General features: G+C 36.4%; 2 protein-coding genes, 1 long non-coding RNA gene, 1 other non-coding gene and 3 pseudogenes across 16 annotated transcripts; 4 read left to right on the top strand and 3 right to left on the bottom strand.

The window, feature by feature from the left end:
* Nucleotides 1-16,220: 16,220 nt before the first annotated feature.
* Nucleotides 16,221-16,339, bottom strand: LOC113343138 (annotated as a pseudogene).
* A 4,484-nt stretch (nucleotides 16,340-20,823) lies between these two features.
* On the top strand, nucleotides 20,824-29,243 carry LOC113343123 (chaperone protein dnaJ 2-like). Of its 13 annotated transcripts, none has more exons than XR_003357048.1 (7): nucleotides 20,824-21,629; nucleotides 22,987-23,280; nucleotides 24,307-24,428; nucleotides 26,815-27,047; nucleotides 27,134-27,262; nucleotides 27,400-27,537; nucleotides 27,631-29,243. XR_003357048.1 is itself a non-coding variant. In XM_026587421.1 (3 exons), the coding sequence occupies exons 1-3, from the start codon at nucleotides 23,037-23,039 to the stop codon at nucleotides 27,658-27,660; spliced, it is 396 nt and encodes a 131-aa protein (XP_026443206.1). In that variant the 5' UTR covers nucleotides 20,824-23,036; the 3' UTR covers nucleotides 27,661-29,243. The 13 variants fall into 13 exon arrangements, 1 of the variants encoding a protein (XP_026443206.1); XR_003357044.1 differs by having other exon boundaries at nucleotides 20,824-21,639; XR_003357053.1 differs by having other exon boundaries at nucleotides 20,824-23,280; nucleotides 27,631-27,739; nucleotides 27,988-29,243.
* A 9,624-nt stretch (nucleotides 29,244-38,867) lies between these two features.
* Nucleotides 38,868-39,030, top strand: LOC113343137. The gene has a single exon (XR_003357057.1). It is a non-coding gene; the product is annotated as a U1 spliceosomal RNA (small nuclear RNA).
* A 3,221-nt stretch (nucleotides 39,031-42,251) lies between these two features.
* LOC113343140 lies at nucleotides 42,252-42,305 on the top strand (annotated as a pseudogene).
* Nucleotides 42,306-44,045: 1,740 nt separating this feature from the next.
* Nucleotides 44,046-47,759, bottom strand: LOC113343086 (beta-catenin-like protein 1). Its single transcript, XM_026587395.1, has 8 exons — nucleotides 46,648-47,759; nucleotides 46,371-46,449; nucleotides 45,135-45,228; nucleotides 44,927-44,975; nucleotides 44,746-44,802; nucleotides 44,616-44,653; nucleotides 44,463-44,523; nucleotides 44,046-44,326 (listed from the first exon to the last, which is right to left on the bottom strand). The coding sequence occupies exons 1-8, from the start codon at nucleotides 47,689-47,691 to the stop codon at nucleotides 44,231-44,233; spliced, it is 1,518 nt and encodes a 505-aa protein (XP_026443180.1). The 5' UTR covers nucleotides 47,692-47,759; the 3' UTR covers nucleotides 44,046-44,230.
* A 1,172-nt stretch (nucleotides 47,760-48,931) lies between these two features.
* Nucleotides 48,932-60,261, bottom strand: LOC113343113 (annotated as a pseudogene).
* Nucleotides 60,262-66,233: 5,972 nt separating this feature from the next.
* On the top strand, nucleotides 66,234-68,026 carry LOC113343099. Its single transcript, XR_003357038.1, has 2 exons — nucleotides 66,234-66,500; nucleotides 67,748-68,026. It is a non-coding gene; the product is annotated as an uncharacterized LOC113343099 (long non-coding RNA).
* Nucleotides 68,027-72,089: the final 4,063 nt, after the last annotated feature.

Genomic DNA, 72,089 nt, shown 5'->3' with positions numbered 1-72,089 from the left:
AGACAAGTTAAGCTTTATTGAATATCTCGCAAGTAAGACGATGATGACGAGACTTTTCGCTCGTATGACCCAAGGAGACACTAGTGGTATGCATCACGAAGGACTTGACGCGGTGGAGCCCATCTAGATGCAGATTATAATCAGTCATGCCAATGAAAGAAATGTTATAATCAAGAACATGTGTTTAAGTACGATACTAACAAGAAATAACATATAATAGTTGAAAGGAATATCAATCTAGGACGAAATTAAGGGACTCACATTTTCGATGAACATGAAGTGTATATATATGCAGAGCGATTTGGGAGTTTACATGAACAAATGGTTGGATATAAGAAATGCTTGAAACTTATCTCAATGCAAAACACATAAAAATGGTAATATAACATATATATATAATAATAAAACACATGTTAATTATATATATATATATATATATAAGAAAACACATGTTAATCTTATATTACCATTTAATGATTGAAACTTATCTTAATGCAAAACGCATAAAAATGTGGCTCAAAAAACATTTATAAACCCAATAACTCTTGGAAAGAAACGAACCATATTATAGTGCAGCATCAATCAAGTTAGAAAATAACCTAAAGCATGATCTCCTTAATTGTATTTTCATGGATAACTACCACTTAGATGCAAACGGCTCTTATGCTTGTAATGTTTTCATCGCCATTTTTTGTCATGTTGGCCTTGAAATTGCCATGGTTTATTTATGTGAAATCTACTGTATTTTATTAATTTATAATCCCCTTTCCTCACAAATATAAACACTGAATATTCCCTTTTTTGATCATGTTTCTCATATTTAAGGTGAAGGTTGTGGGACATTTATAATGACCATGATCCTAAAATGTCATGCAACTTTAACTTTCTCAGACACTCGGAGTTTCTATTGCGAACACGATAGAAGTACCCGTAAGTTCTACAAATATGGAAATGAAATAATAGACCAAAAGATTTTAAAAGCTTGGGCAGAAGTGTGTCATGGCTATAACTGGTTACACCAAATGGGGCATCAAACGACACGAATTGATGTCTGATAAGTGAAACCAAACTCTTCTTGGTTGTGATAGTCTATACAAGACAATAACATACTTCTATAATTATGCTTTCTCCGTTACGTGCTGTGATTCTAGTGAAGAATTTATTTTTCATAGTTATAATGATGGTAATCCCACAAAGCGACATACAAAGACAATTGGGAGGGATTGCTTGTGTTTAGCCTTCAGAACGGCTAAAACCGATCAAATAGGAAGACATGTGGTGGATGATGCACATGTGGGAGGTTTCGGTAAATGTAAGTTTTGTTCTTTTTTTTTTTTCTTTTACTTGCATTAATTTGATATACAATTAACTTCCGAATTGTAGCTGCTTATGTGACATGGAGGAAGAGAAAGTTCCAAGATTTAGGAAGGGTTGAAAATAAGTTTCTCTTCAATAAATCTGCTCGTCTCCTACTGCAAGACATTTAAAATGCCTTATTATAAAGCATGGTGAGGTTTCAGAGGGCGTAAGTGAGATGATTTTAACCACGCCAACAAGGCAATATCGTATAAGGAGCATTTTCAAAATAGTAGGTTTGTTGAATCAATTCTATATGTATACTGAAAGCTACCTTCAGTTGTTGGTCCATCACTGACACATTAGACGCGAAATGATCCTGCACATTTAGTCTAGTTGTGGAGGATGAAAGCGTTGGCTTATTTCAAAGGTTAGGGTTAATGAGATTCAACTCATCTGTACTTAATACACTCGAATAATATATATTAAAATTTTGAGTGCCATATCAGAAATGTTTCTCTGAAAGTCAAGTTCATAATATAACTTATTCATCGAAAGCAATTCATCTTCCAAAGCCTTATGGTGTTCTTCTGTTATGTTTTCATCCATAATCGTACAAGCAAAAACTCCATTCACAAGACCATTTGGATCATTTGAGTGCTTCAAGAGAAGTTTTTGAGAAGCTTATATAATGAGCTTAGATAAGATAAGAGCCTCGCTAGAAGGGATCAGTGAAGAAGAAAAATTATAATAACAATATGTTATGGTTCTAATACTAAAAAATAAATTAATTGAGAAGGTTATATAATGTGGAAGATGAAGAAATTCAGATTTCTAAAATCAAAATCCCTTATGTTGAAAGGAAACCAAGGCAGGAGACGGGGATATATTTATTGCAAAACTCATGTGATTACGAGGCTATATTTATACCATGACTTCTCTTGATGATCTTAATTAACATGATTAACTCATGAAATCTTGGGTTTTACAAATCTATTTGAAAGTAAATTTAAACTCTATTAACAACTCAGAAAGAAAAGATTACTTTCCAATTCTTTTAAGTAAACTCATTATTTTGTTCTTGTAGTGGTTCCGACTTCGGCCAGTTATATCTAAGAATAAACTCCATATTAGAATAAGTCATAATTTTTTCCAGTCCTGTCTTAGGGAATCTATCTTCATATAAGAATAAATGACATTATAATATAAATATTGTACGCATTCTTATACATCAACATTTAAGATGAAAAGATTCTTATAACAATTTTATAAGATTATTTTGCTTCAAAGTGAATTCTTTGCTTTTTTGTGCACAACTTAATACAAATATCTTTCACTTATATGATTTTATTTCTCAGTTTTGGGTGTCAAAGTTGACTTTACATTTACCTAGATATAATTTTTTGTTTACGTATGTATTTTTGCAAGTACATGTATGAAAATTATTACAAGGTAACCCATATAAGAATAACCCCTATATAAGAATATTATTTTGTGGTCCTTAGGATATTCTTATATAGAGGTTTAATTGTACAAACTAGCAGAAATATTAACAAGTAAATCAAACTAATCCTCTTCCTCATCTTCGTTTTCAACAATGTTGAAGTATTGCAATTCATAAAAATCACGGACTTTTCTAAATGAGATGACTATCACCTAGTCCCTGAACCATGAAACTTGACGAATCTGTCATCCGTTTAGATACACTAGTATTCAGGTTACTCACATAACTTGTTACAATCTCATTGTTCTTAATCCTTTTATGTTCTCTTTCCCTCTCCAGAAATTTTAAATGGTATTCTAAAACCTTGATAAAGTAGCCAACCTTACGAAGCAAACCCAAGCAAATCTCAACCAGTTTACGATTCTTTTCGAAGTCGGCAAAAATATCATCCAATTCACCATGGGTATCCGTGATGAGCAGGAAGTGGTAGATGATCAAAGTCAGGAAAAGCTTTTTGAGATAATTCTTAGAGACATCATACCAGTTTTAGATTTGAGACTAGTGTCGTGGATTGTTGAACAAGTGTCTTTTTCTTTTTTGGTACTAAAAATTTCAAGAATTGACGTTCCGTTTGTACTGTGCAAATGCTATATATGCATCACCCATGTTTACTTTCCAAAAAAAAAAGGCTTCAAAATTTTCTGAAGCTTCCTATAAGGGTAACTCTAGTGGGATTTTTTTTTGTTTTAATTTTCTTAAAGAAAATTAATCATCATTAACGGAAAGGAGTTTACAAGTATTGGATGGAAGCCTGGTGACAAGCTGGGCTCCAATCCCTTTTTGGATAACAATACCTATCATGTGAAAAAGGAAATCTCCAACAACAACATTCTCATCATGACTAGCCATGTAATTTCGCAACCTCTTCAGGAAATCCACAGTATCACTCCCTATCCCACCCAAGGTAGTGAAGGCAAGAACACTAAACCCCAGCCCCTGACCCGTACATTTCTCAAAATACTTGGCTCTCTTCTTCATAACCGCGTTGTCAATTGCCCGACCAAGAACAAAATTACGCTCCCAGTCACCTGTGAAGGGGGAAACATCGGTAACATCTAAGCACATATCCTGACCACTATCCCAACTGTGCACAAGGATATCCACGGGTCATAAGGCCAGTCCATTGTCTGAGAGGAGTCCCAAATCCACTTCTTTTCTGGATGAAACACCCGCTCGATAACAAATGTCCGCGAAGGTATCACGTACAAGATTATGCATGTATTTGAGCCCAACCCCTTTACTGCAGTGCAAGGCATGGTCCCCAAAGATATCCATCTCTTTACCACATCTAGAGCACAAATCTCCAACTTCGAAGAGACGGATCCCCAATCTATAACACACAACATCAGGAAACTGTCTAGCTCCAATTGTTTGATTAAGCCCATCAATAGGAATCGCCATCAAGTAATCCTGAACATGCTTAACTCTATTACTCTGCCAAAGAGCCAAATCACGTGCAGCCATAATAAACTGGGTGGATATATTCTTATTCACCGCATCAAAATATTTGATTACCAAGGAGCTCATAGAGTGGGGGGAAATATCATCAATGCACAATGAAGAATCATTAATACCACATACCTTTTTGTAAAGGGCTAGGGCGTGCTAAAAACTGGGGCTTGGACCAAACGCCTATGCATGTCTCAAAATGTTACCCTGTTGAGATCTAGTCTGAAATAAAGAAGCCAAATAGCAGTACTGTATCGTGTCCTCCATAGTGTACACACCCAGTCCTCCATCTTTGAGGGGGAGCGTAGCTAACCTCTGCTGTAAAAGACAAAAGCACGACCCATCTCCAATAACCAACAACCTAAGGTACTGCTAAAGGTAATCTTCAAAGACCACCTGTGACTCGTCCAAATACTCAGGCTTAGTAGTTCTCATGGCGAAATATAACCTAGAGACACCAGATCAGTTCCTCAGCAGAAGTAACTCCCCATGAAGATCCTTCAGTTTCTGTGAAGCCTCCATCAAAGCAATAGTCTTATTGACTCTCCTAACCACCAAATCTCTACAAAACTGAGGATCCAAGCTAACCGGTCCACCTAATAAATTAACACCAATAGGAGTCCGGCGTATTCCTGGAGGAAAACCTCCCTTAGCTAGGCTTCTGCTATCAACGGAAGGCCAAAAAAGCTCCGCTTTAGAGACGTTGAGGTGTAGGCCCAGAGAAGCCCCATCCTGCTGAATAATGTCCAAGGCTCTGGAAACCATCAACGTATCCCCAAAAATAGTCCCATCATCTAAATACCAAGCCTGAAGATCCAAGGTGCAAATTTCTACAATTTTACGGATAAGGGGGTGTAAAGTCAGAGCAAATAACATGGGCCCGAGTGGGTCACCCTGTTGTACACCCTGCACTGACGAAAACGTCTTATCCATGTAATAAAGTCTAGCATAGGTTGCGTAATAAAGTTGAATTTCAAGGATCGCAGACGTTGAATAAGTAACTTCAGAAGAACACGATGCAGAGGCAGCAGCTGGGGGTGCAGAAAATTGAAAACCAGCGCTCAAAATTGTTGAATCAGCAGCTACATGGGAAACCGATGCAAGGGAATGCAATGCAGACGAAGTTGGATCAACAGAAAATTGAATTTTAGGGCTCGCAGTCGTTGGACAATCAGCCACGGAGAACTCAATGCAGAAAATTGAATTCCAGGGCTTGCATTTGTTGAAACTGCAGACAATGCAACAAGAATTGCAGGGGTTCTCAAAGCAGAAGATAGGCGCCTGGGGGGTTTAGGTAAATCTGGACGACTTGTAGAGGATTGAAACCCAGCATTTGCAGAAGATTGAATCCAAGAAGATCTCCTTGTGTCAACCATTGATAGTCATACGAGAAAAATTTGAACCAAAACCCCTAAAACGATGTTGGTGGAGAAAATAGGGTATTGAAAGGAAGCTCAAGGGGAGGGGAATCAACCGAGAGAAGGAAGTAGATCAAAGACGACAGTGAAGAACAGAGTTGATCAATTGAAACTCGAAGGAATTCACCATAATTCCGATCGCCCAAAATCTCCCAAGTCGCCTCTCCGACTAAATCGACAAAACCTTTTTTTTTTTATATAAAAAACCTTTTTTTACAGGTGGTTAGTCGTGGGAGAGTTCGAGAGATTTTAATGTATTTAGGTTTTCTCCTGTTAGTCCTGAGGGAGTTTGAGGGAGTCTCTCCAAACCTCCGTTAGTCGTGAGGGAGTTTAGATGAGTCTCCTAAACTCTCTAGAAAACACCTGTTAGTCGCTGGGGAGTTTAAAAAAAGCTCTTGAACTCCCTGTTAGTCATAAAACCCTACAATACTATGGAGTTGGTTTCTTTGGGGAGTTCGAAGGAGTTTTTAGTGTATTTTGATCTCACAACAAATCTCTCAAAAGAGTAGAGATTTGGGAAGGAGTTTGGTGCGTAGAAAACCATAGGAGAAAGAAGAGGAAACGTTTTTTCTAGGTATGTTTTTTTCTTCTTTGATCTCCATGATTGTTTATAATAGTTTGATTTGTATACTATTTTGATTGTTTTTCATATCTTTGATCTCCATGATTGTTCATTTTGATTGTGTGTATAGTTTTTTTTTGTGGGTACTCTCTCTCTGTCAAAATCCTAATTTGTGGTTCAAAAGATCTTGGTAAGAAATTGCATGATTTGATTATAATGATATCTTTAAATTCAACCATTGGAATATGATGAAATTTTATTATGTCGTAGTTTACCTTGTTATAGAAGTACAGTAAAATTTTCACGCGTATCAGGTCACGTTTGCTACTGCAAATCTTGTACGATATATGACTATGGTCTGCTGAGTTTAAATCCCGAATAGGGGACTGATTCCTATTTATCTCATTCTCCGCTTATCGGACAAAGCTTAAATTTTAGTATGATGTTTGTATATATGAAGGTTATATACTGTAGAAATTTCATGAAGTTCTGATCATTTTAGGTACACCAAAGTGTGATAAATTCGGAACTGAATTCTGTATGCACGTATTGAAAGTAGTCGGGTTCTGAGTAATGTATCTTTTTAATGAACCGTTGGAATGATATTATTTTTGAATGTGTTGTGTAATATTGAGTTGTAAGTGTACCATAAAAATTTAAAGAGGATCAGGTAAGTATTAGTACTGCAAAGATTGGACAATCTGAAACTGTGTTTCGGTGAAACGGAATTCCTTTACAGCTATTCATAATTTGTTATGTCATCATGCATTAATTGGCTTGATACTTTGCATGGGTGTCATTTAGAATCACTACCACTTTTTAATTCATCTTATTTAGACACGTACTTCTCTTCTATTCTATATGCCAAAGTTCAATACAGTGGCGTACTTCATTCCGCATTGGCGTGTTTTATCCAATTCATACGGTGCTTTTGTTATAATGATATCTTTAAATTCAACCGTTGGAATATGATGAAATTTTAGTATGTCGTAGTTTACCTTGTTATAGAAGTACGGTAAAATTTTCACTCGGATCAAGTCACGTTTGCTACTGAAAAGCTTGCACAATATATGACTATGGTCTGCTGAGTTTAAATTCCGAATAGGGGACTGATTCCTATTTATCTCATTCTCCGCTTATCGGACAAAGCTGAAATTTTAGTATGATGTTTTTATATATTAAGGTTTCCTACTGTAGAAATTTCATGAAGTTCTGATCACTTTAGGTACACCAAAGTGTGAGATATCCAGAACTGAATTCTTAATACAAGTATTGAAAGTAGTCGGGTTCTGAGTAATGTATCTTTTTAATAAACCGTTGGAATGCTATGATTTTTGAGTGTGTTGTGTAATATTGAGTTGTAAGTGTACCGTAAAAATTTCAAGAGGATCAGGTAAGTATTAGTACTGCAAAGATTGGACAATCTGAAACTATGTTTCGGTGAAACAGAATTCCTTTACAGCTATCTTCATAATTTGTTATGTCATCATGCATTAATTGGATTGCTACTTTGCATGGGTGTCATTGAGAATCACTATCACTTGTTAAATCCTCTTATTTAGACACATACTTCTCTTCTATTCTATATGCCAAAGTTCAATACAGTGGCGTACTTCATTCCGTATTGGCGTGTTTTAGCCAATTCATACGGTGCTTTTGTTGCAAGGAGTTGCTAAGGGATTTTCTTTGATTAAAAATTTGGCTAAGTAGCTCTGCGTGTTAGTACCGTGTAATCTAGTATCACATTTGTTATCATGTTTACATTAGACTGTTTGGTGTTATTACTATCCTTGCTTTGTTAAGTTCTAGTATTAGTCTAAGTACTAATGTAGCTAACATGTCACACCATAGAATGGAAAAATCAGCCAACCTGCTGAAAACAACAAGAAGAAAAAGAATGTTAGGAAGAATAAGAATACGGAACCGGAAACGAAAGTGACTACGAATTACAAACAATGGACAACTCGAGAGACTGAGAAATTATTGGAACTGTTGGTAGAAGCTACAATTGAGAAGAAGAAAGACACTAGTGGATGTTTTACTAAGAGAATAGTGGAAGAGGAGATACTTCCAAAACTTAACCAAGAATTTGAGAACTATAAAGGGAAACATAGATGGCTGAAGACTAGATTTGGTCAATACCAGGATTTGTTTAAATCTTTTACTTCTGGATTCGGTTGGGATGATGCAAACAAGATGATTACTGGATCCGACGAGATGTGGAACAATTACTTTGAGGTATGTGTGTGTTACTTACTGAAAACTAAATTTGATATTTTTTTCTTCTATTTTGTGCAGAGTTCTAATTCATGCTTCTTCCTTTATTTATTTTTTGTATGTTAACAGAGCCATCCAAACCAAACTAACTTAAGGGAAGATAATGGTAAAGACTATGGTGACTTGCTTATTGTTTTTGGGAATAAATGTGCTTCTGGAAAAGTTACAGTTGATCTTACCCATGAGGGTACAAGTGCTAGAACCTGTGATAAGGAAGATGAACAAGATGATTACTTCGATATTGATTATACTCAACGAGAGCAATATGATAATGCTTTTAACGTATCATACGTGGGATATGGATTAGAGGAAAGTGATGAACAAGATAAATATGAAACTCAAGATATGAACACAAAGAAAATTCCTGTCAGAAAAACGGCACCAAAGAAAAGACCAAGGTGTGACATTGGTGACTCTTCTACATCAACTAATCCTACTGGGCAGTCTGATTATCTAGAGAAATTGATTGCCAACAGTTCATCGATTGCTTCTTCTATTGATTCAATGCATGCTCTTATTGCGAAAGAGAAAGACGACCGCAAAATTGAAAAAGAAATGCGCAGAATTGATAAGGATAAGAGAGAGAGAGATAACCAAGTATGGGATCTTGTTTATGGCATGCATGAAATTTCTTTGGAAGATAAGCTGAAAGTAATTGAAATGCTGGACAACAATCACAAGAAGAACTTATTCATACGTTTTACTCCTGAAGAGAGAAAGTTGTGGATTGGTTCAAAGTTAAAATCATAAACCTGTCATCTTTGCAAGTTTCTATTAGGTTTAATGGGCTTTTAGAGTTACAAAAGTTGATCGTTTTTCTTCATAACTATTAGTATTTAATTTTTCTTTTCTCCTAGTTGAGAACTTATTGTTATGGACTGATTGCTACTAATTTTTATGGGTTGACATCTTTATGGTTATTATGAATGAATTTATGAACTTTGTATTCTATATGCTTATTTTCTATATACATATACTTTTATGCTTTTGAAATAATGATGATTCTAATAAAAAAAGTACTTTTATCATCTTTTTAGGTGAACATGTCTGATTTGGATTTATCTACTGATAGTGAAGATGAAGCCTTCGATACAGAAGAAGAAAGCAGTGATGATGAAGAGGTAAGCAACAATAATGAATTTGAACTATCCATATTTTTTGAATATACTTTCAGCGGTGCATTCGTGGTTGATGGATGTAATCAAGCAATTTCAATACATACAAAGTCAGCGTATTGAAAGACCAATGAGACGCCCAGTTACTTTGTTTGGATATAACTATATAAGGAGAGTTTTGCGTCAAGACCCAGAAGACTTTCGAAGAAGTTATAGGATGTACCCTGATATTTTTCTTAAACTATGTTATATCATTAGAGAAACTACATCATTATGTGATACAAGATGTATGGAGACCGTTAAATTGAAGGAAAAAAAATTATCTCGTTGCACAAAATAACATACTATTGATACAGAGATATGATCATTTTCATTTATTTTTTTCTTTTGATTAAAGATCAATGTTATTTGCAAATAAGGGTTTATTATTTCTTAAAAGAGAATGAGTTAGGAGTGAACTCTCTCAAACTCCCCCAAACTCCCTCTAATAAACTCTCTCAAACTCTCTACACTCCCCCAAACTCCCTGAACTCAAAAACAAAAAACTCTCTCAAACTCCCTACACTCTCTCAAACTCTCTCAAAATCCCCGAGATTTAAAATACACTCAACTCCCCCGAAATCACTCGAGGACTAACCCCCTGTTAATGTATATGATTAAAAAAAGAAAAAAAACTTGCCATAAGAATAACTTTAGGGGTTGCCCTTAGTGATTATTCCAGTGAATTTTAGAAAAAGAGAAACTTCTGGAATACCCCTCTCTCTCTCAATTCTCAAATTAACACTAAAAAAATCTTTTGAATTCTTTTCTTGTGTGAGAGAGAAATAAAAGATAAAAGAAAAATCTTCTGCTGATTCTTGAATTCGTCTCAAAATAAAAAAGGTACATACATATCCATGAAATTTCGGTTTGGTCTATGTTATTTACTTCAATGATTCCGAGCATCGAATTGTTTCTGTAAAACCTAGTTTTGTTGATTTTGGTTCTGTTTTTCTATGTTTGATATAGATTTTGGTTTAGACTCTAATTTATTAGAGATCAAAGAACAATCACTTGTGAAATTGTTTTGTCTTTAGAAAACTTTCGTTTTAGTTGTGTTTACAAAGCTGAGCCTGTAAAGTTTTATGAGAGAATGTCAGCTTTTTCTTCTTCTTCCTTTCTTAATATCAGTTCGTGTTGCTCTTTTTAGTGTAAGAAGATGAATGTCAGGGTTTTCATAAAAAAGAATTTTGAATCCTTGTTGATCAGCTAGTTTTGTAAATTATTAATCGGACTAGTCATTTTGCAATCTGAACGTGACATCTATGTTTGTTGTCTTCTTGATTTAAAATGCTTGTAGAGAATTTCAAAATGGTTTTTAGAAGTTGAAATTTAACTTTTTGTGAAGCAAAATAATTTTGTTTCTGATTTTTGCTTCTGCAAACGCAGAAACACTTTTGCTTCTGGTATCCAAAAACGTTCTTCCGATATCAAAAAAAAATTATGAAGCAAAATAATTTTACTTCGAACTTGTGATTTTGGAGAATTTGCAAAAGTGCTTCTACTTCTAGTATCCTTGATTTTTTTTCTGGCGAAGGAAATCCCATTTGCTTTTTCTTGGGCCTCGTCTTTCTAAGGCTTCAGAAGTCCCCAAAAGCTATAGGAGTTGCTCATAGTGATTATTCCGGTGCCTTTAAGAAAAAAAGAGGCTTCTGGAATTTTTATTTCTCTCTCTTTTCTTTCTAGGCTTAACACTCAAGAAAAATCTTTTGGAGTTAAATTGATTCTTTTCTTGTGGGAGAGAAAACAAAAAGAAGATAAAAGCAAATTCTTCTGCTGATTCCTGCATCTGATTCTTCAATTCATCTCAAAGGTACATACATATCCATGAAATTTCTGTTGATTTCTGTTTGAACTTAGAGTGATTCTCAGCATTGAAATGTTTCTGTAAAACCTAGTTTTGTTTTCGTTTTTTTGTGATTTATTAGAGGTAAAATTTGATATGGATTATCAGAATCTACTTTATTAGACTTCAAAGAACAGTCACTTGTGAAATTGTTTGGTGTTGAAAATCTGGGTGTGGTCAGCTTATTATTGTTTTGCAATTTGGGGGATTTATTTATGTTCTTATTACAGGCTATTTAATCTAACCATTTGTCAATCACACTCATGCAATTTGGTTTAACAGGGGGTTAGTTGTGGGAGGTTTTGAGATGTTATAGTGTAGTTGTCATTCTGGGGATTTTGAGGTAGTCTGGTGATTTTGAGAGAGAGAGAGAGTTTTTTATAGGATGTTTTGTTGACTTGGTGCATGTTTCAATGTTTGTTCTGCCCGTCATGGGAGATTTTATGATACTTCAGTGTATTTGTAGTTTTAGAGATTCTGGTGATTTAGAGAAAGAGTCCGGGGGGACTATGGAATAGTCTGAGGGTTTTTAGAGAGAGGGAGAGTCTTATTGGATCTTTTTGTTTTTGTTCGTTTGTGGTTTTTTTATGTGATAGGCTTGCATTGAGTCATCTTGGGCATTTCAATGCTTAAATTTGAACAGTTTTGGGGATGGAATAGATGATTTTTTGCTATAATCTAGTCCGATATGGAGAAAATGAGTTAACATTCTACTGAGTTATACTGGTATAAATCTCATGTCACTTAGTAAGCTTTTTGTCTGTTTTTCAGATCTTTTATCACCTTAACTCCCTTGCAATAGTTAGAATGTAAGCACCCAAGCATAATAGAGTACAACTGAGAACAAATTATAACATGATAATTTCATAGTTTTCAAATGCATAGCAGTGTTATTGCTTGTCTATTCATAGTTTTTAAATGCATAGCAGTTCAAGAAGTCACTTGTGAAATTGTTTATAGTTGAAATTTGGATGTGACTGCTTATCGATTTCGCAATTGGGGTTTTACACTATTGTGGTTGGGTGGTATTTTCATTCCCAATCTGTTAGTATGATTTTTAGAATGTAATTGGGGGTGTTACTTGCTTCTCCATTACTTAGTGCATGTTCCAATGTTTGTTCTGTTAGTCGTGGGAGATCTTAAGATACTTTAGAGTAGTTGTAATTTTAGGTACTATTCTGATGATTTTGAGAGGGAGTTGAGGGACTATGTAGTAGTCTGAAGATTTTGGGAGTGAGGGAGAGTTTTATTCGGTATTTTTGTTTTTTTCCGTGTGATTGTTTGTGGTTTTTGTATGTGATAGGATTGCATTGAGTCATCTGGGGAAGATCAAAGCTTGAATTTGAACAGTTTGAGGATGGAATAGATGAATTCGCAGTAATCTAGTCTGAGATGGAGATGAATAAGTTAACATTCTACTGATAAATCTCATGTTACTTAGTAGGCTGTCTGTCTATAACATGATCCTGTATCACGTTAACTCCCTTACAACTGTTAGAACGTAAACAACCAAGCATAATAGAGTGCATCTGAGAACGGACTATAACATGATGTTTTGATAGTTTCATACGCATATCAGTTTGATATTGCTTGTATATTCATAGATTTAGTACATTTCAGATCCTTGGCTGTATTTTCGTGTTCTGTTTGAAGTAGCTATCTAATTCATATGTTTAAACTTTGATGATCCAAAATTTAGGTGATTTTCTCATTCCTGAAGCGATAAAAGCCCCTTCGCATTGAAGTGTTTTCAGCAATGGAGTCTCAACAAAGCCATCCCCAAGCACCACCTCCTCCAACACCCATACCAGCCTCTTCTTGTCGAAAGAAGAAGTCAGAGGGTGCCAGTTTCGTTGCTGATATGAGGGAGCACGTTGATGAATTTTTTAGCGCTTCCATGGATGAACACAAAACCTGCTTCAAGAAGACCATTGAGAAGGTTAGTAGTAGACTATTATAAGTGTATACAACTCAAGTAGATAGGAAAATGATCTATCTTCTCCGTCCCTCTCTCTCTTTCTAATTGTATATTTGTGTATTTCAGATGTTTGGGATGTCAAAAATCGTTGCAGAAAAGAACTCCGTTAGTGTCAAAGAAGTTGAAAGCTCCCTTCCTCTTAAGACAACTATTACAGAATAGGAGTCACAAGCTTTTGACAGAGGGATTTGGCATGACAGGCTTAGGGATTTTACAGGGTATGCAAAACTGTTGCGCAACTGTTTTCTGGTGCTTTTAATATCGATATGTATTGACATCTTATTTGCCTGTAACTGAATACAGAACTCATTTGCAAGATTTATACATGAAGTTCAAAGTTTCGATAAATATGGTTATCAGATTGAATTCGTAATGATTGTCTGTCTGACAATTTACTCTTTGCGAATTGCTGTATATTACGAAGGAAAGTAAAATATACAAAAGCTTTTGTAACTCAAGTTGTTACCAAATCTTGTTCAATGCACTATCAGAATCTGGATCTGATTAGGAATCGACACGCGGATAGTAGACCAAAGTAAGACTGTCCTCGAAGATATCGCATCCACCTTTAGCTATGAACATCTCCGGGCACTCTCTGATTTCTCCCACTATGTCACTCCAGTCTGGCCTTAAATTGTTCACATAGTACTTGACGTTCTTCCTGTTCAGACGATCTTTTATGCCAGTAAGAAATTTCAAGGGAATTGAGCGGAGTTGAAGAACATCACGCTCCAAGTCTTTAAATACGACAGTCATTTCAATTTCATCTAGTCCAACGCGCGCCAGGTTAACAATCTGGATGTGCCATAGCCAGACCACAAGGTAAGGTGCAGGTTCTTTGAGGACAACTAGGTTATTACGAGTCAGGGCACAGATAGTTGGCGCGCCTGTGGGAAGATAAGCAGCAGCAAATTGGAACTCGTCTAGCGCCTGAAATTTTACACATATATAAGGCAGTCCAGTCTTGACAGCAGACTGAGTTTCTTGAACTTTGTGGACGAATTCTTTTAATTCTTTGTTGCGGCGTTTTAAATCTTTGTTACGGCTGCTGCTGCTAAACCTGGTTTTCCTAATCTTATCTGAATCCTTATCAGATGTCACCTTTGGCACCAAGAGGAACTGGATATCCTTTGTCTCTGTATTTCTGATCTTGACGGGGTGCTTCAAGTGGAATTGCATGAGAGGCGGCTCCCTCCCGTTTCCAAGTTGATAGAAATACCATTCTACATTTCTATGCATGAAAACTTGATCGCAATCACCATGATCTGAGTATGTGAACCCGTTTACATGAGCCTCGATGGTGCCGGTGCGGGAATGTTGTTTTTTCCCTTGGCCGAAAAGGAGTATGACGTTATGTATCCTCTCAACCCAACACTCATCATGCTTCTGCAGCGGCCAGTTTTTATAAACATCTCTGGTATATGTACAGATGCCTTAAAACAGAAATTTTATAACCGCATTTCGCGTACATATCTATAAGAGCAGTGTTAAGATGAACAGTCATCGGCAACTGCATTGTCTTTAAATGCTCGTGAATCCATATTCCAATATCCGCAGATCCTTAATGAGCACAGGCACTAAGTAAGCTAACAAAAATTCCTTGGAAACATTTCCAACCCCTCCTTGAAACAAAATGGTTTTCGGGTCTAAATCCGTCAACTGCATCAAACGAAACATTTCCAACCCCTCCTTGAAACAACTATGTAAAAGTTTCTAGAGTTTGCATTATGTGACTACATTTCTAAAGTTTTGCCGGGTAACAACAAGGCTACAAATACATATAGTCGGTTTTAGAAAGCTAAAAGACGGCTAAGGCGAAACTGTTGTTTCCAAGTCCTGTAAAAAGAGCAAAAAATAATGAGCTATGGGCACGTTTTCTTCAGCAGGTCTGAAAATTCAATGGGAACCCTTCCCACATCGTGCTTGTCATATCATTGCTCGATATGTACATCGTGCTTGTCATATCATTGCAATCAAAACCTGTTAGTGGCCGAACATGGACTGAAATTGGATATAAATCAAAAGTTTCAAGGATAAAACAGAGATTTAACCAGTTTATGTTATCTGAACGATTTGATAGAATGCATACACCAAAACTGAGAGCAGGCTCAAGGGAAGGCGGTGCATCTGTTTTCAGACTCGAATGTAAAAGGCCGCCCTGCTTGCCTAGCTCAATCACCACAGCTTTACAAGCAGATGGCAATTTGTGGTGATTTTGGCCGTGTCATGAGATAGGCCATGTTCTGTGTGAATTTATTGGTCTGGATGTGGAAATGGAGATTGAGGGTCATTATTATGAGCAAGTGGAGAGGAAGTTAGGGAAGCTCTTGTACTTAGAAAAATATGGCACCGACTTCAAAGGAGATGGCAGTGATGGCACCATGTAACGGCAAAGTACCTCTTTAACTGTATAAGGTGTGGTCCTCTGTAGATGCCAGAGGACCACAAAATTAAGTAGATATATAGTTAACTGGTGAACCAGGAAGAAATCCAATGTAAAACACCATTGCTGCATGAGAAGATTGGAAACACATGAAGCCTGAAGGGATATTCCAAACCGCTGCCCTTGCAAAAGTATGATATGTATCTAAGTCCTCATCGGCTAAACCATGCACATAAAGCCAAGAATGATTTGGAGGGCATAATATTACAAAGACATTTGATCATAAGAAGAATTCTAATTTTGGGATAAGTTCATTAGTTTCATAAATGAGAAAATTTGGGTTTATAAAATTGGCAGGGGCCTCGCGGACACGTTCCCCCAGGAACAAATAATGACGTAGACTCTCCCTCAATGGGGAGATCTTAGGAATGGAAGTTACAAACCTAGGCCATGACCCCGTCCAGGTAAGTATGGCTTCTTGTTGTAATAAAAAGAGAACTGTAGAGTTACAACATACTTATCCCCCTTGCCCGGGAAGAGAAGTTGCAATAGTACTCTTAGACCTGAAAAACATAGAAAAATAATCTTCCACGACCTTATGGTAATCTGTCACAGTTTTTAGTTGTTTTAGGAACACTGAAGATTGTCTTATTGAATATTGACGGAGATATACATTTCTGCCCTATAAAAAGCTTTAGGCCAGTCTGGTCTTCCCAACATGCATTGAGTAGCTTCTTCAAAAGCAATATCATCTTTATTCAATTATGCATAACACATACTCTTGTAGACCTATAATCTTCTTGCCAGTATCTCTGGGCAGAAAGGAAATCAAAGTTTGGGTTTGAGATGATCGCTGTTGCTGACTTCTGTAAACTAGTCAATTGAATAAGCTACCTTATCAGTGGTGCAAGGTTACAGTTGCAGTAAATTTTGGTGCTCGATATTGAGCCTGGAGGGAAATGGTTTACATTGCTTGCTGCCTTGGTCACAAAGCATTCAGTTTTCACCGTTAGATGAAAACCTGATTGGATTCAAGCTAATATCTTTCAACCATTACATCGAACTTAGCTTATTATACACAAATGAAATGTGCCTTCATTTAGATATGGATAACCGTACCTGAACGTGGACACATGGTTGGTTCAACAATAATTAACCGAAGTTAGCCATATGAACACTTTCTTATCAACCTTGTTCATCTCAATCATAACTAGTTCAAGTGACTCAAATAAAACTAGGTATAGAGTTGTTCAATTGTTTATATTCTCATAGAAGTATACAAGACACAATTAAAGCAAAATCGGTTTTGATTCACTTGAATCAACTCATGAACATTATAGCCACGCATTGCAAAAGAATGCATTCCTTATTATTAAATGTATTGTTCACGATAAAGAAATTTTAGAACTTAACCCACTCAAGTATGCAAACGGGTACGCATACCTAAGTAGCCGAACTTGGACTGTGTTTGCCAGTATGCCGACGGGTACGTATATTGTCGTTCACATCCTAACTCAGTTGAATATGGTCCGTGTACGGGTACGCATACCAAAGTTCCCGGGCTTCAACTGACTTCGCTTGTACGCATACGGGTATACATATTATAGCTCCCGGACTTCAACTGACCAACCAGTACGCATAGGGGTATGCATACTAGATTGTCAGTCTTAGACAACACATATGCAAGTACGCATAGTGTACTTATATCCAATCACAGTTAATAGTTCTAAACTCATTTCAATCATTGAAACATTCTCGAAAGATCGGAATAGCTGCCACACACAAACTATTAGCTTCAAAGAAATTTTCAAGTGATCGAATGATCAATATGAAACATTCCGAGTCTACATCAAATTATTGTCTCACATAAATCATGTAAGATGTTCCAAGGAGATTTTCACATGATCATCGTTTTACTTTCGTCAAGAACATAAGATGAACTTGGTTAAAGAGAAATCTTACCAACACATATTTCAAGAAAAATGTAAGCGAATTAAACTCAACTCGAAATCTCAAATGTGCATATACTGAATTCTATATAGCTATACGAATTTTGTCCCAAAAAGGAGATATAGTAGAAATAGACTTTCTAGGTGATAGATGAGTTCAAGTCTCCACATACCTTTTGTTAATGAAGTTCCACAATTTCCCCTTAGTAGTTCTTCGTCTTCAATCGATGAACGTCGTGGAGTCTAAAGCTCAACTACACATTCTATCCTAATCTGAGACTTAACTATAAATAAACTAGAAATCAAGACCTATAGTTTGACAACTAAACTTGACAAACAAGTTTAAGATCGCAACGCTTGCGAGTTCGACCGAACAATTCTCTAACAAAGACAATTGTAAAAAGAAAGAACCACCCCTCTATTCTCAAGCATACTCCTTGTAGGGATCGAATTATGCATAGCAGCCCAAATAATAATACACACGTTTGGAGGTTACGGCTGGTTTATTCAATTACCAAGCGTAAACTCAATTTTTGAAGGTGTTACGGTTGGTGATTGAAGAACTACCAACCGTAAATCTTAAAAACTATTAGAAATATCCAGTTACGGTTCATTTTGTAAACGTAAAATTATTTACATTTAACTAGTTTCGATTTTAACAGTACTATCCTAAGCAAATAATTTAAGTTTAATTTTGAGTTTGATTATGGTTGGCTTTGGCTTAAACATTATCAACCGTAAATAGTTACGGTTGGATACTAGCAACAGATAAACGAATTGTAAGTTACGGCCGACTTGGAATTAAATGGTATCTACCGTACTCAGTTATGGTTGGATACTAGCCATCAAAAAACGAACCGTAACTTATTTACGGTTCGTCTCGTAGGACAACAATCCAACGGTAACTAGTTTGTGATTGGGTTTTCCCAATTTTAACCAGTTACGTTTGGATGTTCTTCAGATACTAACCGTAAATGACCCCTAAGATTGACTTATATGCTAATTGCAATCATGAATGACCCTTACAGTTGGCTTCTAAGGTTAATTCCAGCCTTAAATTGCCCTGAAATGGACATTTGAGCTAAGGGATCAACCATGGTAGGATCTCTCCATCGTGGGGTATCAGTAAAATATGGGTTCACTATCATGTAGAGATTCATCCACCTCCAATTTGCTACTGAAATCACTCATTTTTGGCTGAGTAAATCAAAATCTAGGTTTTTGAAATATATATATATATATATATATATAAACTATATTTTATCTCTCCACCAAAATTAACTCTTAATCTGATTTAATTTTTTACTAACAGGGGGTTAGTTAAATAAGATTTTGAATGACTTCTGGGGAGTTCGCAAATCTACTGTTAGTCCATAGAGACTTTTGGAGAGTCTCTTAATATCTCTTAATATGAATATACTACCCTTAGTAGATCTTATTTTATTTTCGTGTTTGCTGCATTTATTATAAAATTATAAGTTTTTTTTACAAAATTTGGATTGATGTTATTTCACATTTAAATAACTCTTTTCTTTGATCCTATGATAATCATATTAGATAATTTTAATTTGTTGACGATGGCGATTGTGAAAGACATCCGATGGAATAAGTTATGGCATCATTAGATTTCTTTCTAATCACCGACTCAGGTTGATATTAACCGTTGACCTATTAGTCCATGAACATTTAAATTCGAAATACGGGATATAAAAAAATAGTCTATGAAACTGAATTGTCGCATTTAGTATTTGAACGTAAACTAAGTTTCGCTCACTGGGTTGGAATGCATGTATGTCTAATATGTGCAGAATGGGTGCTCTATTCAGCAATACAAGATGCTCTTACATAACTTCTTGAAGTATTTTCCATGCAATAGTTTATTTTCCCCTTATTTTACTTTCAACAACTCATATGTTGAAGCATCATTTTGTCTGATTAGACCACGAATTACAAATGTATAGAAAAGTTCTAACCAAAGCCAAAATGCCAAAATTCCAAAATTATGGACATCTTTGGATCAATCATGCCATGCGTTTCATCTGCTACATTTTTGGTACATCCAAAATGCTAAAATTGTCATGGGGTTTGTGTTCCTGCAATTTTCGTACACAACTCATTTGAGTTCTGCCAAAAAATTATTTCATTTTCAATTCATGCAATTCTGTTGATCAGGTCTTATTTCTGACATACCAAGTTTGTTCTCTAACAAAGTTAAAATTGTTCACTCATTTTCACCTTTTATATATATGCAAAAATAAATCCGATGACCTGTAAGAATAGTTGGGTGGAGAAAGTCTTTTCAGTAGTTCTATTTGAACCGTCTCCAGAAACAACATAAAAACCACCCTCTCAGGATGGCTCTAGTGGGGAGGTAAGATTCAACTTTCTCCGAAAAAGGTGTCGTTTATAACTTGAATTGCACCGAACTCTCTTCAATTTTGTTGAACGTGAGATGAAATCAACACAGGGACGCCATCCCTTTTGGCGTCTCAAAGAGTTCCAAAACCCCAATTTGGTAGGGCTCTAGGAAGTATTTTATGTAATCATAATATCAGGAAGATATAGACCGTAAGATTTATAGTTTTGTTGGTGATCGGTTGATACATCGGACGCCACCAGGGTTGGCATCTGACACCATTAAGGCTGGCATCTTGGTTTTGAACCTTAAATTATTACTACACTTGGGTGTTGAATTTTGGTGACATATCATGATATAAATGTTGGATTTGGACACCTATCTGACTAAGTCTCACATCTCATGTGAGGGGCGGTTTTTACGTTGATCGGTTCTTGACGAATCTTTTAAGGTTCATTGTGCTAACACACACCCCATGTAAGCTGCAAAAGCGTCGATTACAAATTGAATATGGGCTTCTACGTAAACACTGGTAGTCTTTTACCCATCTAAAAAGTCCCAGTCCAGTGTGAGGAAAAAATGGTGAGGGTAATGTAGTAAACTTGTACGAACCCTAATTTTCCATAGATTATGTCACCAATGTAGCTATGAAACTATCGCTAGTCCATCCAATAACCCAGAACACTGGACTAACATCTTTTCTTTTGCAAGCTGATCATTAAGGCACATATGAACATTTTGAAGACTCAAATTTACTAACAAGTTGCAATCATCGATCAGATTTCCAGCTCAGTTTCAGTATTTCTTCCTCTAATTCTCTAGCCTTCAACTGCCAGATCTTTTTTTTCATTGTTACGTTTTTCTGATTTTTTTTTTTTGAATTTATGTTTGTGATTCTTGGCAGTGATTATAAGAGAGAGGCTTTAGTGGGGCACCATAAAATTTAATCTGTTTGATTTCTTGATTAATAGATGGAGATAATATGAATCTAGGTGCCATCTTTTGAATCATAGTAATGAAATTGGTACCCCCGTTAGAAATTGTATGTAAATCTATGATTCAAAAGTATCTGGTATCTTTTGAAATATCTGTTCTTCTCTTTTATTATGGATTTCAGATTGATTTTGTTTTCCCACAGTGATTGAGTCAAAATTACACTTGATATGATCCTATTGATATTTGCTTTATTGGGTTTATTGAGTGCAAAGTTCATGGATTATCCTTCGCAGTTGTGTATACCAATGATGCTGAAATAGAAATTAATTTTTATTTCTAGCGGGGAGATCACGGTAGGTGTAGCATGGTGGATTATTAATTTTTCCAGTCTTGCCAGAAATTGGATCCCCGATGTTTTGAGTGAGTGACAGTCCCTGCATAATCTATCATTTTATGCCGGAGGATGACTATAGGGGTTTGCTTCCAAGCTATTTAGCTCACGATGCCTTGATTTCATGTTTGTAAGCACGGGTAGCCACGTTCCTTCCTACTGACTACACACCGTTTTTTGTATCTTTTTCATCTACTGCAATTGTTTGTACACTGATACATTGTTCGTAGCTGTTAGTAATGTCTACTCCTTAAGTATGCAAGTCTAGTTCTTGGACTTCCAACGTTATATTTTTATCTTGTCCCCTGTCTGCCTGTCATCTATAAAGCATATAGGTTCTCTTGGTATCAATTTTGTGTCGGAAGATGACTAAATGAGAATGCTTTGCCAAGCGTCTTTGCTCTTGAATAATCATCATTCATGTTGTGATCTTGGTGTAGCTCAAACTATGTTTCTCATATACACCCTGTATCCCTTGTATTGGTGTTTTTTTTAGTATTAGACTAGCATTGGTTATTATCTCTGTTATACTATGGTGTGCGATTTTTCAGGAGAATGGAAAAACTAATAGATATAAGCTTGTCATCGAACTGACCATTTTTGTTATAAAACGAGTATAAAAATAGTTCTAAAACAGTTTGTTAATTGTTTTTCCCTTTTCCACCTCATAGATTAAGGAACAGAAGAACCTAAAAAAACCGAAATATTTTTATGTGAATATACATTACAAGTCTCTAATCAGATAATAGAGATATGATCTTAGCGATTGGGCATTGTCAAAAAGTAATGATTTTACATTGAAACCATGCCTGGTCATTAAGTTTGTTTATCTATATTGTCTCTGCGGATCCTTGCAGTTTAAGATCTTATAAAATCAAATACTTCAAAAAGGGAGCAGAGGTAGACTCACTGGTTGTCTCTCGTGAACCAGGGTTTGGACTCAGGTCCCAAAGGCCCCCCTGCTAATCCTTGGGTGGCGAGTCCCATCCTAGTATTAGCGGGGAGGTTTTTTTGGTCCATAGCCATAGGTCTCAACTCTGAATCACACCCTTGAATAAGTACTGGGAAAGCTTTTAGGCTTGTAGATCCCATTCCTGGTAAGTATAGCTTAGTTTGGAGAATGGAAAATTCAATTCTGAATGCCTCCAATAGTGTTTCATTTTGTATGGAAATAGTGCAGCTAGCATTTTGAATTCATATCTTCACCCGGGTTTACCGCTGCAAACAGTATAATGAGTCATAATTGTTCTCCATACACATCTATATAAAAATTGCATTAGAAAGTGCAATTCAAGTGAGAATTTAAGTTACATAAGTTTAGAAAGATGTGCGTTTAACGTCAACAAGCGTCTGATTTGGGTTACTAGAGTTTCACAACAAGCATTGTAAAACTGTTGCTGTTGCTCGTCATCAACAAGACTGATTTGGATTTCGACTACTCCGTGCAGAGCTTCTTACTGTTTTTCTCTCGTTTTTGTGGGTAATAGTTCGAAGAAATAGCCCAGGCTTATGAAGTTCTTAATGATCATGAAAAAAGATGCATACATATAATCAATACGGAGAAGATGCCCTTAAAGAAGGAATGGAAGGAGGTGGTGGCGGTGGTCGCTATCCTTTTGATACATTTGAATCAGTCTTCGGTGGAGGAGGAGGTTTTGGTCTAGAGGACGGAGGCAGAAGCAGGGAGAGGATGTGGTACATAGTACATACTCTTAACGGTTTCTCTAGACTGAAAATAAACTTTCTCTTTTTAGGAACGCATTGTGTTCAAATTGCAACGGGTAAGTCATTTCCGCTCACACTTTTCTTTTTCTTTTTTAATTTTTGTTTATTTTTTATGTTATTTGATGAATATCTGAAGAAACATTTGTTAACCAGGCTGCCCTTAGATGAATATCTCACTCTTCTGTCTTAATCTTTAACACTCAGTCCAAATTACACATTATATTTCAGCATTGAGTATGATAACTTTTGTATATGAAGCTCAGTAGTTGTCAATAGTATGTGCATCCAAATTAACCATCTGTAATTCTTTATGTTGGTAGTTACCAAGAAAGAAGCAAATTTTAGAGATAAAGGAGATTGACTGTAGGACTTTTGCGTAGTTTGGCTTAATATATGATTTTGGTTTTCACATCCTCTGCTTCATTTTATGGTGTTAGTGAATATTGGGTACAACTTACTAGAGTGTAAGAAGATAGTGAGCTCAAACTAAATCAAGAGAGCTAAGATCAAAGCCGGGATCAAAATATCCCCTAAAACAATCAACCTGTCTTCTTTATATTGCGAGATTTGCCTTAAGGGAGCTAAGTACATGTTTTTCCTATGGTGAATAGAATGCTGTCATACTAAGTTACATCTAAATATTCTACACGACGCATGTTCTCTTGAAAGAGATGCATCTAAATATTTTACTGATGCCAGGCCCATGCTTAGAATGTTAGGATCAACGACAATGACAAAAAGGTTAGTGTGCAGAAGCATCAAGCAACTTGTTTGTTGTATGTAGTACACACATGGAGTTGGCTACAGTAATTTATTTCTTACATAGTCTTAGGTTCTATATGGAAAGCTGCTGTCGATGGACGGACTTCTGCTTTTTCCAAACATCATTGCCATGTTCTGTTCTCGAGTTCTTGCAAAACGAAGTTTCGATCAATCTAGGGATGGTTATTGAGTCTGATAATAGTAAAAATGTTCCTTTTTATGGTGACAATATAGCGGATCTGAGAGTTCTTTTCTGAATACTTTTTTTAGTGGGGAGTTCCATTTTTTTTCATACCGCCTATTTTATTTTATCTTTGCAGTAAAGAGTCAAAGAGTGGGGCATCAAGTAGATGTGACGGCTGCCAAGGTTCAGGAATTAAGATATCAACCCGACAAATTTGGCCAGGGAACATGTCTGTCTGTCCAGAGTGCAGAGGCTCAGGTATGCAATGCCAAACATCCAAGTTTTTGATGTGTCGGAAGATGACTACATGGATTTTGCTTTTCCAAGCTATTTATCTCATGATGCCTTGATTCATGCTTGTAAGCTCGGGTAGCCACATTCCTTCCTACTGGCTGCATACAATTTTTTGTATCTTTTTCATCTACTCCAACTGTTTGTGCACTGATACATTGTTTCTAGCTGTTAGTAATGTCTACTCCTTAAGTATGCAAGTCTAGTTCCTAGACTTCCTATGTTCCTAGACTTCCAATGTTCCTGTCTGCCTGTCATCCATAAAGCAAATAGGTTCTCTTGGTATCAATTGTGTCGGAAGATGACTAAATGAGAATGCTTTGCCAAGCGTCTTTGCGCTTGAATACTGTCATTCATGTTGTGGTCTTGGTGTAGCTTAAACTATGTTTCTCATGTACACCCTGTATCCCTTACATTGGTGCCTTTTCTTTTTTTAGTATTACACTAGTATTACATAGCTTAAACTATGCTGTCAGATTTTTCAGGAGAATGGAAAAATTGACAGATATAAGCTTGTCATGGGACTGACCAATATAAACTGTTTTGAAGGATTATTTCTGTTATAAAACGAGTTTAAAAATAGTTCTAAGACAGTTTATTTTGGGCTTTCCATCTTATAGATATTTATGTTTAAGGAAAAAAAACTCTCTTGAAAAACCGAAATATTTTTATGTGAATATACACTTTCCAAGTCTCTGATCAGATAATAGAGATATAATCTTCGTGATTGGGCATTGTCAAAAAGTAATGATTTTACATTGAAACCATGCCTGGTCTTTAAGTTGGTTTATCTATATTGTCTCTCCAGATGCTTGTAATCTGAGATCTTTTAAATTAAATACTTCAAAATGGGAGCAGTGCTAGTCTCACCGGTTGTCTCTCGTGATCCAGGGGTTCGACTTAGGTCCCAAGGACCCCCCTGCTAATCCTGGGGTGGCATCCCATCCTAGTATTAGCAGGACGGGTTTTGGGTCCATGGTCTCATCTCTGAGTCTCGCACCCTAAGATTAATACTGATCGACTTTTTATGCTTGTGGATCCCATTCCTGGTAAGTCTAGCTTTCTGAGTTCTGAAAAAGGAAAATTCAATTCTGAATGCCTGCAATAGTGTTTCATTTTGTATTGATAAAGTGCAGCTAGCATTTTAAATTCATATCTTCACTCTGGGCGGTGAAAGAATGCTACCACTGCAAACAGTATAATGAATCATAATCATTCTTCATAAACATCTATATAAATTGCATAAGAAAGTGCAATTCAAGTGAGAATTTAAGTTACATATGTTTAGAAAGATGTGGGTTTAATTTTTGTTTTTCCAAATCAGTCGACAAGAGTCTGATTTGGGTTACTAGAGTTTCACAAAAAAGCATTGTAAAACTGTTGCTGTTGCTTGTCATCAACAAGAATGATTTGGAGTCCGACTACTCCGTGCAGAGCTTCTTACTGTTTTTCCTCTCGTTTTTGTGGGTAATGAAGTTCCTTGAGACGAAGTTTGCTAGTTGAATTACATGTAGCCTTTAAGAAATGAAAAAAATAAATTCAATTCGGGTTTTAAGATAACAGAAATGATGGATGCTTAGAGATGAGTTTTGCAATAATGTTAAAACTGATGCACATGAATTCATCAGATAACTAACTACAATTGAAGGATCAGAAGATGAACCAATATCATCATTGCCAGTAGAGAGAGACCAGAAGATGGGATTAACCCTAATTCTGTAATGTGGGGAGTACATAAAACTAGGGTTAATTGTCTCTCTACTGGCATCTTTTGATCCTTCAATTGTAGTTAGTTATCTAATGAGTTTATGTACATTGTCTCCTCCCACATCCCAACCAGATTCAGTTTTAACATTATTTCAAAATTCATCTCTAAGCATCCATCATTTCTGTTATCTTAAAACCCTAAAACCCGAATTGGATTTATTTTTCTCATTTCTAAAGGGCTACATGTAATTCAAAGAAATAGCCCAGGCTTATGAAGTTCTTAATGATGTTGAAAAATAGATATATATGATCAATACAGAGAAGAGGCCCTTAAATAAGGAATAGGTACATACTCTAAAGGTTTCTCTAGAAGGCTTATATAATGGGACTGAAAAGAAACATTCTCTTTCTACAAACTTATTGCATTCAAAGTGCAACGGGTAAGTCATTTCCGCTTACACTTTTTTGATGAATATCTGAAGAAACATTTGTTAACCAGGCTGCCCTTTGATGAATATCTCACTTTTCTGTCTTAGTCTTAAACACTCAGTCCGAAATACAAATTAAGATAACTTTTGTATATGAAGATCAGTAGTTGTCAATAGTATGTACATCCAAATTAACCATCTTTAATTCTTTACTGTAGGTAGTTATCAAGAAAGAAGCAAATTTTAGAGATACAGGAGATTAACTGTAGGAGATTAACTATGGTGAATACAATGCTGTCATACTAAGTTATATTTACTTGTTCTTTACTGGAGATTAACTGTAGGAGATTAACTGTAGGAGATTATAAGAGATGCATCTAAATTGTATGGAATACTTAACTGATGCCAAGCCCATGCTTAGTACGTTATGAACAATGACAAAGATAAAAAGGTAAGTGTGCAGAAGCATCAAGCAACTTGTTTAGTTGTATGTAGTACAAACATTAAGTTGGCTGAAATGATTTGTTTCGTACATAGTCTTAGGTTCTGTATTGAAAGCTGCTGTTGATGGACGAATTTCTGCTTATTCCAAACATCTGATTGCCGTGTTCTCCTCTCGAGTTCATGCAAAACGAAGTTTCGGTCAATTCGCAATCTCTAGGGATGGTGAGTGAGTCTGATAATACTAAAAATGTTTAATTTTGTGGTGACAATATAGCGGATCAGAGAGTTCTTTTCTGAATACACTTTTTTAGTGGGGAGTTCCCTTTTTTCATACAGCCTATTTTATTTGATCTTCGCAGTAACGGGTCAAAGAGTGGGGCATCAAGTAGATGTGCCGGCTGCCAAGGTTCAGGAATGAAGATATCAACCCGACAAATTTGGCCAGGAATGATCCATCAAATGCAACATGTCTGTCTGTCCAGAGTGCAGAGGCTCAGGTATGCAATGCCAAGCATCCAAGTTTTTGATGAGTTGTTAATTTGTTATGGTGACCGTGAAGGATCCTTATTTTCGTTGCTTATTTATGGTAGGTGAGGTCATCAACGAGAAAGATATGGTAGGTGAGGTCATCAACGAGAAAGATAGAGATGTCAACAGTGCAAAGGGAACAAAGTTACCAAGGAAAAGAAGGCGCTAGAGGTACATGTTGAAAAAGGAGTGCAGAACAGATAAAAGATTGTGTTTGAGGGACAAGACTATTTGGTCCAGAAATTTCCTTTTTGTAGAATGCCCTGAGGACCATTGCAGATTCTTTTCGAACCCTGCACAACTCAAACCCGTACAACTTAATCATTTTGGCTTATGTGGTCGAGTTATTGTTTCAGGTGTGATGCATAAAGTGCAAGTAGACCTTGAATTTTATCTCATATTTTTCTTGCAATTATCAGAGGAAATATCTTTGGAACACATACGATGTGCAGATCCAATCATGTAAAGAAGTTGCAAAAAGCTTCTGGAGATGGATGCTGACTTTTTTGATTCAGATGCTACGGGGTTAACACTTATCATGGAAATCTAAGAGTTTGGATACTGGAAACTGTTGAGCTGAGCTCCAGAGGGAACAACATAATTGTCAATAATTAGAACAGATAACAATATGTAGATCTTCTTATTCAGCATTTCTTCGTCAAATCAATCTCCGCAAAGGTTGCCTATTTTGCTAGAGGTTTTGGTGATATGCACAGATAACAATATGTACATCTTCTTTATAAGTGAAGGCTGCAGAAAGCTTGATTGTGCATTACTTGGAGGTGATAATCCTGTTCTTTAAAAAGATTGGAAAGCACACACCAAGTATGAGGAATACAGAGAAACTGATGAACAGATTTGCTGGTTCTGGAAGGTTGTGATGGTATATCCATGGAGGTGCATAGGCAGCTTCTTTTCTTCTGGTCCTCAGTGAAATACCTACCAGGTAAATGGTTTTACTGGTTTGCCATATCTTTTGACAATCTTCAAGACTTCCGGTTTTCCCACACATGCTTGCCGTCATCCCACGCATGCTTCTTCGGATTTTCACTTCCATATTTCCCATCTTTACACAACAGCATCTCTTTTATTTGCCAAAAAGCATGTAGGCTGTAGTTTTGGATTTCTGTGAAATACCACTTGCTACTGGTAATTAGCTATGTTGCCCAACATATGTACATTGAATGTTTCCCACCAGGCACTGGCGTTGCTCAGGCTAACCCTATGTGGAGTTGAGTGACAACTGTCCACAAATTAACGTTTTTTATGCAGAAGATCAATATGATGTTTGGATAACCGAAAATTCAATTGTTCAATGCCAGAAATATTCTTACACTTGTGAAGCATTGAGCTTTATCAAGTCTGGTTCTCCGGCCTATAACTCCATCCACCTATGTAATATCAAAGTCAGGATGGTCGAGTGGTCTAAGGCGCCAGACTCAAAGAGGGCGTGGGTTCGAACAGCTTCTGACATTTCACATTTTTGGGTTCAGATTTTTTTTTTCTTATGGTTGTTTGGTTTTCAGAACTTTTTTGTTTTGTTTTTGTGGTTATGCTCAATTTTACGGTAATACACCTGTTCAATATGATTGACTAGCCATTTTTACATAGCATTTTTCTATAGCTATGTGAAAAAGAAGGTTGATCCCGGTCGGGATAAAATTTTGAACTTTTACATAGTATTTTTCTTTTTCTTCTTTTAAAGCGCCCAGTGTGCAGAAGGTCTGTTCTTACCAGACTTTGGCCACTGGGCAAGACCTACTTTACAAGTTTCTAGGAACAAAAGAAAAATTACAAGCAACAAAGAAGGATCTAAAGTAATCAGGAAGGAGACTCCCCTTCTGCAAATCTATATCACTATCAATAGCAGCAACAATATATTAAAACTAGAGCAACAAAGATAATAATTTTGTACTCGTTAAACTCCATGCTTTACTTTCCACTTCTTCACCACTCAACTGAACCATACTATCTTTCAAAAAGAAATATCTTTCCATTTACTTAGCATATCTATATCTGCATTTAAATGTACATGCTGATAGCAAGGCAAAGTAAGGCTATCCTCGAAGACATCCCATCCACCATTAGCTAAGAACATCTCAGGACGCTCCCTGACTTCACTCACCAATTCCATCCAGTTTGGGCTCAAACTGTTAACATAGTACTTCACGTCAGCTCTGTTCAGCCATTTTTTTTATGCCACTAAGATATCCCAAGGGAACTGAGCCGATTTCAAGCACATCACGCTCTAAGTCTTTACAATTTCGATTCTGTCAGGTCTAATGAGTGCCAGGTTAACAATCTTGATGTCGAATAGCGGCACCACAGAGTAAGGTTGTTCTTCAAGCACAACTAGCGCAGAATAATTAGTCAGGCAAAACCACATAGTAAGGTTGTATACCAATGGGACAGTCCCCAGGAAATTCGAACTCGCCTAGCTTCTCAAAATATACACTGTTATAAGGAAATCTAACCTTGCAAGTCCTCTTGAGTTTCTGGAAATTTGTCTTCTAAATCATTGTTGCGGCTATTGCTAAACCTGGTTTTCCTAATGTTGTCAGAACTCACCGGGGTTGGCACCAAACAGAACTGGATATCCTTGGTTTCTTTATTCCCCACCGTGAAAGGGTGCTTCAAGCGGAATTGCAAGACAGGCGGCTCCTTCTTGATTCCGAACCGATAGAAATACGCTTCGACGTCATCATGCATGAAAACTTGGCGGAAACCGCAGGTTGAGTATACGAACCCGTTAAAATGTGCCTGCCTCTCCGGTTTCTCCTATGCAGGGAAAGATCTTGACGCCAGTTAACTTTGTAATAATTATGTTGCCTACTTCCGATCGGTGGACCTGTTCCCCTAGACTTTCTGACAGAAGTATCTTTTGTGCATCTCTTGACAGTTTCTCTCCAACCAGTTACCAAGTACTGCCTGATTCTTCATACGAGCTGTCTCCTCGTTAATCTCACGTAAATTCACAAGCGTGGAGGGGGGAACAGACTTTTCAGTTCGCTTTGAGGATCCGTACGTATACCTCCATTGCAAACAGATGCAGCAAAAATCTACCTACTTTGGATGAAAATTTTGAACGGAAGAGGAAACCGGAAATCAAAAAGAATCTTTCTCCGGTGTGTATGTGTATGTGTATTATTTATATATATAATATATAGCTATGAACCCTGATTTTATAGGAGTCCAACAGCCAAAGTACTTTTGACAGTGACGGCTCGGAAGAAATCCCGCTTGCATCTCGGTGTCGGCAGATTTGGAGCCGACGTGAAAGATTACTAATAGGGAGGTCCATCACCCATGGAACGGTACACCCCTGAACAAATTGGTAACCCCATTAGTATCCAGCGCCCACATGGTGTAGTTGTTAATCGCACCCGTGCATCTATGGGAAGCAACCGTTTTCCTACACTGCTCAAGGCTAAGGCTCATTATCCCAAATTGCTTGACATTTCTTAGACCAAGAACTTGTTTGTTTGCAGCTGACTCGGCGTCTGAATCTGAGTCAACCCCTGACTCGGACCGAGTCAGCAGTCAGACCGTTTGTTTTCCATTTTGAGTCAGATCTGACTCGACCTCTGACTCAGACATAACCCCTGACTCGGACTCATTTGAGTCAGGTAACAAAATACCCCTGACTCATGGAACCAAACCACTGACTCACTTATTTCAGAGTCAGATGAGTCAGATCTGACTCAAAACAAACATATCGACTCAGATCCAGATGAGTCAGGTGATTTCACTCAGATCCAGATGATTCAGATCCAGACGACTCAGATGAGTCAGGAGTAAACAAACATGGTGCAACTCTAATGCTCCCCTAAGAGTATATGTGTTGGGAAAATATTTAGATTTGTACAACTTTGCCCTCAGCTGCCCAGTTTCATAATGAATTCTAAAAACAAAAAAGTCCATTTATTTTTTTGTCATATCTGACTTTTTGAAATTGACATCAGGTGTCTTCACACTAACAAAGACAACAAACTCCTTTCCGTCGACTTTCAAATACGTAACAGTTCTGGTTAAACACGACGATGTTTCCCCTAATTTCCATTCCCATGAGCTCTCCTGTAAATCTGTGACTCCTTGTTGATCTTCTAATTCTCTACGAAACTGTGAATCGGGAATGAAAAGAAGCATGTTCAAATCTTTTGGCTGAAACCATATATGTTTGATCAAGCAGAATTCCCGTGAAATCTGCCGGCACATCCCGCTCTTCGTTTCTAGATTCCATCAACTCCATGCTATCTTCAAAAGTATTCGTAGCAGAAAGAGGTTCATCCATGCAGTCCTCATAATCAGAAGTTGTGCACGATATATCTGACGAATAATCCTCATTTCTGGAAGAATCGGATTTAAAACTATCGTCATTCTTATGATTATGAAAAATCTTTTCTAACCGATCAGCAATCGTCTTCATCAAATGTTTGGGATTTTCCGGGGTACAGCTTTAGTGTTTAAAATATCATGAAATGGTTCTGGAGACCTAACATTTTCCCTTGAATGTGAAGGACAAGGCAATAGAGGGCTATTGTCTCCTCCGCCCAGTGACAGGCTGAGAAGAACCTTACCTAAATTTATTCAACAAAATATAATTTTACTACTCAAGCAACTTAACATGATTCACAATCTTAAAGGATGAAGTTCTTTCTGTAACTTCCTTCTATAAAAATGCCCATTTCGAAACATAATCTCATTGCATAGAAATTGAATTGTAAAAAAAAACCAATTCTAGGTTCAATCAAGGTTTTCAATCCTAAAATGTTCGAACCCTGAAAACTAAACATGAATATAATTATAACTTGAAAGAGTAAAAAGTGAAAACATACCAGAATCCTTGCCATTAAGAGAAAACCAAGTGGGAGGCAGAGTTTGTTTATCTTCATTAATCACAGACCATACTGGAACCCTAACCTTGCCCAATAACTCACCATGAACATTATGATTAAAAAAAACATGATCTTCTTCATTGTTATTATATTCATAAACAGAAACAATAAGTTGATCATCCATATCATGTACCCTAAACACAAACTCTTCGTTCCATACTGGATTCTTCGAAACTCTTGTGTTTCGATTTGTATTTACCAACTTGTAACTTCACCACCAACGCATTTAAATTTTTTGCTCCTTGCAAAGTTGATGATGATAACTCCTTAGCTTCCAGTACATACACGTAAAGTCTCATTTAATCCTGAGTTTTTCTGGGTTGATGATCACATGGAAAAAACCAAAAAACAAAATGAAAAATAATAATAAAGAAAAAGGAAACTAACGATGGAATAGAATCCTTTTTCTAGTACCTTGGAGGGACATCCATTTACAAAGCCCAAAAACCGAATGTAAATTAGTACTATTTTGGTTTTTCGGTTTTTTTATGTTACGAAATCTGTAAACGTAGTACTAGTTGTTTCTTTCCGTTTCCTAATGATGCAATTGATATTATTGCTATCACGAATCTTGGAACAATGATTCTCCACCGTTATGTATTCTTTTAAACCTCAATTTTAATTAGGTAATTTAATAGATTATGGGTCGTTCAAACCCATCAAAGAAAAAAAAAAGAGCCCAACGTTGTTATGCTTGTTTTGTATGAAATCGGGATTTTAGACCTTAAGTCTTTCTTTCTGACTGTCTTGTTGTGCATCTATTTTTAAGGTCATATGCATGAATGGGGAACCCTCGCTTCGGGATCTGGAAACAAAACCTGTTTAGTGTCCGAAAATGGACTGAAATTGGATTGTTAAATAAAAAGTTTGAACGTCTATAAAATAGTTTTCGTCCGTGACATAGTTCAAACAACCCGTCCTTTTTGGTAAAAATATTGGATGCTTAGTTTTGAGAGAGAGGTTTCACTATTCAGTGTGTGCTTACTGTTGCACGGAGTGAAGCTTGTTGGAAAAATTGGCACCCCGAGCGCAGTGGAATACAGGATTACAAAGGGCAATTGGTGATTTGAACCAAACATGGAAGAAATAATAAAGACAAAAGATAAAAAAGCACAAACAACCACAACACAAGATATACGTGGTTCACCTTTACAGGCTACATCCACGACCAACACCACCAGAAAACTTGTATTAAATCAAAGACCATTGCATGCTCTTTCCGCAACTCAAGACAAGACCCAAAGAGTTAACAAGACATACCCGAGAAAACCATTGGAGAAACCATATAAATCAACTCTCTAACATTCGCCAAACCAGCCTCGTGTCTTCTCTTTTACACCGTCTTCATAGCTGCTACTAACAGAGGAGAAACATGGATACACTAGAAACTTGGTTTAGAGAAAATCCCCAAACCTTAAACACTTGAACACCAAAATCCTCTCTCTTCAAGTTTTTCTCTCACACTGATATTGACCTTCACGATAACACTCGATCCTCCCCACCAAAGAGACCAAAATCCTAATCAAAAAGATTTACCACTCTTCTAGGTTGGATAGTTTACAAACCTACAATTATAGTCCTATATATAGAGAATACAAACTTGGCTCATAAGAATCTGTTAGAGCATATCTCGGTCAACCTCGCATGCGTTGTTATATCAAACATGTTTTTCAATGTTAGTGATCAAAACTATGAGTCTTGATTTCTAGTCTACATAGCTAAGTCTCGGACTAGGATAGAAAAGTGTAGTTGAGCTCAAGGAATTCATGGCGATTCATCATACAACGACGAAGATCTAATCAAGGAACCGTGGAACTTCATCAACAAAAAGGTATGTGGAGACTTGAACTTATCTATCACTCAAAAGTATATATATTCTATCTCCTACTTCTTATGAGAAAAAAGTCGTATGTTATATAAACTGGATCATACACATTTGATATTTCGAGTTGAGTATACTCTACTTATCTATATCTCGAAATCATGTGTTGGTAAAGCGTTTCGCTTTGATCAGGTTTATCTTCACCTAGTGACAAAAGTCATAATGTTTCAATCACTTTGAAAATTGCTTTGACGAGAAATAGTGTAAAAACTATATAACGTCCTCTAAGAATGTCTCAATGTTGGAATGAGAGTTTAGGTCTATATAACCAATGATGGATATAAGCATTGTGTGATAACATATATGTGCATAAGTCCTATTCCTTAATCTGAAGTTTGCGAACTTTGTTGATTGAGAGAAACCATAGGAATTGGCTTTTCCAATTCCGCGAACTGACGAAAGTTCTTTTACCGAGAATTTCAGCTGGAATTTCCAAAAACTCGATTGCGTGTTCAGTCTGCGAACTGGCGGAAGTTCTCTTTCCGAGAAATTCTGCTGAGTTTGGAAAACTGTGCCGATTGCCTTAAGTCCGCGAACTTGTTTGCGAACTTTAGTGGGTTATGATCTAAAAATGTGCTTTGAACATGAAACTTAAATTACTAAGGAATGCAGTATGCAAACCGTGGATATAAAGTTCATGAGACGATTCAATCGAATCGAATCATCTTTGTGTTTTAATTGTGTCTTGTGTAGTTACATAAGATCTCATACCAATTGAACAACTCTCTAACTAGTTCATTTGAGTCAATTGAACTAGTTATGGTGAAGAAGAACAAGGTTAATATGAAATGCTCATATGGTTAACCTTTTGGGTTACTATGTTGAACCAACATACACGTACACGTTTGGGCACGGTTTTCACAAACCCAGTAAACGTATATCTCAACTGTGTGTGACAAGCTAAGTTTTTGATCTAACGGTTGAGAAATATTGGCTTGATCTAACGGTTGAGAAATATTAGCTTGATCTAACGTATATCTCAACGTATATCTCATAGCAATCTAAATATATACATATTGATGTTGAAACTACATATTGATATGCTAATAACTAGGTATGATGATACACATACTGATATGTGTCCCCACATATGAATATGTAATGCTAATAACTACTTATCAATGCAAATATCACTACATATCAATATGTCGAACTACATGTACTTATTAATATATATTTTTATTCGACAAAATATGTACTGCAAGTTTACCTGATACTCATAAAGATCAATATCCTTTAGGAACTCAGTACATATCTTTGTATGATTCCACCTAGACACTCTTCCCACATACATTCCTTCAGGTTCTGTCACTACATCCTCGGGCGCTACCAAAATGGGTATGCTCCGCAAACCATAGCTGCAAGTATTGATATGAAGTGTTAGATATACTATAAAAATGTAGAAAACACACAAAACAAAAAGATTTTTAAAGTAGAATAAACAAATAAATAGATTCTTACCAACAAATAAACAGCACAACCATTTGTGTGTTCTACGGATTCCACGTTTTCATTCAGCTCTTTCTCTAAATGAGAATGGATGAGGTCAGGCCATGAAATATTCTTGTCCTTCTCAAGATCAAGAACGAAACCAATATATTTTTCAGTCAAAACGTTTGCATCACTTGTTGCGAAAAATAATGAAGTGCACATAAATAAGAAGATAGGCCTAACAAGATCTTCAACATCTTCCTCAGATTATTCAGAATCTTCATTTGATTGATCACCCACGCTTTGCTTTTTTTTAGAGAAAATCTTGACCTCTCACGTAACATCGTAACATTTTGGTCATTGCATCTTCAATCTTCAACCAATGTTCCAACTCAAATTTTGTGTACCAGAACATTAGGAACAGGTTCCCGTATGATGCTTCAGAAATCAGCTTCAGCTGCAACTCACTCAACATAAGTTTTTCAGTGGTCTTAATAGTCTTTGCAATCCCCACAAGCCCCTGAAACCGCCACGGTATAAACTTCATGGTTTTCCAGCTCCTTTGCTTATTACCACCTACACAATAACAAGAATCTAAAACTATTACGGTACATATCAATATACCATATTAACATGTAGTTATAACATAAATATGTAGTTGTAATATCTACCAAGTACTTGAAACTACATATTATTAACAGTACATATTATTAGCAGTAAATATTAATATGTAATGGTAGATATCACTACAAGAATGTAAGTATCTACCTCTACATATTGATATGTAATAATAGATACCACTACGTATTATTATAAGTACATATCAACATGTAATGGTAGATAGCACTACAAGAATAGAAGTATTTACCCCTACATATTGATATGTAATAGTACTTGAAATCACATATTTCATATGCCATGTATCTACTGTGATACATGGGAAAGTGAACATTAAAATCACCTTATTCGATTAGTTTCACCATTTACGGGGGTCGAGGGGGCAGCGCCCCCTCGTTATTAAGAATTAATTTGGTTTAACACTACAAACACTTTTTACTGTATCAAAAACACTACATACCTTCTTTCAGGGGTATATTTGCTCCCCCCTTTTGTTTTTCCCTTTGCTTTTGCTTGCGGTGAAGGAGTAGCAGCTCTCATGACAAGTGCTTTGTTCCCCTGTGCTTGCGGTGAAGGAGTAGCAGCTTTTGCCGCCTTTTTCCCTTTTGCTTTAGTAGTTGCCGCTGCTGCTTTTCTTTTGCTTTTTGCTTTAGGAGTTGTTGTTGCTTTCTTTCTTTTGGTTTTTGCTGTAGTAAACCAAAAACAACATCAAAACAAATATCCTACATATTGATATGTAGTGTCCAACAATATCAAATATCCTACATATTAATACGTAGTGGTATCGATATGCAAATCTACCAACACTACATATGAATCACACACTGCATATTAATATGTTGTGTCAAATTACATACACAACAGATGAAAACATATCAATATGTAATCACAGAGATGTTGTAATTCTATTGAACAAAAAAACATATGAATCACACACTGCATGTCAATCTATTGTGTCAAATTACATACACAAGAGATGAAAACATGTAAAACATATGACTCACAGAGATGTTGTGATTCTATTGAACAAAAAACATATGAATCACACACTGCATGTCAATATGTTGTCTCAAATTACATACACAACGTATGAAAACATGTTTACCAGACACTACATACAAATATGTAGTGATTCTATTGAGCATAGAAATCAAAAAGAAAATCGACAACAACTTACATATTTTCTGATCGACATGTTTCTTCCTCTTTGTTGGTGAAGGAGTAATAACTTTACTCTTACTTCTTGTTATTGGTAAAGGAGTAACAGAAATGGGGTTTTTTTCGGGGTTTCTTGTTGGTGAATCATCATCGATTTTTCTTTTTCTTTTTGCTGGAGAAGGATTTTCTTCTGTAATTGTCCTCTTAATTTTTCTATTCAATACCATTTTCTCTCTTCAATTGAATGAAATGAAAATTAGGTCTGAAAGTTATGAAAATTAGGTTTTCTATAACTGTTATTGATAGATTTTCGATTTCAAATTTCGGTAACTGTTGTTGATGACCTTTATCGATTTTGTTTTCCTGTAACTGATCTCAAATTTCGGTAACTGAATTTCTGCAACTGTTGAAAGAAGAGAGAGAACTGAGAGAGAAGAAAACTGAAAACTGAGAAAAAAAAGAACTGACATAATCTCGTGTTATGGGTATAAAGGTAATTGCCGTTGCTTTTAAACTTTTTTGGACCAGCGGATAATTTTTTTTATCCCGCTGGACTATACAGTAATCCCGGGTCGGGTTTCTGGACTAAACAGGAAATGACTCATATAACATTTGTTTGTCTGTGGGGCGTGGGTATAATGGACGCTTGAATGGGGCGTGTACAAAGATTACATCCGGTGTGGGACGGTGATATAACCAACACCCCTCATGGGACGGGTGTAAACCTAACGCCCCATACAAAATGACGATGACGTGCGAAGATTATACCAATACCTTTTCTAAGTGGGAGTATGGGACTACCTTATAGTGTTCGCATGTTAGTAGCGTGCATATACTTCACGCCCGTGTAGGCGGACCCTATATCAACGTTTCTATGAAGCGCTCATTATAGCCACGCCTCACCAACTGCTCTGGGATTATACACCCACTTCAACTGAAACGTAACTTTAAAGCTTTCCTGTTAATAAACGAACATTTAAACTATGCTCGACCAAATTTGGTTTTGGTCCGGGTTTCAGACCAAATATATTATGATATTTGGTTATAGTATGATTTTTATTCTTTAGTACGTTCCACTGTGTATGGTTTTTGGACCAAAAATTTGGTTTTAGTCGTCCATTGTGGATGCTCTAAATGGACTAAATAACTAGTTCAGGTTATTTTGGTCTTTGATATGGCTGGCCAAAGAGATGTAATGCTTTTGGGCGCAATGTCGCTAAAAAAGATTATAGGTCCAAACCTCTCTCTACCAATGAAAGAAAGATGCAAAATGAAAACGATCCTATAAGTGAAACTCAAAATGCAGCATGAAACCATACTTACCTGGACGCGGTGTATATGGCTGATCATGAAGGGTCATGGCCTAGATTAGTGACTTCCAATGCACTTTGGAAGGGCGCTCGTCTAAGATGTCCCCATTAAGGGAGAGTCTACGTCATAATTTGTTCCCGAGGGGAACGTGTCCGCGCGGCACTTTGGGTTCTTGCAAAACCCAAAGTCTGTTTTATCATTTCTGTCACTCTACTGGTAGACTTGAAACTCGCTCCAACCCCTTTATACCCTTCCCCCATGTTTTAATTACTCTGTGATTTGGATGGGGGCATATATGTTCTTAATTCATTAGAGCTGATTCTCCGAGGCATAAATCACTATAAGAACATTTTGGATTCTGGTTTATACACAAGGCTTTTAGACTTTGTCTCCCCACTTAAAATGTATGAAATCTAACATTTTTTTGATTCTAGTGCAAAGGCCTGGCACACCCCCACCAAAACTAAAAAAAAAAGAGTCAGTGATCTTACATAGGACCTAATGTTTTTGAAGTTCTTCCGGCTTGATTTGTCAAGTGCATGCCAAAATTTTGAGTATTGCCCCCCAGTCTTCTTTGGTACGTACCAAAATAGCCTTTGCAGGAAAAAAAGAAAAATGAGCTCATATGGGCACTCGGAAAATTATGGCTTGTAATATCATCGCTTGAGAGGTACTTTCATCCCGGTGATATTTAAACAAACGGAATTCATACTAAGTGATCGTTGTGGGACTATAAATTTTAAGACAGGATCCTTTGAAGCTATAAGTAAAGACTTAAGTCTAGCTCACAAGCAGATGGCAATTTGTGGTGATTTTAGGAATGTCATTGAGATAGGCCTTGTTTCATGTCAGACATTTGTGTGTATTTATTGATCTGGATGTGGAAAAATAGATTAGAGAGCATTATTTTTAGGTGATAGACGTCGTAGACAGTTTGTTTGTTGCAATATTTGAGAGTTTGAATGAAAACTGCAAGAAAAAACTTGAGGCCATTGGGAAGCAGTGTCCCTCTAAAGCACCCAAGGAATGAGAGTTTAGGTCTATATAACCAATGATGGATATAAGCATTGTGTGATAACATATATGTGCATAAGTCCTATTCCTTAATCTGAAGTTTGCGAACTTTGTTGATTGAGAGAAACCATAGGAATTGGCTTTTCCAATTCCGCGAACTGACGAAAGTTCTTTTACCGAGAATTTCAGCTGGAATTTCCAAAAACTCGATTGCGTGTTCAGTCAGCGAACTGGCGGAAGTTCTCTTTCCGAGAAATTTTGCTGAGTTTGGAAAACTGTGCCGATTGCCTTAGTCCGCGAACTTGTTTGCGAACTTGAGTGGGTTATGATCTAAAAATGTGCTTTGAACATGAAACTTAAATTACTAAGGAATGCAGTATGCAAACCGTGGATATAAAGTTCATGAGACGATTCAATCGAATCGAATCATCTTTGTTTCAATTGTGTCTTGTGTAGTTACATAAGATCTCATACCAATTGAACAACTCTCTAACTAGTTCATTTGAGTCAATTGAACTAGTTATGGTGAAGAAGAACAAGGTTAATATGAAATGCTCATATGGTTAACCTTTTGGGTTACTATGTTGAACCAACATACACGTACACGTTTGGGCACGGTTTTCACAAACCCAGTAAACGTATATCTCAAGTGTGTGTGACAAGCTAAGTTTTTGATCTAACGGTTGAGAAATATTGGCTTGATCTAACGGTTGAGAAATATTAGCTTGATCTAACGTATATCTCATAGCAATCTAAATATATACATATTGATGTTGAAACTACATATTGATATGCTAATAACTAGGTATGATGATACACATACTGATATGTGTCCCCACATATGAATATGTAATGCTAATAACTACTTATCAATGCAAATATCACTACATATCAATATGTCGAACTACATGTACTTATTAATATATATTTTTATTCGACAAAATATGTACTGCAAGTTTACCTGATACTCATAAAGATCAATATCCTTTAGGAACTCAGTACATATCTTTGTATGATTCCACCTAGACACTCTTCCCACATACATTCCTTCAGGTTCTGTCACCATATCCTCGGGCGCCACCAAATGGGTATGCTCCGCAAACCATAGCTGCAAGTATTGATATGAAGTGTTAGATATACTATAAAAATGTAGAAAACACACAAAACAAAAAGATTTTTAAAGTAGAATAAACAAATAAATAGATTCTTACCAACAAATAAACATCACAACCATTTGTGTGTTCTACGTATTCCACGTTTTCATTCAGCTCTTTCTCTAAATGAGAATGGATGAGGTCAGGCCATGAAATATTCTTGTCCTTCTCAAGATCAAGAACGAAACCAACAAATAAACACCCCCATGAATCTGTTCTCCAACTTGAAACTTCTGCAAATGAGCAGAGGAAAAAAACGGGAACCCGTGCTTGTTATAGTTATATCATTGATCGATCGATTCTGGGTTCCTGGTGGTATTTAAACAAAGGGAATGATCAGTGTGGGACTATAAATTTGAAGACAGGATCCTTTGAAGCTATAAGTAAAGACTTAAGTCTTTCTTTCTGACTCTCTTGTTGTGGATCTATTTCAGAAATGGGGAACTCGCGCTTCAAGATTTGCAATCAAAAATTTCGGGTTAAAGGAAACACGTTTAAACTTTATGGTTTTAGATGTGCGCACACACACCTGATAACCAAGCAATTTTTCCCATTCAGTGTCAAGGTGAAAATAGATTTAGACAGTTTTTTGTTTTGTTGGAACCTATACACCAAAATTGATGGTGGTGCACCTGTTTTCAGATTTGACTATAAAGGCCACCCTAGCTCACAAGCAGATGGCAATTTGTGGTGATTTTAGGAGTGTCATTGAGATAGGCCTTGTTTCATGTCAGACATTTGTGTGTATTTATTGATCTGGATGTGGAAAAATAGATTAGAGAGCATTATTTTTAGGTGATAGACGTCGTAGACAGTTTATTTGTTGCAATATTTGAGAGTTTGGATGAAAACTGCAAGAAAAAACTTGAGGCCATTGGGAAGCAGTGTCCCTCTAAAGCACCCAAGGAAGATCTGAGACGAAAAGTTCAAATGGTGCTGAAGTTTAAGCCTCTTCAGTTCCCTCATCGTCCATTGAGGGAGACTCTAACTCATAGTAGTTCTCTCAAGCAAGCTCTACTCCTGAAGGCTAACACTAGAGCAGCTTAATTTCTGACTCATAGTTCCCAAATTGCCAAGTCATTTCTATGGGGCGTACATTTTTAAGCTGTACCATATCTCAAACTTCGTGTCCCACATAGTGCACATTGCAGAACCGTCCTCAAATTGCTGTGTATATATCTAGCACTTCGCTCAGCTTGTTGAATCACGCAGCCGTGCGGTAAGCACAGAGCGAACTATTCTTTCGCCTTTTACTAAAGAATACCGTGTGCCTATTTTTTGAGGGTTTCCCTTCAGAAAAAGAGGAACCCAGCAATTCTCAAATCCAATCTTTTTGCCTTGGCTTTCTGCTGTGCTCCAGCTTTTACACAACACTTGGTGTAAATGAACGCTATAAGAACATTTTTGTTCTCCAGCTTCGTTAACTTGGTTCCATGAGTTTCACAACTATTGAGCCATGGCTACAGTATGTCATTTTTCGCAGAGCTGTTACAGTTCCGATCATATCAATTCTAGGATTATTGATATTTGAAGTTGGATTGGTGGGTGTTTGCAAGTAATGGTTTCTAGTGAGATTCCGTAATGGCGCAGGGATGGCACGGTATTAAATTTATTTTTTTCTCAAGCGTTGCACTACTGCAAAGGCCGGCGCGCCCCCACCAAAACTAACAAAAATGTTTCAGCTTGACTAGGCTGGGGTTCTCAGAAGGCAGGGTTATTGTTGATAACTGCTTGGCGAAATGTAAGCAATACTAAACTAGCAAGCATCATCTCAGAAGAGCTCACACTGAAAGGTTGTTCTCAAAACTGCACCACGTTCTTCTCAGCCGTGCTCAATGAAGTGAGCTCCTTGTTGCTGCTGCTGCTGTTGTGTTTCTCAAATTGCACCACTTTCTTTTGAGGAATAGACATAACATTGACGGAGCCAATGTAGTAAACAAGTGCTCTTGAGATCATTCACGAGTACCGTGACTTTGTTTTAGACATGTAAAACACTGCCCTCTATGCAATGACTGAGGCAATATGGACTGAATTTAGTTAACTCAAGTTCCCCCCTGATATATCAGTGCCGTGTTTGGTAGACTCAACTTTTTCCACCAATGCAACTTGGTCCTAGTGGTGGTGTGCAGCATTGAAATCTTTCGTTATGGTAGAACCCAAAAGAAAAAAACTGAAGAATATCAGACGATTAAGCTGTAGGTCCGACATGTTGGGCTCAGATGGTAGAGCGCGAGAGGTATGGGGATCGATGCTCCACTTCTCCATTTTTTTTTGTTTCATCTTTTCTTCAACAAATGCACCAGATGACACTGGATTTTGGTCACGGTATTTGTTTTGTTAGAGCATACACAATGGTGTTTGTGCCGTGCCCTTGTCCATTGTCATGGATGTCTATTTTTTGACGGACTGTAATGGCACAAAAACAAGGAAAAAAATAGCATTACTCCCGTGAACTGTTTCAGTGCTTGAAAAGTGCACTTACTGATGCTGACTCTTCAGAGAGCTAAATACTATGTTTAGTCGCAATGACGTTGAGTTCCTGGCTCAACAAAATTGCAGCCAGAAAACTGAGACGTTAAGCTTCAAAGGAAAGTGCCAATGAAATACAAAAGGAAATTCATAGTGAGGGTTAATCTGAATTAATGAATTACCTTTCGTAAGGTTTGTAGTCCAAGCATTTGAAAAAAGAGCTAGAGCAGTGCCAGTAACTATTGGGTACAGAAGCATCTATTGGGTACAGAAGTAGCACTACATGTATGTGGTCTAGTGTTGTCAGGGAAAAACTTCTTTCTAGTGGAGTTTGGCTAAGATCAATTTTTTTTTGATCTTGTGTAAAAAGTCTATTAAACTCTCACCCAGCTGTGCAAAGAATAGACGTAGTATTGACATAGTCAATTTATTCAAATGAAGATGACCGAATGCAGATAACTAGAGGAAGGCTAGAGCGCTAAATGCTAAGTATTGACAAAATTGTTTAACCGGAGCCTGTGACCAGTTAAGCTCAACCCACTTTCATTGTGTAAGCAAGAGAAATAGATGCATTTAAAGATGAATAATTGAACGATGATTTTAGGTCCCGAACTTAAGTTATTCGAAGAAGGTACTGGAAATTCTAATTGTACTCTCTGTGTTTGTTCACTTTCTTCTAGTTCGTCCAGATCACCATTCTTCCTGTCATGCATGACATAACAAAATGTATTCATTGTTTCTCAAGGGAAACAATGTATTCATTGATCACTGTCTTTGCTACAATTTCTTCTGATTCATCCTCATTGCCAATGTTGTCACGATATTCCTATCATGAATAAAACATAAAAAGTTCCCGTGAGGAAGTTTCTCACTATACTCCTAAAAAAGGTTATCACTGCTATCGAACCAATCACATAATGCAAATACTTGACACGAACGAGCAGACTTATCTGAATACATACTTTGAGAATCTCCAGCACAGCTTTCTTTTGTTCTTCAATTTTAGCTCTTAAAATACTTCTCCTGCAAAGTATAATAACCTTGAGTTAAATACCACATGCAGTGGCTTTATACAGACAAAGATCAAAACAAGAAAAGCAGATGGTAACACTCACTCGGACGACCAAAGATAAGCAAGTATAACAGCAATCGACTGCAGATCCATAATGGGGAAACATTAGAGTCAAAAGGGAAAAATATATTCCTATGACAATATCAAAGCAAGACCTCAGGAGCAATGCTGACCTGAAGCGTGGACAATCCATATTCCAGTTTTTCATCGTAGAGCTCAGACCGGTCCAGCTGTAATATCATAGGCAGAAGCGCTAAGCACAGGTATAAGATATTTGACATCAAAACCGATAAACAGATAAACTTCAGGCTAATATCATGAGGAAAAAAAAAGTGATATGAAAATTTGAGCAACCTGTTTCTGTTTGAGATGATTTGCCGCTGCACAAACTTTTAAGGAATATCTGCATGATATTAAGTCGATCAGAAGCCAGTTAAGCAATGTCGGACATCTCTTGAGCCGATGCTTTTAATAATTTAAGAAGAATAAAATCAAAATACAACTCTTAGCTTTGATAAAGGAAGAGCGAAACTTAGACAAACAAACAGGTAGGGTGTAATACTGTGTGAAGAGGTCCAAAAGCCAAGCGATTAATTTGTAATCATTCTCCTCAAACTTATCTAACAACGTATCTTTTTTCACACCGGTACTGCCATCTGAAGAACCGGTAATGTTATTTCGAAACAGCTCTTAATGAAGATGAAATCAGGAAAGGTATTCAAACTAATGGTTCACACAGACAAAAAATACATAAGAATACAAGATCAGATGATAGTTCATCACAAGAAATAACAGATTGCCAAATCTTAGACATAAGGACACCAACAACAAGTTTAATCACACTTTTTATAAATACCTTCGCCTCGAAAATCATAAAATTTCTAGAATAAAATGTGCAGACATTCCCTCCATGAAATATATCATACAGGTTGCAGATCAAATGAGAAGATAATGTAGTTGGTTACGCTTACGCATGCTGCAATCAGGCTGGGTAAAAAAAGGGTTATAGTTTGAGAATCATCTTGTTTTTCTTCTAAGGAAATCTCAAGCGGACTCCTTCCAATTTCTGTTTAGATGTGAAGAAGTTTTGGTCGAATGTTAACTTCCCGAGAAGTTACTCCAGCACATAGTAGTTAAAATCTTGTATGTCACCTGTATTCGCCAGGTCCGATACACATTGACAAGGGAGTCCATCTGGTTTATTCGATAAACTCAAAGCAACTCTTAAAAGAAAGTTTGATGAGCCTATTAAGTATTGAGGGGGAAGTTGGCTAAAGAGAAGAGTATGATGCCATTAGGTTGCGAGAGGTGTTGGCTAAAGAGAAGAGTATGAGCTCATTGTTCCCCAAAAAAAAGAAACTCTCAATGTGTTCTATACTTATATGCCTGTTTTTCTTGTTCATACTACTAAGGTCTGATAGATTATTTAGTAACTTAGAGAAAGGGACATAGAGGGTATGGATGTAGGGTTGAAAGGGATGTTTTAATAATCAAGGTCTAAATGTTAAAAAATATCATGCTTCACTGATCATCGCACTCAGAAGGTGATTCCACTACTTAATATACATAACATTTTTTTTCCCGAGTGTAAAAAATGTGTGTTTCTGACCCCTGATTTATCCTTTCGTCTTATGGACTGGTAAAATCATGTGTTTAAATGAACAACAGGGTGTATCTGGAAAGGAAGATACCATGGACTAAAACAAGAACCGTTCAACTATATCTCAGAAATGCAGGCAGTCAAAAAGAAACCAATAGACAAAAAATCATTATAAGCTATAAAATTTTATTTCCTTACCATTTAATGTTAATGTTGTGATAAGAGACATAAGATGTCCTTCAATTTCATCTCCCTTATGAGTAATGCTTGATGAAATCTGAGAACATAACCAAAGTAAATCTTGTGAATACTAGAAGAATTCTGCAGTCATTATTAGGCATATAAGAATTAGTAAAACAGGTCTTATGAAGTCATGTAGTTCTTCCTTCATGCACATAAGGAGATGATTATAATAAAAGCATGACTAGATAAAACAATTTCCTTAGAATTAGGGGTTGCAAAATAAGAGACTCACTGCATCAATGGAAGCAGGGAATGCAATGTCGAGTGCCAAAGCATCACTCACAAACTTGTTAGAAGCAGAAGGACAGTGTTCCAGTGCAATATCAAGTGCCGCAATTGCAGACCCATAATAGAAATTATTCAACTTCTCCTGCTTAACAATTTGTAGCATCAAGTGAACTCCTCCGGCATCAGCAAACCTCTTCTTATTCTCCACAGAAGATAATAGACAAAATAAGCAATCAAACAAACTCTGCACCAGGTCGAATATTTCGTCTTCGTCCAACACGTCTTCTTTTTTAACAAGAGATTTGCCGAACAGAGCTAGTATTTCTTGGTCCAGCTTGCCTACTTTATTGACAGCACATTTGGTATAAGGTAAAAGAGCTTCTACAACAACAACTACACTGCCCATTTTTCCTAATTCGACAATATTTTCCTTACTTGTAGATTGTAAAATAGTAGTTAATAAGCCTGCAGTGTATTGTTTTTTATAACCACATCCTTTAGTCTTGATTACATCCAATACCCAATTAATCAGATTGGTCTGCTTACCAACAATTTCTGCCACATCCGGTCTAAGAAAAATCATATGTGCAATAGTTTGAAGGGCTCCATAAACAACATCATCATCTTCAGAAAACCTAAAAAAGCATGAAACAAACTTTCCTACGGCATGGTATTTTACTAAAAAATCAACGAGACCCGCAGCTTGTGCATCATGCATAACACGAATATCGCCCTGAGTTATCATTTCAAATTGTAGAAAAATACAACTAGCTAAGTTATTCCCACAATTATCTAATAAATCTACCATGGATTCAAAAATCTTCAGATCTACTAACTCCTGAAAAACATTAGGTGAAGCAATTTTCAAATAATCCATCTTACGGATTATTCCAATAAGTGCATCTTCAGACTTTCCTGGTCTATCAGATTCAGCGCCATAATCATTAAGAGATTTTTTGAATGATAAGTAAAGTTGATCTGATGTTTCACGAGGCGGACGGAATCGATTAGTTAAATCAGGACGCAATCGTTTAGGGATAGAAATCATTTTTAGAGTAGAATTGTATACGGAGAGAAGAGGAAGGAGATAGAATTCTAGGGTTTCTTCGGATGAAAACAAAGAGGGAAAGGAAATAGATCAGGTCGATGGGTGGGTGCCTGGTCGAAAATAGGATAACTGTTGTAAAGGCGGTTCAATTAACTGTTATAACTACACATCTTTAAGTTAATTTATGATCCCTTGTTGTTTAATAGATGATGATCTTGTTCTTGATAAACTAAACCTATGCATGATTCCTTTTGTTTTTAACTTGTAAAGCTATGATCTTTTCGGTGTTTTGGTCATGATTTAGAGTCGTAATAGCTTTCAGACTTGAATTGATCTATAGTTCTATAATCAGTCTAATTAGTCATGTTGTTTGAGCACTTGAGGCCGATTTTAGAAGATCCTAGTTATTCCAGTATCATGAGTGCTTGAAGCTCATGTCTTTTCCGCTTATTCACCAACTCAAAGTCTCTGCAAATTTTGTTTATTGATGTATGTTACCGTCAATCTGTGATTCGGAAGTTTATTGGTTTTGGTTGCTGGCTGTGCTGATTACCAAAGTTAAAAGTAGATGATATTGATCTTTAGTTAAATGTATCGGATCTCTAGCTATTGAATCCGACAGTTAGCCATTACTATATGTTTGTAGAACAAGCTAACTGGATTGACTGGCTATAAACGGATAGATTCATCAGACCAAAAAAAAAAGTTGTTAGATAATCTCAAAAACTGAGAATAATAGGTTTGGGGGTCTCACAATAAAATCTTTAGAAATAAATGCATCCACTATGCTCAAACGATGTGTTCCTTTTGCTTAATTGATGTTTTCACCATTGTTTTGATCGAGTGATTTGTGAAGTCTAAATGGCCTTATTATGGTTCGTAGCCTTTATAATCTAAATGGCTACGATTGATGTCGTTTACTATTGACAGCCAATAGCTTTCATCTCTTCTCGAGTACATTAAACTTCCGAGTGAGTTCGCCGCAAGGGGTAAGCCATCACATTTTTCCGCTATATGCTTGCCAATACTTGTCATTTCTGGAGTCAATACTGCTCCTCCCTGGGACAATATTTTCTTATCAATAATGGACCAGCAAACATCATTAGATAACTTTTCAAGATGATGAATTAGACCGCCAACAACAGATGCAACTTTTCGACTGCGTGTAGTGACTAATATCTTGCTGCCGCTGCCTCCATAGCTTAGGTAAATCTTCAATTTTTCCCAATATGTACCATTCTCATTCCACAAATCGTCTACCGATCAATTTTTCCTTGACCTGGTTTGCCAGTATATCGACATTTGATAGATCCTCACATTTTTTTCTAGTAATGGATTCGAAGATGTCTTTTAGAATCTTAGAGATATCAAAAGGATCGGAGACACAAACCCAAGCTCTTAGCTCAAAGTTTCTCTCAATGGAGTAATCATTGTAGACCATTTGGGCTACTGTAGTTTTGCCCATTCCACCCACAATGGATAGAGCGGATACGTGCTCTGGTTGAGAAGAAATACCGGATGATGATGATGGCGATGACTTGTTAATTAATATCTTTATTATGTCTGATTTTGCATCCTCCCTCCCTACAAATATTGAATCAGCACCACCAACGGATGAGGTTAATCTGTTACTTCGCAAAACCATAGTCAGGTTGTCTTGGGTAATACTAGTATTTTGCAACTGATACATTTTACTCTCATTGTAGATCCGATCTAACCTTCCATAAATGGCTCGAATTTCTGTTTAGATTGGCCTCCCACTGCATCACGACGCATGGTTTCATAAGCGAACTCATCATAAACAACGTCTTTAAGCCTTCTCAACCAAAGTCCCACAGCATCAGAATCCAGTTGTTTCTTCTCGGCATCAGACATTAGAGCTTGAATTGACTCCAGGGTATTCTTGAGCTTTGTAAAGACACCCCATGCCGAAGAAATCTGTTGAGTAATAACAGGTAATACCTTTTTAATGAAATCCGTTAACAAGAATTTGTTCCGCGGCCATTATGAAAAATTTCAAGCAGATAGAAAAACAAACAAACGAAGAAGATATGAAGATAATAGTGTTTTTTGAGAGGAATTTGAAATTGTGTAGAGTACAACTATGAATGTGGAATGAAATGAGTCTTCGATGGCTCACTGAGTCAACAAGAATTAGAATCTTAGTGACTAGAAAGAATAGTAAAATTAGAATGAAAAAGAATATGTAAAAGTGTCTCAGATTGTTAATTTTCAGAGGGGGTAAAAGAACTAGGCTTCTGTTGGTACCCAAACTCTCCGGCACCCGGAGAAGAACCTTCAAAAACAAATGGCTTGAATCCTGTGGCAGCTTTGTACTTTTGCTGAATCTGCAATTTAGCATCATGGGTAGGATCAGTTAAATACAACCAGATGGAATAATAATCTTTACTCAAGAAGAAAATTTTCCCATGGAGGCAATGCACTATTATCCTTAATTGAGGTTTCAGAAAGTTACCTCTAGAATCTGTTAGCTGCTTCGAAGACAGTTCCTTCCTAGTATGCAAACAGAACCACCGGAGCCTCCACCGGTAATCTTTGCTCCAAATAGCGTTCCATTTTCAGATTTAGAGTGTTGCATTTCCTGCACCAATTTTACTAGCCTATCCATTCCATCGGATCCAAGTCCAGAAGCACTATAACTGTAGTGGCACTGTACATCACAAAGGGAATAAGAAAATATTAGTCCACAAAATTTAGCTGTGTAGAGCTTGAAGCTTAAAACTGCATAGATACCTGGTACATGAGTTCTCCAAGAGCAGAAAATTGGTCATTAGATGATACAGCTGTTAGTAGTGCTTTAAAAGCCTGAAATCAGATACTTACGAATTAGTAGTTCGGTCAGATTGTTTCAAGTATGGAAGAAGTTCCAATCTTCTTAATTAAGCAGCTCCTAGCTAAATAGTGCATGGATTTTCTAGTAAAAGAAGAACATCTTGACATAGTTCATACGCCACTATAACGCCTAGAGAGTCTGAAGCTCGTCAAATCATGTGCTTACAAGAAACTAGTAACAAGAAAATGCAAAACCGTTTGTCCAAGAGTCAAATATAACAACTAACCTTGACACGGAAATTCTCATAGATTGGATGTCTGGCCGGTGCTTTAACTACATAACTACGCTTGTGATCAATAGTTGTTACTCGTCATCGTGGTCAAGGTAGGTTTCCCCAAGTATAGATTCCGGAAGCTTCTTTTCTTACACAGCTTCATATCTGCGGTAAAAGATGTAATTATTTGTTTTAACTGTTTGCCCACCACAAAAATCACTGAGATAAAAAGGGGATTCGCTTTTTACGTGGTTCTGGTGCTCGGTTTGTCCAGAAACACTGGACATTCTAATACCAACCGTTTGAAACATAGCAACTTACAGTTCGGATAATTCCAATCTCTATACGAATTAGAGTCTCAATTACTATAAAGAATAGAAAAATCAGAATGAAAAAAAAAAATACTTAGAAGTGCCTCGGATTGTTACGGGAGGGGGAAAAGAACTAGGCTCCTGTTGGAGGAAAACCGCGACGAATTTTCAGATTCCCAAGTTCTCGAGCACCCGGAGAGGAACCTTGGAAAACAAATGGCATGAATCCTGTGGCAGCTTTGTAGTTTTTCTGAATCTACAAATTGATTATCATGAAAAATAAAATCAATTAGATACAAAGGCGCACACCTTTTACAACATAGCACCCAACAAATCGTTTAAGGTTTCTTACTACTATTTGGTTAGCTGTAAATCTCACAAATTCAGTGAATCAGAATGGCGACCCAATACTAGCAACTTGCAGTAGCAGTCGGCACAATCCCCTTGCATCACTCTTTTATTTGACCATACATGCAAATCAGCTGAAAATCACAAAAAGAAGCTCCACATAACCAACATCAAAAGATGAAAATTTGTGTTTACCCTGTGATTTACATATCTCACTGAATTTATCTAAAATGAAAGATAAATTTGAAATCTATAGTGACTAAACAGCTAAATACAAACAAAAATACAGAAAAGAAATCTTTAACTTGTAGTAAGTTCTATTTTGTTCCTAACTGAGGTTTCAGAGAGTTACCTCGCTGCTTTGTAGTTTCCTCTTACTATGCAAACAGAGCCACCGGAGCCTCCACTGGTAATCTTTTCTCCAAACATAGTTCCATTCCTAGATTTATATATTTCATAGTGTTTCATCAGAGACCCAAGTTCAGAAGCACTCCAACTGTAGTAAGAAAAATATTGGTGGCAGTCTTTAGACTATTTCTTGTGCTTTTAAAATCCTTACTTGGTAATACAATACCCACTGCTTGCAGAATTTTAAGATATTTAAGATATAAAAAATAGAATTCTTCAAAGGGAAGACAAATTAAGTCTCAATTTATTAGAATTTGGAAGACAAAGAAACACAATTTATATGAAAGACAGAGAGAGGGAGAGAGAAGGTACCTGTTGGTAATTCTAGAAGAAGAGACGAATTCCTAGCAAGCTGATCTACTTCTTCTTCTCCATCAAATTAATTAACTGAAGTGTATTAGAGACATCCGGACCACCTTCGTCTCTTTGAATGAAATCAACTTTCAGTTCTTCAAGAAACGTGAGGGACTTTTTAAGATCATACGGTATTGACTCCTTATTATTCAGTTTGTCGCATTTCCAGATAGTCAATTTCCGGAGAGAAGTACATAATCGTAAATCCGGTAGAAAGTGGAGGATCCCAAATTTGGATCCGAAGAACCCTAAGAAATGGGAGCATGCCCAGAGCTGGAAGCTGCTCACAATTATTCATATCTGATAAAACTATATCCACCAAATTTGGAAGGCAGTGAGAACCCATCATCCACTTTGGAAGATTTAAACCTGAGAATCCATTTATTCTCAATTTTTTCAAATTTGAGTGAGGCTGGAGACCCTCCAACACAGCCGTATCATTTACACTTCTACTTCTCGGTACTTGGTCATCATCAGTGGAACCCCAACGCAGATGTAATTTTCGAAGATGTTGCTTGTCCTTCAATTTTGCTGTTTCTGCATCTTCTATTCCACCTCTCACATTTTCAAGATTTCTGATCCTTAACACCCCAAGGGAGTTTAAACCTGCTAACTCTTCAATGCCACTACAACTGGGACTTCCACAGACCTCTGTTTCTTGTCTAGCATTGTAATCTAATGTTTCAAGGCAAGTGAGCCTTTTTATACCTCTAGGCATTACATCATCTTCTCTAGAGTGAGTAAAAATTCTCAATTTCGGCCAATTCTTAATTTCTTTGGGCAGCTCACACTCATATCCTAGTTTCACCACCTCCAAATTGCAGAGCTTGCTAATGCATGATTCTGGCAATACTTTTATCTTAGTACCACTCAAATCAAGACACCTTAGTCGTGTCAGTGTTCCTAGCTGACTTGGTAAGGCATCCAAATTATTACAATAATCGAACTTCAACGTTTTTAAACTGCTGATACGAGTCATGGAATCCGGTAACTTTGAGATTTCTGTATGTGAAACATCAAGGAAACTTAGATGTTGCAAGGACCCAATATTTTCAGGTAAAGATTTAATATCCGAATGCGAGATATCAAGATGCCTCAAACTCTTCAAAGATCCAATCTTATTAAGAAGACAACTATGAACGTTTTTGCATCTCCAAAGTACAAGTGTTTGCAAATTGTAAGAATGACTTAAAGATACCTCGGGAGATAAGTTCATGTTTGAGAGGTCAAGGTACCTCAAATACTTCAGCTTAGAAATCCAAGAAGCAGAACATAATTCCCATAAAACAGGGCAAGACGTGCTGCTAGAAGATATTGAGCATGCATCCCACTGAAACCAGTAACTGACAGGACATAGTACGCGTAAACGCCTACATTGAAAGAAAGAATTGATGTGCCAAATATTCCCTGGGTTATGAGAAACAATTGTACGCAGTTTCGCTGCATTTGATAATACTTTAAGAGATGCCAAACTTTGTCCTTCATCAAATTGCAGTTTTAAGCGACGAACTTGGGAAACGTCTTCCTTTTCATCTCTTACCGTCGCAATTCTAAGTTCATTAGGATCTAGAACACTCGTTGCAAGATCATGCACCAAATCATGCATCTTACATGTTGTAATGTCACCCAATTCTTTATCCCTCTCCACATCTTGAAACAACGAACTCCACAACAAATACTCAAAATATTCATTTCCAATATCTTCAAGAGATATATTTTCTCCTCCACCTGATGGCAAAAGGAATCCTTCTGCCATCCATAATCGAATTAACATTTCTCTTTCTATTTCCCAATCTTTCGGGAAAATACAACAATATGAAAAACATTGTTTCAAAGGAGGAGATAAATTATCATAGCTCAATTTTAATATTGAAATGACTTTTTCATGTTCAGGTGTACCTCGCATACGATCAGTGATGTCGTCTAAGATTGACTGCCAAGAGCTTTCATCTCTTCTCGAGCACATTAAACCTCCAAGTGAGTTCGCCGCAAGGGGTAAGTAAGCCATCACATTTCCTTGCTATCTGAGTTCCAATATCTGTCATTTTCTTAGTCAGCACAGCTCCACCTTGGGACATTGCTTTCTTCTCGATAATGGACCAACAAACATCATCCGGTAATTTGTTTAAGGTGTAATCTGTACCCCCAGCAGCAGATGAAACTTTTTGGTTGCGTGTAGTGACTAATATTTTGCTGCCCAAGCCGCCACAAACAAGAAAACTTTTCAGTTTATCCCAATCTCTGACATCCTCATGCCACAAATCGTCCAGTACTAGCAAATATTTTTTACCAAGCAATTTTTTCTTGACTTGACGTCGACATTGGATGGATTCTCACAGTTTTTTCCAGTGATGGGCTCGACGATATCTCTTAAAATCTTAAAGATGTCAAAAGTATCAGATACACATACCCAAGCTCTTGGCTCAAAGTTTCCCATGATGGAGTCATCTTTGTAGACCATTTGAGCTACGGTTGTCTTACCCAGTCCTCCCATGCCCACAATAGACAAAGTGGATACGTTCTGCTGTTGAGAAGAAATCTCGGATGATGATGACGGTACAGTTGGTGACGGATTCTCGATCAATAAGTTAATTATGTCTGATTTTGCACCCTCCCTCCCTTGAAGTAACGAATCATCTACATCGGATGAGGTTAATCGGTTACGTTTTTCTATGAGCTCCCTAGTCTGATTTTCTTGTGCAGCACTAGCAGTATTTTGCAAGCGAAACCTTTTACTGTTTTTGTAGATTTCATCCAACACTCCATTGATGGCACGAATTTTACGGGCCATCTTGAATCGAAATACAAGAGTTTGTACCTTGTGTTTACGAGGACGCATGGTTTGGTAAATAAACTCATCCATAACGTCGTCTGCATCATAAACAACATCTTTCAGCCTTCTCAACCAACGTCTCACAGCCTCATCATTTACCCGCTTCCTCTCGGCATCGCACATTAGATCTTGAATTGACTCCAGTGTTTCCTTGAGCTTTTTTAAGTCGTCTTTTACAACCCATGCCGAAGTAATCTGTTGAGAAATCAAGGAGATCAACGGTTTCAAGATCTCAGTTACACCGTTAACTAGAATTTGTTCCATAGCCATGATGAATTATGTAAGAAAAAGAGAGAATAAAAAAGAATGAAGATTCAGAGAGATTCCAGATCTAGCAATGCAGAAGGTATTTTCTGTTTTCAGATGAATAATAATGCACAGAAAAATCTGGAGATAATCAAGGGAAGCTTCAGCTTCACGTAGCTCGTTACCATCTTCTTCGAGTTCATTTACTTGCTCTGATGTATTAGTACTGGATGACGCAGACGCAATAGACTTAATGATCTTACGACCCATAAAGGCACCTATTCTCACAGATCCATAGTCTGCACCACCAACACTGAAAATAACGCCATCTTAAAGGTGGATCAGAAGGTACAAGGAGGGTTCATAGAGTTCACAAGTATACCATGGCCAGAGTAATATAAATCAAGATATGTTTCCCATTTACAAGAATAATCTAACAAAACTTCTCAGGAATAAGTATGATATCGCATGCAATAAAAACATCCACTCCTATGTCCAAATCTTGGTTAAAGACGACTGCACTTCAGGTAAACACAAACATTAATCCACCAGGAAGATTCATCGTGGTGTTAAAAAATAATCCTGAAACTAAGGCATAATCATAGAATCAAACTACGTGAAGCTGAAGATTCTGTTGATTACCTATGTCGAATCAATACCCCAGAATCGTATATGGGAAGGGACCGTCACAAGTCCAAGCACCTCAGCTGGCTACATGTATACATGTTAAATTATAATGCTGGATCAACAGCAAATATAAAAAACTTCAGTATACCAAAAGCTTACCTGGCAAACCATTGCCAGAAGTTTGTTAGATTCCCCGCATGCCGATGCCATCTGATCCATCACTCCACAAGGAGCTCCAACAACATGATTCTCCACCTGTCATATATTGGAAAAATGGTTACACTCCATTCTGGTTGCAAACTTAACTTTTAAAAGTGAAAAAATAAAAATAAAATAGATGTTTAATGTGCACATGCCTTTTGACAGAGCAACGCGAGATCTCTTGGCTTGATATCTAGCCCTGCAATGAAAAGATGCTCTCTCAGTTAATAAGATTCATGTATTTTAAATCATGATTATAATTGGCAACCATTTTAACGAAGGGAGAATGCACTATCTCCCAAGATCCACAATTGATGGCAAAAGCAAAATCAATCCATTGGTTTCATAGCCCGAAGTCGCTCCAGAAAAAGATGCTCCTGCATCTGATTATCCAGTGGATGTTGCAAACTTAACTCAGTGTCCCTTGATCAAATATGACTAAGGATGTCATTTCTTATCATTAAATGTCGAGAATTAAATGTTGAGCTTTTAAGCTAGGGGTTAATAGTACATATGCCAGAAATCAAAACTAAACCTAGAGGCTCGCTCGGAGTGGGTTAATAGAACATATGCCAGAATTCAGAACTACATAAAGAACAGTGCATCTCGCAAAAATTAAAAATGACAGCATGGCCTATGAAAGGAAAAGAGAAGTAACCATGAGCAGCAGCAATGGCCGTCATGGTAGCAACCTCCACTGCAGCAGAAGAAGATACTCCTTTCCCTTCCGGCACAGCAGAAGACACCTACAAGACCACACTGATAAAAATAAAACACCAGAAATTCATACGCGATCATGCATAACCGCAGCAGCTAGCATCAAATATATTCTCTTCATAGGAAACCCATGAATGCTGAACGTGATGGAGTGATTTACCAATATACTGATGCCATCATCGAACCGGACACCCAATTCAGTCATCAAAACAAGAACAGTCCCTGCAACATATGCTACCCACCTATACCAACACTCGTATTAATAAAAGAGTATTTATAGGAGGAACACAAAAATATTTTACACAGACATGGAAGAAAGAAAGAAGAAACAAGGAAGACCCACTTCTGTGAAGGATCTTTGGCAAAGAATCTATTGGCTGCTTCATAAGAAATTGGCTGCTCACCATCCATAAAATCAGATAAGACCATGTCAAAAGTTGGTCCACGATTGCTCAATTCTGACCCATACGAAACCTGCATTGGTCAAATTTGGTAACAACAAAATGTTAATTAGTTTTAATTCAGTATTTTCCACATATACATTGTGCTATCAAGAAACATTTTTTTTGAATAATGGTAGGGATCAGGATCATAATTCTTGATATTGTTACAGCAGAAGTAAGACGTAAGAAATGTTTCGTTTAAACTATACAAAAAAAAAAGCATACAATTTGCAGCACAGGGGTGGACTCTTGTCCTTTTGTAAGTTGCCGAGCTTGGGCATGCTTCCACAGTTTCTGCTTGCTTGGGTGACTTCTCTGGATTGCAACATGGCAAGCTTCTCTAATGGGCAGCTATATAACCAAAATGAGGTAATATTAGCAATGAGATTTAACCAAAATGTTTCCTTAACTTATATTAAGTTATTTTAAATCGGAGAGAGCTATCTCCTCTGCATTAAACAAAACATGCGTGCAAAAAGATGACATCACATGCTCAACCCCGATTCCCGAACTAAGAAATAAATTCTACGAATAAGGATTCCGCAAGAAAACCCCTCTGTTCGCCTCCGGCCTTCTCTGAGTAGAGGTTTTACTCCCTTTTCATGCTTTGTTCTTACATGGATATTACTAACTGATGTCACTGTACTACTGAAATGACTTTCTATATGAACGTCAAACATCTTTTTTTTTTTATAGAAGAAGACCCCTACCAATAATAAATTTCAACATAAGCACTAATTACCTGCAATACGAGGCTTCCTGAATAGTCTGCAATTCCTCCCATGACATCCAACCTCCCAGGTGCTCTGGCAACAAATATCTCATCCTGCAGGACCAGTAGAAAACGGATGTTATGCCTGTGAAACTTCCTTCCATAAATGAATTAACTTTCAATCTAAATTCATAAATGATACTAAAAGCATTGAATACGACCTCCCAGTTAAAAGTGCAGCAGCTGCAATTTGCTCCCGCATTTTATGCTTCTCGGTGTTGTGTCCAGAATCATGTTCAACATCCAGCTCTGCCAAACTCCTCAAGAAATTTATTGCGTCCGGAAGACCACTCTGGAATATCTGCATCTCTACCAGGTGCTCGTTGCAATTGATACCCAAGGACTATGGCATCACTCAATCTGCTGGCCCCACTAAACTACATTTTGGACAAGCGAATAAAGTATAATAAGATCACATCCTCTTAGGTGAGGAAATATTTTCCAAATGTAATTAGATGACTGACCACATTGGTGGGTGCAGCTGATCTCAAACAAGTCTTTTCCCAGAAATAGATGAGATTTCAAATATTCAAAACTGTGATTCTTTTGCAAATTACAAACTTAATTTAAGACGGTCAAACTAGATTTACCTTTTGTGGAGTATTATTCATTCCAATAGCCATATCCTGTAGTATGCCAGCAGTCACCTGAATTATCAACAAGGACACTATCAGCTATAACAACTGAAAAAATTTAGGTAAATACTAAATATTATTCAGATAAAATGCATTGGTGAGAACTTGGGGTCCGAGATCCATCAGCTGGAAATCAATGATCGAGCAAATTGCAAGTTACTCGAAAGACTGAACGAACAGAGACAAACTGGCTCCTAATAAATTGTGTAAGCGGAGAAGTCCAAATGCACAAAAGTGTCATGTATTTCATCAATAATTTATCAAGAATAGCAAGAATTACCTTGCCACCATCAACCCCTCCTTCATAGCACGGTTTCAAGCTAATTGCACGCTGAAGGTAAGGAGCCCAGCGTCCAGTGAGCAAATCCCCCCTAATCATTTCAACACCGTTCTGGTAATACTATTAAAAAAATAAAAAAATCATGTCATATACCAAATCACGTATCCCAACTATTAAAGTGATAAATAAGTAAAGAGAAAAAGTACCGGTATGTGATGTATGTACCTCAAGCATATTTCTGACGAACGGTTCTTCGTTAAAGAAGTCTCTCCTTACAAATACAAAAGGCAACTTGTATGACAGAGCCTCACTTACTGTTTCGTACCCAATTTTTCTTGAAACAGAATATACTAAATATTATAAGGCCAACAGAAACCAAAACTCAAATTTTTAACCAGACTTAATCCAATACCGATCATACCGTCACATGATGCCATCACATCTGGTGTGTATACATCTTTTTTGAGCTTTATAAAATTTGGAGGAGGTTTTTGGTTGTCAGATGCACCACATACCTGATTTAGAATAAGATTATTATTGTGCTTAAATTCAAGTCAGAAATAATATTTGCCTGCCTAAAACAGATCAAAAGATGGTTTGGCAAACAAAAGTACCAGACACAGCCAACCAGATGGTAAATACTCCTCCTTTAGCGTCCAATCTGCAGGCTGCTAGTAAGAAAAAAGTTAAAGCAATATGAAATGATAGAATTATAGAAGCTGCAAGGCCCAGAACACAAACAACATAACGATTTATCACCTGTCCACCGAAGTTGAAAATAACTAGCTTAACATCCTCCCCTATTTGAAGCTCTTTCCTGACCTGCACTGAAGGAACATTATCAAGAGATACAAGATGCAGTTAGACAACGTTATTGATGAATGATTAAACCACTACCTCGGCTCGTGATTTACATTGCTCCCTCACAACAAGTGGTACATCAATAACATCACGAAAGGCAGGCACTGTGAAATTGAAGCTTAACTTTAAATGCCAGCTACAAAATATATTGAAGAAAAAATGAATGCGAAGAAAACATTACAATGAGATGTAAACCAACATACTCGGGCAGTATCCTGGAAGACGGATTAGAAGATCACAGTGAGAATAATCCTCTGCTATCTGTAGCAATGGCCAATAAAATAAAATAATATAATATAGAATTGATGTGCTTCATCCTCAACTATTTTCTATCTCATTAGTACTTGCACATTCAATGTCAGGTTTTATCTATACAGTTACAAATAGAAAGAGAGGGGGATAATTCCCCCAAAAAAAAGAAAAACTCGATTATTTTTACTGAATAAGGAGTCACCTGCCAAACTATTGAAAATTAGTTAACCATAAACATATTTTAGTTAATGGTCATAAGGTAGACGTACCAAGTTATCTTGCGTTTGCGATGTGTTCACAAGGAATCATGTTGATTTATCTCTTGCCGATGAGAGAGTACAAGCACCACTATCTAACATTCCTCGAGTTACACAAATTTGTTATATCTTATGGCAACGTAGGGAATCATTATTTTCTTACGGTATATACTTTAACTACTGAACCTGTTCATTTAAGAAAAACATTGGATGCTAATGCCTCATTGTTCTGATAGGTTGTTTCCTGTTGCTACATTAGACTTTTGTTTAGGTTAAACATTGATATCACCTGACTGAGCATCATCTAATGATGTCATCCAAATTGCTATTTGTTCCTTCTTATTTGAAATATTGTTACTAAAAGGGCTTCTCGCAGGAGGAGAGGCGCTCATATATGGCTTAATAGAAAACCTTTTCGATGTGAAATAGGTTAATGTTTTTGACGTTAATTAAACAAAATCAGTGGAAATCATTGAGAGAAAGTGAAATTGTTATTTTCGGAATTAACTAGGACTACTATCTTACATGTAAGCATACGTCCAACGTCCATCACATATGATCACCACGAAAAATTATCCAAGGATGATGAAGATTTTTATGTCTGTCAACTAATCATTATGCATATTTTATGATGAAGATTTTTATGTCTCTAAAGGGGTGGAGCCAGCCCGTTGCAAGGGTGTGCTCTTGCATCCTTGCCCAGCTGGCTCCAAAGCCCAATTAATTTTTTTTGGGTATTTGTAAGTCTAATTTTGCTTTTTACACCCCCTAAACTTTTTGTTTGCAACCCTAGAATAATTTTTGCACCCCATTAATGGAATCTTGGCTCCGCCCATGTGTCTCTCAACTAATCATTATGCATATTTTATCAGGATTATATGTCCTTGGTAAGATGTAGATGACCAACCAAGTCATGTCCTTGATTGAAGTAGTAGTGTAAAAGAGAATAGTACGGATATATATTGTACTCAATAGGTAGAGCGCATGTCTTTTAGTCATGAGGTCGTGGGTTCGACTCCCATAGACAGTGACTGAATCAATGCTTTGTATCTTGATATTACTTGGTTGTTGGTGTTTTTGAGACTGCTCAGGCTGCATCCTAATTCACAATTCGGGTACGGGTAGTAGTTCGGGACGACATATGTACGGGAACTATACGGATTCGGATAGGTTGGGTTCGGTCAAAAATCCGGTCAACGGTTCGTTGTGTGGACAGTAATTCGGAACGTCATACGTACGTGCATGTTCGTTTTATAAATGTGAGTTAGGCACTTAAAATTCGGTTTACATATATGATAAATTGATAAGTATTATGACCTTATTAAGAGACTAATTTTATTCGTATATGATTTATAAGATGGAAAAAAACATGTTAGCGTGATTATTTAACAAGAAGTAAACAATTTAATCGCATAAATGAATTATAAAACGAGTTTATAGACTTTTAAACAAAAATCAACACATAAAACACTGGTTAAACAACTACCAATAGAAAATTTTAACTGAATAATTGTATTTAAATATAGATGGTAATTATATAATTGCCATTTGTTTTGACGGGCTTCACAAATACACTTATGACACAAAAAATATACCCCTCTCAATCCATAAGCCCATCAGTGGTCCATTAATGTTTTTATTTCTTTCAAATTTGTCCTCCTATCTATCGTTTTAAGTTATCTTGTTCTTCTTCTTCTTCATATCCCGTTCTTCTTCTTCTTCATCGCTCCCACCACCACCACCAGCATCTCTACCGTCGCTACCACAACCAGCACCGCCACCACCATTTCAGAATCAGAGAAAAAGATTTTCGAGAGAAGAGATTTAAGATTGAGAGAGAGATTTTTGATTGAAAACCAAACCAAACCCTACCACCATCTTCATCGTCATCACCTATGCAACTACTCCCACCTTTCCTCGCCGACAACTAGTTCAAAATTCAATCGAGAAGTGTCAACAACAAATGAAACCTTCCTCTCTTTTTTTTCTTTTCTATAATTGATTTTTAAAATCAGATCCAAAGAAATCGAGATCTGATTTTTTTAGGTTTTGATTTCTGATAAATTTTGAGTTAAATTTATTCGGATTATTATTTATTTGTTTCATTCACCTTGTCAATCGAATTATAAAGAGAGAAGTAATGATGATGATGATGGCGGCGGCGACGGCGGTGGATGTATGTATATGATTATTTCATATTTTCCTAAAACTGGTTTGGTTTCTGATTATATGTCAGTATACAGTGAACTTTTTACTTTTTGGATGTTGCAATTGGTGGCTGTTGTGGTGGTGGTAGTGGTTGTTGATGTGGTAATGGATGATTTTATAATGGATATTATGATAGTGGTGGTTGTGAAGGTGTTGATGGTGGAATCAACAATGGGGATTGGCATATTTTGCTTCTATTTTGGTTTCAGGAACAATTTTGGGGGCTACTACATTGGAGATTATGTATGTATCATGTATTGAAATCACCAACAATGCATGATCTCAACTATTTATGTGATCAACTCCTACTGTTGATACCATTTTTATAGGATCAACTATTGTTGTTGATCCCATAAATGAATCAACTCATGTTGTTGACACCATTTTTATGGGATCAACTACTGTTGTTAATCTCTATTATTGACAACATTTCCTTGGATTAGTATAATTATGCTTGTAGTTTAAATATTTGGATTTTTAGATGTAAATTCTTCAAATGTTGAATTTGTGGTAAAATGGTAGCATGAATGACTCCACATTATATGATGCGTGTTCGACTCACACCAAGTTCACTTATTCAGTTATGTCATTTTTTTATATCAAACTCTGGTTGTTGCAGAGTTTAGATTTTGCAATCTTAGCGTCTAATGTTGTTAACAACGATTTGGATTTGAGATTTTTGATTCACCACTCTAGCACGAAAGGGATTGATGTGTTCAAGTTGATTCACTATAACTTTTTTTGCATCTTTTAGGTTTCATACTAGTTGGGCTTTTTTTTTATGCTTTTAAGTTTGGACATGTTATGTTTGTAATGACATATACATTTTGATTTATTTTTATGAACGTTATTCTTGTGTTTCTTAAGGATATATCATTTTACAGGTTTCAAGTTTATTAGTTTTTACAAGAACATACTTATATGAATGGTGTTAACTCCAACTGTTGATCTCATTTTTTGTGGATCAACTTCCATTGTTGATCCCACTTAAAGGGATCAACTTTGGTTGTTGATCCCACTTAAAGGGATCAACTTTGGTTGTTGACACTATAATATGGAAATATTGTTCCTGGGTTCCACCTTTTTGGATCAACTTCTATTGTTGGTCCAACTTCCATTGTTGAAACAATAAAGCTGGAGTCTTTTTCAGTTATTGTGACAACTATGTTTGTTGACCTCATTCACTAGGATCGACTTCCATTGTTGGCACAACCGAATTAGACTATTTTCTAGTTATTTGTATCAACTTTGGTTGTTGACTCCATTCACTTGGATCAACTTAGACTGTTGACACAATAAACGACTGGAATATGTATTAGTAAAGTTATTTTTGAACTTTTAATTTTTGGATCAACTTCGTTTGTTGACACCAAATTTTGGCAGCGGTGGCGGCAGCAGTGACAACATCGACAATGGTGGTGGTGGTGGCGAAATATTAGTGGCAGTGGTGGAATATTAGTAAGTGGTGGTGGTGGTGGTGGTGGCGGTGGAGTGGTGGTGGCGGCGATGCTAGTGGCGGTTAAATGGTGGTGGTGGTGGTTGCTTTGAAGTGATAGAGAAATTTTTTTGTTTAGGAATAAGGTTTTTAAATGAAAAATAATATTATTAGTGAGGCTATTAAGGTAATCTATTTTTTAATGGATAAGATTTGTAAATGATAGGGGTATATTTATTGTTGTATAAGGGTATATTTGTTGGGTGTCAAAATTAAGGATATTTAATTAATATACCCTAAATATAAAATATATACAAAATCAAACAAAAATGAATTAACAGAACTCTGGTAAGAGAGTTACCTATTGGAGAGCGAGGTTGGGTGTTCGAACTAGGTTCCGAGTTCTAGTTCGGAAATATCATTCGGATTCGGTAAATTCAGATACGTTCGTGAATCATTCGTGAGGTCCATATAATCCACGAACTAGGTTCAGAGTTCAAATAGTTCGGAAGTATCATTCAGATTCGGTCAGTTCCTACATGTTCACGAGTCATTTGGGAATGATTCATAGAATTACTAACTAGAGGCTACATTGTACGTGTTGGAGAAGTTTACTATGACCGTTGCCATATATAATGAAATTTCAATTTAAGGATAGAGAGTGCGGATAAAGACAAAAAAAATTTAAAAGATTTCCAATAAGCTAGACTTGAGTGAACTGAACATTGGAAAGTTTTGGAGAGAAGTTGAATCCCACAAGACTTCTCCTCCCTAATAACTAACATGTATATCTGGGTATAGAAACTTTATCGGGTGGAGCAAAATAAATTTGAGTTCAGGACATCTAAGCTTTATCGGGATTGTCTATCTTACATATTTTTTATATTATAAAACAATGGTAATCTTGATGAGGTTGTGTTGGGGAAGCATGCTTATTCTTATGATTAGGACGATAGTTCCTGGTGCCGCAATAGTTGAAGAGTATTTCTGTGTTAGAGAAGAACCACTATCATTTACCTCTTGAAGTTATACAAATTGAGCTTCTTTTCTTGCATGGGTCATTTTTACTTGCTATCATGGGTCATTAATACTTGCATGGGTAGTTTAGATTGTTAGTTTGACTTGATGCACACATGATATTTTCGTACCTCACATCAGGAATTTGTTAAATAACCTATTGGATGTCCAATAGTAATAGTTGATGATCCCAGTTTTTTCTAATTTCAAAAACTCGACCACAACTAATTTTAATACCACTCAAATCCGGGTATGTTACTAGAATTTTTGTTTTCTATTTTATGAATTCTGAGTTATACATGTAAATCTAAGTTAAACACTCAAATCTCATATTTCAGTAGGAGAGGCCTTTTGAACGATCTATGATGGAAGTGTTGCCTTATATAGTTTTTGTTGTAGAGCACCAAAAATTATTTTAGGGTTCAAACTACGATGTAGATATTGACTTACGGAGTTTTTGCTGCATTCTAGAAGAATTATTGACTGGAGAGCCAATCGTGCTCGGGCAAGGATACTCTCACTGTTGGTTGATCCTATACCTATATAATGTGTTGTTAGATTAAAATTTTATATTTGGATGTCGTATTCTTTAGGAGACAGTTATTTAAGCGGTTACATTTGAATCAAGTTCGAATAATATTTTTCTTTCTAAGTTCTAAAATTACCGGATCAAATTCGAATAATCATGGTTACTCCTACAAGAGTGGTAAAATATCAGTATATTAAACATTAACATTTTCAATAAGATTTCACTACAACAACAAATCTAATAAGTATTTGTTTTCCTAATATTTTTAGACCGAGTCTTATGACCATTCACAACTCACAAGCATCTTCATATGGAAAAAACTTTGACCATGAGACGCTGACCAAAAACCACTTGGATGTTTTTCATTATAATAGGATGGTATATATGTACAACAAAAAAAGTAGACCAAAATACGAGTTGACAAAGTTTAAAAAATATCAAAAATTAGACAAATACTTGAATGGCATCACATTTAGCAAATTTTTAGAATTGGATGACACTGACGAAATCCACAATACAGGGTAAAATTCTAAAAGTAAAATGATTAAGCTTATTTACTTGGGGAAATTTTCAGAGAACTAATGAGGGGAAAGAAACTAAAGAACCACAGAGATATCTCTGCAGCGTTCAAAAATAGACAATTTTTGTTTTCCAGATATTGTTTGGAGGAATAAAATACTTAAAAGAAATATAGACAGCATGATAATAGGAGTCTTTTCCCAAACCATGGATCTGAAGAACAAATAGAAGAATCTGGGAATATTATTACAAAGACGAACGAAAAGTAAAAAAAAAAAAACGTTGGATTTTAGCTTTGAAAGAACACTTATAACAATAATACAATTAGACCTGGATACAATTTGGGATCGAGAATGGATGAGAATATGCAAAGAATGTCTTATAGTATATAAAACTGAAGAAAGAATATGGGAGGTCGAGCGCAATTCAAAGTTATATGTATTTGGTTTAGGGTTAAATGACTAGCAGAAGTCAAATATGATTAAAAGGTAATGCCATCTTACGTTTTACGTTAAATTTTATGATTGTTTTCATGTCGTCTTTTAATCAACATATATGATTGCTTTCTTATTTTTTTTGAACATGATATATGCACCAATGCAGACTACAATAAGTATGATACGTATCCATCTAGGGTTTTTAATTATTTTTTTGTTTGGAATTATAAATTTACTCTTTTATAAGGGTTAAATAAATTCATCTGTTGCTTTGTTAATGACTTTCTGCAAATTTTTATATAGAATCATATTACTCAATGAGTTTTTTTTTTGTTGGTTAGTTTCTTGCGGTGTTGTCATATTGTTTTGTTAATATCAAGCATTTTAACTCATGTTTATTGTTGAATATGATTATTGTTCAAACTCAACTCAAAACGAAGTGCTACCACATACACTTTTAAGTATGTAGTAATCTTCTCCTTTAAAAATTTGACATAACTCATTTTTTGAAATATTATACCAATATTGTTTTTCTTAAACATGTACACCAATTTTTGGATGATAAGCACAAACAATATTACATTATTTTTTTCCTATCAACATTTATGTCATGAAACACTTTTTATTACTTTAATATAGATATATTTTAGGTCTTTAATGAGACAATGTTATATTTATTTTCTTCCTATCAACATTATATCATGAAATACACCACATCATTCATGGTCTTATAATATGCATATTCATGATCCGGGAGCATCATAAATTCACAAAGAACAATAATGACATGTGAAGATCACTGAGTTTATGAAATGATCTTCACAATGGTTGTTGGTTATAAATTGGAATATCGTTTAGGTTCCAAATTGATCAGGCTGATACCAATTTCTTTAATCTAAGTTGGGATCTCAGACGTATTGATGCATTAGTGTCACGTTGTTGTAGTACCTGCACTCTAGTACATGTCCTTTATGCACTTTCTCCTTAGCTTGACCAGATTGAGCTCATAATCACACTTTAAGGAAATCACATCTGTTTTGTTAAAGAAGACTACCATATTGTACTTTCGATGTAAAGCACCAACAATTTATATATGGTCTCTATATATATATTTGTACACCTCTAAGTTGGCGTACAAATCATGTATTAGGATACTATATCAATGTTATTTTGATATTTGCATGCTACAACGTGTTTTGAATTCTGAGTTATGGTTAATGCACTACTTACGCTTTTAAGTGATTGATGATTTTGTTTCAAAATATATTTTTACTGAAACTATGTATCTAATTTGCTAGAAGTGCGTATCTAAAGTATGTACACGTAAGACTAAAAGGAGAGGTTGAGTCGGGGCCGTAAGGCCCTGGTGATACCTAGTATAGTCTATGTATAGGGTGGGATGAAGCAAACAACACAAAACTTACATTTTAGCTTGTGTTCCTATAACATCGGCTGGAACATCCGAGAATCGTCTTCAAATTGATTGATTTTTGCTCCTGTAATCACTCAAATTTTAGCTTATGCTGCTGTACAGCCAAATTTCAGTTTGTTCTATTCTAATGAATTAATTTTGATAAGTCCTCTAAATTGATCAAGATTTTTTAACTTCTAATTGAATAGTCTCACCTAAATTTATCTTTTATTTCTTTGATTTGATTAAATTTCATGTATCTGAAAATAAAAAATCGAAATTTAATTTTGTTTTGAACTTCATATCATCAAAGAATTTTTGATTACCGTTTTACCCTCCAATAATATTTTCTCTTTCGATTCAAGCCCCGTTTGAGATTGCTTTTTTCAACCAAAAGCACTTTGTAACAAACTTGTAATGAAGTTTTACCAAAAATTGTGTTTGATAAATCTTTTCAAAGTGCTTTTGGAGAGAAGCACTTTCATTTTAGGCATGCTTCTAAAACCTGCTCAACACTAGCTTTTAAAAGCTGGAGGAGCAGAAGCTGCGGACCCACATAATTTGATTTAATTGATTTTCTATTTTAACCTTGTTATTTTATTATAAAGACAATTTTTACCCTTGAATATTGTACACTTATCATTATATTTCTAAGTTCTATTTTATTTCTATTTTTTATATATATATTAAAATAATAAACAATAATTACAATATAATAATATTTTTTAAGCAAACATAATTATATTTTTTATTAAATATATAGAATAAAAATAAAAAAAAATATTACTTATATTTTATTTAATATATTATAATTAAAAATATAATTTATTATAATTCAATTGCATTTAAAACTAGTTTTGAAAGAACGCGCAATTGGGGGATATGAAAACTAATTGGGGGATAGAGAAAAAAGACAAAAACTGGATTTAAGTATCAAATCAGGGTCACCCGTTATCTAAGTATTTAACTAATATACCCCTCACTAATCATATTTAGTGATTAATTATAATTAGTAAAAATCTTAAGTATTTGTTAAATGATTAGTGTGTATTTTTATTTGTATTTGGGTGAGTGAGGTGAGAGTAGAAGGAGGGAAAAAATATTTGAGAGGGAACTTTTTTTGGTGAAAATGGAGGATGATTGTGAAGAGAGAATTGCTGCTGCTGAATCTTTAGCTCAACTACAACAAAGAGCACATCTTGAATCTTCTGCTAATGACAACAACTCACAATTGCAAGTATTTATGGAACCAACACCCTTGGATCATGATTTTTATGAGCATGAAGTGTTTCGTGAAGAGCCAACCCAAGAGAGTACACTAGTTCAATATACAAGCACTCCAAATACTCGGGTAAAGGTGCCAATGTGTTGAAAATTTGTTTCTTTTTTCTTTGAATCCATAATTGTTGCAGCTGAAATAGCTCGGTACCGGCATATATGTAGTATGAATACAATGCCGGCACCACCTTTACCGGCATAGTATTCATATTATTTCTATGCCGGCTTGTGTTCCACCAAAATATCCATGCCGGCACAAAAATAAATTTTTACCTAACACGAAATATTCTTCGGAATATACTACCGGCATGGTTCACTCCTAACTTTACTATGTCGGTACCATCAGAAAAACATAAAGGAAGTAGTTTATTTGAAAGTTAAACGTCGGTACGGTTTGGTTATTAATTATCGACCAAGACGGCATTGTTTTCCGGCATTGACTCATATGTAACAACATTGCCGGCACCGTTTTCCCGGCATTGATTTCCAAGAAAATACAATGCCGGTATCGTTTCAAATTTTGTCTTCAGTTTAGGTGCAGTTCTAGCATGCCGGAACAAATGCCGACACCTGTTTCCGACGTTGATTTTTAGAAATTTGTATGCCGGAAATTTAGTCGAGCATGCCGGAACTATGATCTGGCATAGTAATTTAATTTAATTTGGAAATAATTTTATTTTCTTTTTATTTGTTCCCTAGATTGTGAAATATATGGATCCAAAAAATTCCAAACCGTTTGGTCCGGATACGTCCGAATACTATAAAATCCCTCGGGTATGTTACCAAAGAATATTTTTCACCTAGATTTTTGGATTTTATGTGGGGGTTGTTTATAAAGAACCTTATACTCTCCCGTGTTTTTCCTTATGCATGGAATAATAGATAAAAATGAAGCAATTACTTGGGCTAAAGAGGGAGCTCTTAAGCACATGTGTGTTTTGGTGAGGAATACCCAAGATTCAAACAATCGTTTTGAGATGGCTTGCGAGAGAAGTGGGGAATATAATAAGAAGAATAAACACAAGAGAAAAGATTATGTATATCCCAAGATGACTAATAGGGTGTACAAGACTCATGCGAGGAAGGATAACTGCCCATTTAAGCTTGTATTCTATTTAAGAAACGACGAATGAGATTGTATGGTGTGGTTCGGCTGCCATAACCACCGGGATCCGGAAGATTTTGTTGGTCACTCCTTAGTTTCAAAGCTAACATCTCATGAATTTGAGGATGTAAAGAGAATGACCAAAGCATGTATCAAATCAAGAGTGATTCTTAGAGGCTTCAAGGAAAAGGATAGTACGAATGTTTCTTCTCTAAGTATAATCTATAGCGCACAAGCAACTATTAGAAAGGTGGAATGGGAAGGTAGGAGCGTTATGAAAGAATTTGAGAAGATATCTTGGGATCACAACTACACTCGTATCATCAAAATAGGGCCGGACAAAAAGACCCTTTAAATATTCATTTTGCATCCTTTGCTTGCACAATTGGCTCATACATGTTTTGGTGTACTTATGATAGATTGTATATATAAGACAAACAAATGCAATATGCCGTTGTTCAACATCGTGGGGAAAACATCGGACAAGGTATCATTCATAATGGCTTGGTGTTTAATAGAGAACGAAAAGGATTACAATTATAATTGGGCATTACGACAATTGAAATTACTCTTCCGGGAAAATCATCTCCTGAGGGTCATCATAACCGATAACGATGACGCGTTAATAAATGCAATATCCGCCGACTTTTTGGATGCACAAAATTTCCTAGTACATATCATATAGTTCAAAATGTGATAAAAGCTTGTCATGCTTTGTTTGAACCCTCTAAGGAGGATATTAAGAAGATAATGATTACTCAACTTCAGGAAAAAGTTCGGACGAAGAAACTATCACCCGAAGAAGAAGAAGAAATGTGTAGAATGATTAAAGAGCGGGTGGACAAGGAATACGATGAAAATCATAAAAAGTGATTTGAATTTCAAAGGGATTGGGAGAAAGTGTATTTGTCTCTTACCGAGGATACGTACGAAAATAATTTGAACATGTTTATTTCCAATTGGAACGAAGTGTATCCAAGTGCCGTCTCGTATTGTCGGAAGCAATGGTTGGATAAGTATAAGGAAAAATTTGTGTGTGCATGGACAAACTGGTATAGACACTGCGGGAATGAAGCAACTAGTATAGCAGAGTCTGCTCATGGGAGATTTAAATATCTCATCTAGTCTAACCAAGGAAACGTGGTTACGGTCACCGAGGCAATGGAGCAATACTTCAAGAATGATATCGATAGGATCAAGAAATATTTTGAGAAAAGCTCGATGGAAAGGATAACTCAGTTTCTTCTGTATGATAAGTTGCTACGAGGAATAGAATTCAATGTGTATCAGTGGGCAATAAAACGTATGATAGAAGTAATGCAAAAGGAGATAAACCACGGAAAACCGGGTGATGTGTGTATTTGTCCCGACATGTCTTCATTGGGCCTTCCATGTCGTCATATGCTTGTGAGGTATAAAGAAGTGATACCTATTGAGGTTATCGATCCGTTTTGGAAGCAACTATATTTCACCCCTCCCCCTTACGGAAGCTCCCGGACAATCACCGTGGGAAACGAACGAAGCAAAGGAATTCTTCGAAGCTTACTCACGTGGAAACTCGGCTGGACGGAAAGTCTTGTTGAGCCAAATAAGGCTAATTACTCGCCCATGGACAGCACAAAGTGAAGAGCCAACAAAGGGAGATCCTACCGGTAGGCCACAAACCAAAAAGTCAAGGAGAAAACAAAGAAAAGAATTGAAAGATATGAGTCAACATGAATGTGAGAACCAGACGACGTAAATTTTTTAAAAATCTTCAACCACATGGAATCCCGCGAAATGTTATCTATAGTTGAAGGACGAGTTGCGGCGTATCATGCTTGGGTGATTGCTAAATCTTCCTTGG

This window comes from Papaver somniferum, unplaced genomic scaffold (assembly GCF_003573695.1).
Source record: "Papaver somniferum cultivar HN1 unplaced genomic scaffold, ASM357369v1 unplaced-scaffold_54, whole genome shotgun sequence".
NCBI classification, from domain to species: domain Eukaryota; kingdom Viridiplantae; phylum Streptophyta; class Magnoliopsida; order Ranunculales; family Papaveraceae; genus Papaver; species Papaver somniferum.
The sequence above is the reverse complement of the archived record's forward strand: the minus strand, read 5'-3'. Positions and strand labels throughout refer to the sequence as shown.

Bases quoted from the DNA above. Each gene is read 5' to 3' on its own strand.
- LOC113343123 (XM_026587421.1), top strand. From the start codon at position 23,037: ATGCATACATATAATCAATACGGAGAAGATGCCCTTAAAGAAGGAATG. The intron at 23,281-24,306 runs GTAAGTCATTTC...TTATCTTTGCAG, and splicing joins TTGTGTTCAAATTGCAACGG to TAAAGAGTCAAAGAGTGGGG. The intron at 24,429-27,630 runs GTATGCAATGCC...TATTTATGGTAG, and splicing joins TCCAGAGTGCAGAGGCTCAG to GTGAGGTCATCAACGAGAAA.
- LOC113343086 (XM_026587395.1), bottom strand. From the start codon at position 47,691: ATGATTTCTATCCCTAAACGATTGCGTCCTGATTTAACTAATCGATTC. The intron at 44,803-44,926 runs GTTGCTCAAATT...ATGATATTACAG, and splicing joins ATCATCTCAAACAGAAACAG to CTGGACCGGTCTGAGCTCTA. The intron at 44,327-44,462 runs GTATGTATTCAG...TATTCATGATAG, and splicing joins CTGTGCTGGAGATTCTCAAA to GAATATCGTGACAACATTGG.